Source organism: Anas acuta, chromosome 17 (genome assembly GCF_963932015.1).
Source record: "Anas acuta chromosome 17, bAnaAcu1.1, whole genome shotgun sequence".
Classification (NCBI taxonomy): domain Eukaryota; kingdom Metazoa; phylum Chordata; class Aves; order Anseriformes; family Anatidae; genus Anas; species Anas acuta.
In genome coordinates, this window is record NC_088995.1 from 11,947,443 (window position 1) to 11,999,153 (window position 51,711).

The 51,711-nt window shown below is 46.0% G+C and overlaps 1 long non-coding RNA gene across 3 annotated transcripts; it reads left to right on the forward strand.

Annotated features, from left to right (window-relative positions):
* The first annotated feature begins 466 nt into the window (after positions 1–466).
* Positions 467–30,389, forward strand: LOC137841275 (uncharacterized). Of its 3 annotated transcripts, none has more exons than XR_011088527.1 (6): positions 467–609; positions 18,565–18,701; positions 24,181–24,373; positions 26,544–26,626; positions 28,889–28,976; positions 30,087–30,389. It is a non-coding gene; the product is annotated as an uncharacterized lncRNA (long non-coding RNA). The 3 variants fall into 3 exon arrangements; XR_011088528.1 differs by lacking the exon at positions 467–609 and adding an exon at positions 11,224–11,552; XR_011088529.1 differs by lacking the exon at positions 26,544–26,626.
* Positions 30,390–51,711: the final 21,322 nt, after the last annotated feature.

Genomic DNA, 51,711 nt, shown 5'->3' on the forward strand with positions numbered 1-51,711 from the left:
CAGGATAAAATGGTACTTTTGAATGGGTCAGAGGAGAGAAAGGAGAGGTATGCAGACATTACTGAATTTGTGGGACTAGGAGCATTTTAATTACTATTTGGGTGCAAGTTCTATTAGAAAAACACAAATTTTCCCTTTATTTTTATGCACAAAAATTACTGACAATATAGATCTTAATGTATCTCAGTGGATGAATTTGAAGTGAGGCCATTTCATTGATTAGAAAAACTTTCTCTTCTACAAAGTTTACGCTTGTGGAGCTTCTGCTCTCCATGTGTAAAAAAAAAAAAAGAGCCTGTGGATCAGCTTTTCAAAGGCAGTGAAGTGGTTACTGATGGCGATGAGTACCTTAAGGGGATTCTCAAAAGCACCTGAGCTGATCAAGTGACATGAATGACTAGCTCATTCCTGGCATTTGTGTCTAAATAAGCCTGGAAACTGGGCCTGAGGGACAGAGAGAGGAAGGCAGTCACCCCAGTTGTCTCACCCTAGTGACCTAGTCTCAACATTTTTCTCAGCACAGCTTTTTATGGCTGACCACAAGGCTGCATATATTAATGCACTTGTCATATTCATCCACTGAATAACCCTCAACTACTTTTCACGGAGGTAAGGCTTCGATTACTGTATCTAGGATTATAAAATACAATTCTTGATCTCCTTTGTTTCTCAGACTGCCTGAAAGCTATAGGAAACTATAGGGGGAGAGCTTGGGAACTATTAGACAATACCTGGAAAAGAAGGGGGAAAATGATCTAACAGGTTTTGGCCAGGCAGTTTTTTAATTATGAGTCTGACTTGTGGTATGGAGATGGAGCTGAGGAGGTTCCTGGCCAGCCCGGAGAAATAAGATCAGGTTAAAAATCTTTTCATTTGAAAAAAATACAGGATCTGGGGGTAGGAGTAATGTGCAAATGGCAGCTGACTCCAAAACTGAGCAGAATTGGCAACCCTCTGGCCCTGTAGCTCCAAAACATGCCTATAACTAAGATGGGTGATGATAAGTGCAAGGCTGGTGACAAGGGACGAGTGTGCTGTTGACAAGGGACGAGTGTGCTTGTGCATGGGGTGAGCGAGGCAGTGCTGCCCAGTGTCACCAGGATACCACCAAAGACAAGATGTCATTATTCCTGAGATACCCACTCTTTGTTGTCATATGGTGGACCTCTGGTCTGGCAGAGGAGGAAGGGTTTGCCCATACACGTTAGTGTTTCAGCTCATGGTATAGAGGTGGTCCACAAGTTGCCAGCTAAGACCTGTCCTTTGCTCCTGGTTGCTCCTGCTTTGTGCATGACATTTCTAAAATCAAGTGCAAAGTGCCTTTGCGTCCTGTCCTGCAAGCTTGTATAAGTACTGCATCACGTTCAGACTGGTGCTCAGGGATATCATCTTGCCTCTTTGTGTATATTTTCAATGTGAAAACTAAATTTTATTGGAAACAAGACTCTTATTTAAAATAGGAAAGAGAGCAAAGAATTTTTATCCTTTCATGAAGTTGATCCAAGCCTTCAAAGTGTTTTGGTAATCGTGTTTATGGCTAAAAGATTGATTATTTGAGTCTGTGCTAGAGTATACTTTTTAGAATGAAGTAATGGCTCATTACAAACCAGCTCAGGAATGCTTTGAGTATTTTTTTTCCTTTTTTTTTTTTTTTTTTCAGGAATTTTTTTAAAGCTGGATGAGGAGGGAAGAGTGTGAGGCACTAAGTTTAGCATTTCAAAACATCTGGATCTCCTTTACGGTTTATTTTTTAATGTGTTTTCCATGAGTCTATTTAAACAACCACATGGCTTGATGGCAAAATGAATGCAAGTGCAGTGTGTGGAAGGGGACCCTGGATAAAAGTTTGGCTTGCTAACTAGAGCCAAGTGACACGATCTCGTTTCTGGTAAGGTCGTGTGGATTCACAGGAAGAGCCCATCTTGGCTGCTGCTGTTCCTGTTCTCTGCCAAAAGCTGTTAGACATAAAGCAGGCAAAGGAAGTACTAAATTACAGAGCACCTAATCTTTATCCCTTTGTTTAATCTCAAATGAGTCTCCCAGATCGCATAAACTAGGAATGAGAACAACACGTAAGGCCAACCACGAGATGGTCTAGGACCTGCACTGGAGCAAAGGGGCTCCTGTGGCTGCAGAGGGGAGGGAACAGGGCAGGATGGGGATGGTAATGCCTTTTGAAGCCGTGCTATTGCAAAGTTGTTGACAGCTGCTCTTCTGACAGACTGTGAACACACCAGCAAGGTGTAGCAAGAAATGGCACCTGTTTAGCTCCTGTTAATTTTGAGCAAACTGTTTTTTTTTTTTTTTTTGTTAGCAGAGTAATAGATACTGTTATAAAATTCAGAAGGCCCCCATTGCTGATAGATGCTGGCATAGGGAGTGAATTAACCTCAATTCTGCTTGCAAGTGTTCGTCTTTAACCACCACTCTCTTTTCTCATAATCTTTTCTCTCTCTCTTTTTCCTCACACCTATTTTCCCACCTTTTCTTTCTTCCAACCACATATTTTCATTCCATTGCTGCTTTCAACTTAGCCCAAATATTAATGGGGTCTCAGGTCTTCAATCCTGTGCTTGCATTAGGAGAGTGACACTGACTAAGGTATGACAAGGGGCAGTTCTTACTTGGGGTGGTCCATCTCCACTGGAGTTTTACAGCCTTCCCTGAAATCCCTGCCATTCTTTGCCATTCTGTCTTAACAGTGACATGCAGTGGCAGCATGATGCAACAGAGGCAGCTGCGGACATCATACAGTCTTATTACTGTATCATTTTTTCCCATCAACGTGTCAATACCTTACAAGATACTGATGCATCTTGTATCTTTGCATGAACTTTCTGAGGATTTCAATGACTGTCCCAAGCCTGCAGAGATGGGCACAGGTCAATGCAGGCTGAGTGTGAAGAGAGGCATGTAGGCAAACGAGACAGAATCCTTTACAAAGCAAGGACATTTTAATTGTTTTCCAGCATATAAGACTAAATATTTTTGTCCTCTTGTTATTGAGGTAAGAAATTATCCCCTCTGTTCTTGTTTTGTATGATATTGTTCTCGTAATCATTTCCTGCGTTTTATGCATATGCACATGCACACAATTTTACTACAAATATTTCTGTTGAGATCCCCACCAGTTAAAAAGTGTTAGCCTTTGCAGGATAGGACTCATATTAGATTTCTTTGTACCTGGGAAACATTTTTGAGGTCATTCTTCAAAACCTCTGTTTCCCAGGAAAGTCTGGAAATTGTGTTGAATTAATTTTTAGAGAATTGGACCCTTGCAAAAAGTTTGTGGGAGGGGTTGGATGACAGTGTTAATATAGGCATCAAAGATAAAGGATAGATTCCTCAGGAGGGAGAGGAGGGAGCCCCAAAGGAACATGACGTGTGAAGTTGAGGGAGGGTTATGCTGCAGAAGGGTAGAGAAAAGCAAGTCCTTCAAGATACTTCTTTGAGGATATGTTCTGTGCTTCAGGGATATGTCTGTTCTAAGTGCATGGAAAATAAGGGATGTTAGTGCATAAATGTGAAAGGGGCAAGGGAGATGGTGCCAAGGATAGTACTATTTGTCTTTGGTGACTTGTACAGATTTCTGAACTGAGGAGCAGAAGGGTTAACCACTGTGTGTATTAAAGCTACAAAAAGCTTTTCAACCAGGAACATAAATTACTGAAGCTGCTATTCACAAAAACACATATCAGACATAAAACAACTGCCACAGCTTTTCAGATGTCTTATTGTGCTTCGTCTCATGGTGATGACTGCAGTGCTCTGGGACTACTTTTCAAAGTATTCTCTTTTGTATCTCAAGAATACACAATGGCTCAGCCTTGACATCTATCTTCATATGTAAGAAGACTGATAGGTCACTAGTGACATAGCTGCAAACATATTATCAAGCATCTTCTGATTGCTTCCAGGCAAGTGTTCTTGTCCTGCATAAGAGACAATATTTAGATGCTCCTTTTCCTGAATATCTTACTGGATTTTCATATACTTTGAATTATGGCAAGAACAAACATCAAAGACATTTTTCCCCCTTTGCTTTGCGATTTGCAGAGAGTCTGAGATCAATGTTTCCAGTGACCATTGGATTTCTTCATTCCCAGCAAGGTCCCACTCTAAAGAGAGCAGACAAAAAGCCCCATCCTAAAGAGATGCTGAGGTCCAGATCCAGAGAGAGAACACTCAGCTAATCAGAAATTCATGCACTTCTAACCCTTCTGTTTAAAAGCAGCCAGATGATGCTATGGTCTTTACCAAGATGAACTAAACAAACAAGAAATTAATGTTGCTGGACTAGGATCTTTTGTTCCCTTCCCAGTCCCTGCAGCCAGGCGCTGTTGAGCCATCTAGCCAGAGTGATTTGCACCTTGGCAGCCTTCTGTCTGTCTTGCATTCATGACTGAGAAGTTGCAAAATTGTCTGTACGTTATTTATAATGATTTTTTTTTTTTTTTTGAGTTACTGCTGACACAGACAAAATCCACCCTGACCTTTCTGGCTGCAAGCATGAGATCAGTGCATGGGCCATGTGCCATGGTGTGTAGTGCATGCAAGTGTTTGGGCCATAGCAAGCTGTAGACAGATACTTTGGCATGTGGCTGAGCACAGGGACAGGTGGAAGGTGCTGACTGACTGATTTCCCACATACTGCAGCATGGGCCTTAGTTTAATTATATGTAGATCTTGCAGTGAAGCCAACTACGGCAATTCCTGGCATCAGCTGCATGTTCTGCTCCTGCCTTGACATGGCAGTTTGCTCACCCATGTGCATTTGGATCCTGGACCAGTTTAATGACCAAGATCACTGTGTGGATCCACAAAATGTTGCATTGGATAGACACTGGTGTGTGGCCAGTTTGGATTTTGACAAGAGTGAGGGATTTTCCATAGGGATTTCTCCTTTGGCCAGTTACTAAACTGTGACCTGAGTATCAGGGCACTGAGATCGCATCCTATTCCTGGACAATGTGACACCATGTGGTGCTGCAGAGAGGTAAATAATGACAGAAACTGGAAAATCAGCTATAGGCCAAGTTCCCCAGCTCTAGCTTGCAGCAGAAACTGTCTCTTAGGAAATAACTGGGGCATTTACAGTCATCACAAGAAGTTTATAGGGCTTTAGTCCTAAATGCTCTTGGTCACACAGGTGAAATAAATGGGAAGGAGTTGTGTAAAAAATTTTGTGGATTCGTATGTGCTTGGAAATGTTGCTTTTTCTCTATGCTGCATCAAAACAGAAGGCAAAGAATCATGGCAGTGTTACCAAGTGTGGCAGTTACCGAATTTCACCATTTGGCTAGAAATTCAGAAAGAGAAGATGCGTTATCCTATAGCTCGTTTCAGAGATCTTCCTGATAGCATTGTCTTTTTAATGAGAAAGCAGGGAAGGGGGGAGGTTGCTGTGGTGGGTTTTCAGCCCATTCCTCATGAAAGGCTCCTCAGAGGCCTGCAGCCATATCTGGGCCCGTGCTGCACACCACCAGCTGGGCCTTCTACCCTCATGTGCTTTGGCAGCCATGGGTGTCTAAAACGCTTCTTCCCAGGCTCGTGAGGCTGTTCAGTGTGTGTATGCAAAGCTGCTGGCAGTATCATGCTGAGATCTGCTGGAAACTGGGACCTGGGAAACCTTATGCTGAGAGGAAAAATATTCTAAGGTGACTTTAATTTTCAGCATTCAACTAAATAGCTCCTACTCCCCCTCATGCCTTTGAGTTGAAAAAAAACAGGTCTCCGGCAGAAAGCGAGGCCAAAATGAAGGGCAGGGCTCCTGTTTGTTTTGTGGTGGAGGCATCCAGTCTGCTTTGTTATTTAGTAATAACAGATGAACGTTGTTGGCTCCGCCTCTGTGCGTTCATCTGCTCCGTGGCAGTTTGCGTGTTCCTGCCGTCTGGCTGTGGTGCCTGGAGCGGGGTGGCTCCAGGGCCTCATCTGAGCGTGGCTGTGGGTCACAGTCATGGAGATGGTCTGTAAAGGGAAAAGTTGGTCCATAAATAATTCCCACACCAGGAGCTTAGCAAGAAGCAGGTCCCAGAGCACACACAAGCAACTGGCCCTTCCCAGCCCTTGCAGCTGTTCAGGCCCAGCTAGGCCCACCTGTGCTTGTACCAATAATACCAATGGTTTTACCAGCCTCATCCCTCAGGCTAGCTCTGGTGCTTTGCAGTTCCTCAATGAGCTGTAGTCCCCCCACCCCTTTTATTCTTACAATAAACTAAATAAAAATTCAGGGTTAACCACAGCTAAGTGACCATGAGAGGCTCTGAGCTGAAGCCTGGGGTCCTGGTCCTTTCAAGCACTGGCCCTCCTGTGACTCTCTGGCTTTCTAACTCTCTTGCACATCTTCAGCTGTTTTTTTTTTTTTTTTTTTTTTTTTTTTTTTTCCAAAATTGCCTCCTTCAAACGAAATTAACTTCCTTCAAACCCAGGGCCTAAGCCCCGCTGGTGACTCGTACCTTAACCCCAGTGGATCAGAAAAGCTGTGTTTTATCACACATCATCTAAACTTCTGAGGGTGTGGAAGAACCAGAAATAAACCATTCCACCTTGTTTCCCATTTTTCTGTGCTGCTCTGAGGTGAAAGGTGAGCCTGTGAACATTGCTGACACCAACACTCATCCTACATGTCAAGGCCATGAAAGCAGCAGTGAACTACCAACTTTCCCAGCCCAAAAACTTAGATCCACATAAGCCTAATCTGAAATGCAGACAGATGACCTCTCTGCACTGAAAAATAAGCCTTTTTGCTTTTGTGCATTAACTCCATCTTGCGTGCTGATATGACTCAGCCATAAAACTAACTCATAAAGGCTGTATGTATATACACAAGGGTTGGTTTGAAATCTGTGTTCACTCATAACACTCGGGAGATTAGTTGCTGGTTCAGACTGGTGGCACTGTTATTTGCTCATTGCTGGGAGGCAGAATGGATTTGGGTTTTCTTCTCAGTTAGATCCAGGTCCAGCAGGTTTCTATGCCTTACAGGTGTTGGGGATGAATTCCCATTCAGCCTCCATTTCTCCCAGTCACTGCTGAAAAAATCAGCCTGAAACAATGACTCAAAGCTCATGGAGTTTCCACTGTGTTGTCTGGGAAAAACCCTTAGAAAGGGGATAGTTTGTCTTGGTGTTTGAGTGCTTTCACTTAAGTACAGAACCATAAGGATACCAGAAAATAATAAAGTTTTGATGTGGCTCTCATTTGGAGCTTAACTAATTTTACAGCCAGGCTCCAAGAAGATTGCATCTGCATGCTGCTGTCTGGGAGGATTTTGAAGTTGAATAACACTCAGATGAGGCAGCACAGTGGTTGTGTGGGATGGGGAAGGCTTTCTCATTTCCACAGACAAGTCAGATGTTTCCTTTCTGCAGAGGGTGACTGATTCTGCAGGAGGATGGTAGATCTCTCTGGATGGTGAGGGATCACAGCTGTGGAGCTTTTATAGAGGCTCTTGAGCTAAGGATCAAGTAATTATAAACACTAGGGAGTATTTCCACCAAGCTGAACAATGAGTTGAGATGGCTTTTGGGACAGGCTCAGATAAGCAGCTGGTAGCATGAGAATGTGATGAAAATAAATAAGATATTGTGTGAAGACTTGGTGATGCACTGGAAAGACAATTCACCCACAATTCACCTGCTGCATTTGTGGCAGGTGAGTAAAATAACATGCCTTCAGAAAGAGCATGAGGTCAGTTTTTTTTTTATTATTATTATTTTTTTTTCCTTCTCCCCTCCTGTGAGGGAGAGACTAAATCAGAAGCCTACACCTTTCATGGAAGGCAATCAAGCTCTTTTTCACCAAACATTTGGATGTCAACATGAGCAGCTTGAGCCTATGTAAGATTATAGACTTTTTCATGTGTCAGTCAAAATATCCTGGGGAGAAAAATGTCACATTCTTCCTCTGTGTTACTGGCACTCATGTTTTGTAAAACACATAGCTTTTTATTTAAAATAGATCTGCTGATATAAAAACTGAACACAAAATATCAGGAAGTTGGCTGGTCTCTAAAAGGGATGCCTGCTGAGAATGTAAAATTAATTTGCTGCATGTGAAAAATGCTAGCTGTGGGGACAGATGACAGAGAAGGTGTCTGAAAGAGAATAGCATGGATATGTTTTCCTCTGATTCGCCAGGCAAAATAGTCCATTTTTGTTCACAAAAGACTGTTTCTGGGGCTAAGTTGGTAATCTGCTTTTTATTCCTTTTATACTTGCTTTTTCCTTTCCCAGCATTATTTTATTTTATATATATATATATATTATTTTTTTTCCCCAGCACAAAGCAGTTCTACACTTCTTATGCAAGAACAGCAAATAGGTGAAGGGTCCCAGGTTTTGCCAATGACAGGTGCCTCACTTAGAGAATAATTCTGTTCTCTGTGAGATGCTCAGGGTCTTTAGGTAACCTCTTGGTCTAGGTTTCCACGCCATGGCAGAACTCTGCTATCAGGACTTTGTTATGTAGATCCAGCTTAATAAAAACAAAAAAAGGATGTTCTTGAGGTGAATTACTTGTTCAGAATAAATAAACTACAGCATCAAAGGCTTTTTGTTTGTTTTTCCCCTCATAAAGCAATTGCATAGGATGTCCTAAAAATAACTTTCAGACCACACCCAAGAGTACAGCAGAAACATAATCATAAAGCCACAGCTTAATCTCTATGATGTTCAGCTGAATTTCACTTATGGGTCAGAGAAAGCCATGATTCTCCTGGTCTACACTAGATGTACACTTGCACAGAAAACATGGAGGCAGATGGGTGCTTAGTTGTAAATTTAAGACTAAGCAAGGAAAAAATGCATCCGCATTAGTTTTCAAAATAGGAAATTTTCTCATAGAATTTCAGTTGTATGCTTCAGTCTATCTCCACTACTAACATCCATGAAGTCCAGACTACAGGAGAGGTACCAGGAGATCCAAGCAATGGTTTCATGGTTCTTAAGGCTTCTTGGTTGAACTGATCATTGCTTCAAATTGATTGTTAAATCAGGGAGCGTGGGTGTAGCTCATTCCATTATAATCCCCACAAATTGCTTTGTAATCGAAAGCTTTTGTTCCAGTGTCAAGTGGTTAAGCACCAAGTTAGAAGATCTATTTTACAAGACCAGACAAGATCTGACAGACAGCGGAAACTTAACTTTCAACAAATATAACAATCAACATGAGAGAACCAAAAGGTCCTCATTAAGCACTGCTGTTTTTAATTAATTGGTCCTTCAGATTTACTTCTTTAAAGCTGCTAACAGCCTTAAGCCTTTCCTAGATTAATTACAAAAGACGAGCAAATCACAATAATTAGTTTAGCCTCAGGCTCTTGCTAGGCCTCTGACCTATGTGCGTAGGTTAGCTCCATGCAGCATAGACAGGGGAAGCAATTTGCCTTCTTGTCGTGTTTCTGAATCAGAATTTCTGTCAGGAAGTGTTTTTTTTTTTTTTTTTTTTTTTTTTTTTTCTCCTTCTTTTCTTCAGCTGTTGAAAAGTGTAATTTTCCTTCCCCTAATATATTCTTGTCACTTAGTTTAAAAAGATCCCTCTGCTGTAACGACTCCCACTTGGGCTGGAAACCCTCCTTCACCAGCAACAGCTCAGTCAGTGATGATGACTTTCAAGGCTTGTAATTCTTGGCTTATGGGGCCTACAGTCTCAGGGAAGTATCATTAAAAATGAATCATGCTGCTCCCCTGGGGATGTGCCTGCTTCCCGGGATGCACATTAATGTGAATCCATCACCCCTCCCTTGCCGCAGAGGGCCAGTAAGTCAACAGTGCAATGTAAGAATGAATTTCAGAGGAACATGTATATGTAACTATTCATAAGGAGAGAGGGAAAGACTTTCTGGGTGTGCCTGTAAGAGGCAGGTCCATCACAGCACTGAGAAGCTGGTGGACTTTAGATCTTTTCCTGTCTCATCTGTGCTCTCATCTGTAACTCTATGCAGACCTTTGGGGCCATCTACATCCCTTTGGTTTCAGTGAGTCTATTTACAATGTAATGGGAAGCCATGCAGACCTTTGCCTGGAAACTGTGTGCCTTGGTTTCCCTGCCTGTAAAATGGGCACAGTATCATCCCTTGGCGATTAGTTATGTGTCTTGACTTACTCATTCTGTAAATTACTTTGAGATCCTAGGCTGATGGGGAGATAAGGGAAAATTATTGCTGTCTGTGCTCTTGATTAGATAATCATCAGCTTAATTTCCTGTGAGTTCAATGAGACTTATCAAGGCACCCAAGAATTATGCTAAGCTGTGGTTTAAGAAGTGACATCATCAATGTGCTGTGCTGCCTGACAAAATCAAGCGTAACCATAGATAACCACTGATAAATGTTGTTCTAGGGCTTCTGCTGCACCCACTGGTGGTGTCCCTTGGTGTGGCTCTGCCAGGGCATGAGTATGGGCACAGGGCTTCCTGCTCCCAGGCACTGCTGCCTGCAACGTGCCCTGCAGACAAGAGTCTCCAGCCACTCCAAAACCTGTTAGTCCTGAGGCAGGATATGGTTCTGCTGCCAAGAGAGGAGGATCTGCTGGAAAGGCACCTTCTATGCACAGTACTGCTGTGGTAGCACACCATGCTGCTGCATTCGTCCCTCGTGAAAACAAAAAAGGATTCAACATTTTTGTCAGAGCTCCTGGGTCCCCTCTGCTGCACAGCTGCTGGGTGCAGGTTTTAAAAGGTGTATTTTTACTTATTTATTTATTTAATTTACTTATTTATTTATATCATTCTCAAGATATTTTCTTTCAGGCCAGCACAGATGAATATGAACTCCTGTGTGCTGAATTGCTGGGTATTATGTCATTGCTATTTAGAAGTTGTAGAGCAGCATCAGTGCACTGCTGAGCCCCAGCTGATAAACCTGTGCTATTTCCTGCTGCCAGAATTCCCTTCCCTAGCCAAGCAAAAGAGGTAGAAACTGATAATTTTTCACCTGAAATAGGGAATGGCTATGTTAGGGTCAATTCTACCTGGAGGAGACTTCGCTCACCTCTAGGACAGTTGATGTCATTAATGTCACATCCGTGGTTGGGCACTGGGACGGACATGGAAGTTAGCCTTAAGGAGGAAATCGGATGACGCAAGCACCTTGCTTCCCTCTCCCTTGTGCTCCAGGAGGAAGATTGTAGCCCACACAGCTAACCTGCTTCCTTTGTAATGCTCAGAGGAAAAGAAAAATGTCCTTATCTCTCCAAACTGGAAGTATAATGGGAAGAAAGCAGGGGTCTTCCTCTTCCTTCTAGTTATCTTTCCTTTGTTCCTTTAAAATCCTCTCTGTTCCTGGATCTTAACCTCCCACTCCAAGGGCAGGACAGGGCAGGCTGATAAGGTGACTCTGGAACTGCTGGTATTGAAGCAATTATTCAGCAGCTGCAGCCCTTTGCAGCTGAGCAGAGATTACCATCTCTATCCCTGGGAAAACTGTCTTCATGCCTCCTTAATGTATCCTGGCCTGTGGACCTTATTTATGGCACCTTCTGGCTGAATTACCGAACTGCCGCAGCCCTGGGATCTCTACTGCGCTTTCTTTGGACTCTGTCCTCAAAAACAAGGTCATTTTTCCCCCCTGTCTATTATGTTTAATCCTGTTCATGGGATAACAACACTCCCACTCACTTCAAAGAGCTGGTCCTGTGTATTTTCTGTCCTTTGAGAATACGTGCAGTGTGACACAGGCAGACTAATAGTGCCAATAGATGCTTTGCTGTAAGTATGCTAATATTGCTTTAGTTAATAGCTCATATTCATAGCTAATTTGAATGCAGTTGGGGAAATAATGTCTGCAAATATTGCCATGGATTTTAAAAGAGATTTGCCTGTAGTTTCTAGGCACAATTTGTTGCAGAAAGCAGATTTTGTACTTTATCTCAAGTTTTGTAAACTTAGCCTATGAGTGTGATCAGTCCCTGAGACTAGGAGTGTGACCCCAGATATTTGTATTCTGCCTTGATTCTGAGTTGAAGAAATGTAAAGAATCAGAAAATTGTCACCAGTTTTGAGCACTGAAGTCAGGGAAGCTTTGATGCACCGTACAGAAGTTAAAAGCAGAAATGAGGGTCATCTTATGGGGGTATATTTTTTCAGTATTTGTTTACTGGTACTGTCCCAATAGCTACTACTCATCATTTTGAACCATGGATACTCTCAGGCAAGAAATTAGAGAGCTTGCAATAGCTCTTTTCACTTCTTCTATGAATTGTTGCTGTTATCCAGCATATGAAACGGGTGCTGTGATATAGCAGCCTGCTGCATTGCCCAGCTCCTGCTCCCACTGCTGCATGGTTTTGAGAAGCTCTTTCCTCTTTGCTCTTCATCCCATTTGTTTTGTGCCACAATTTTATTATTAAGCTGTTGGGATGGGAAGGAAGGTGTTGAGAAACATGTGCAGGGAAAAAAAAAAGGCAAGACAAAATCACTTCTCCAAAACTTTTCTAGGCAAGAATTTTCTCTGGTTGAGGAAAGAAAAGCCAGATAGCGTTATCAAACACTTCAACAGAGAGAGAAAAAACAAATTCAGCAGAGTCAAAAAGCAAAAAAACATTAAAACAAAAGCCCCAAATGGTAACCATGGCAGCACTGCTGGCAAGATGCAACTGACAGAGGAAAAACGTTTTTTATACTTTTCCAAAAAAGCAGCATTTGAAAGACCTGCAATGAGCGGCTGAGCTTCTGCTGACATTTACACCTGGCTGGGTGCAGACCTGCACCTTTCGCTGCTGCTTTTCCAGGCACACACAGAGGGGGTTGTGCTATGGTGGCAAAAATAGAAAGAGCAGATCTTTTTTCTGAGTTATGGATTTAGCAATAAATGATAACAATTTCCCCTTTATATAAGCAACAGTTGGGGGTAGGGGGAGGGAGCAAAACAAAACCTTTGCCTCATTTCCTGTTGTGTTTTGAGGTTTCTTACCAACACTGAAAACCACAGTTCATTACGGGAAGTTTTAGTGGTCTGTATCTGACAGTGTTTTAAATCAGTATTTGGCATCAGCAAATGAGACACTTTTCCCTTGAAGTAGGAGGGGAATTTCACTCTTTTGTGTGTGTTTTGTTTGAGAAACTGTGTATTCACATTTCTTGTCAAGTTTCTCATTTATAAGCATTGCGAAAAGCTATACGAACAAAACCGAGAATGTTTTGGATGGTTTTCCTTCAAGTTTGATGAATGACACTTTGCCATTAACCTGCCTGCTTGCTATGTGTTTGGGAGCGTGGCAGTTGCTGGTCTGTTGTCAGCTTGGTTTTATATCACAGGCCCTTTGTTGAGACATTAGTTTTCAGCAATGCACTTGTTCTGGAGAGTTATGAGCTTGAGGTGCTGGTAAATTTTTATGAAGCTAGTAGGTTTATATTTTATGCCATCTGAGATGTTGGGAAGGCACTGTGTGAGGTGCTGTACAAATACACGGGTGACGGTGCCTCCCCAAAATTCACTGTAGTCTGGAGGATTGTGCAGGTAAATGCATCACAATTTCTTCGGGTGAATGAATTAATGGAGATTGCATTGCTGTGGCAGTTGAGCACAGGCTCCAGTTTACCTTCAGTTTGCTGTCCACATGCGATGCACTGCAATGTTTCTGCCTGTGTTTTGGAGAAAATGGGTTTGGAGGCTGTAGCTGCCTGGAGGAACCACCACCTCTCCCAGTGGGGCAGCAAGCCCAGGCTGAGCCCTGACTTCTCCAATGCCTCATTTGGGATTGGGAAGAACCCTGTTAGTCTCTACTTTCTGGGTACCGGTCTTCAAAAGCAACAGGATTGGTGGTAATTTGGTTTGATGAAGTACCCCAAGATTCTCAGATTTTGTGGGTAATAGGTAAACAGTAGCGGAAAAAAGGCACAAGAATGGCAGTGACACTGGCTGGCCTCATCCTGCATTGGCTGCATGTTCCTCTCCAGGCAGCCAGTCTTTGAGCGAGAAGCCTCTTCCAGACAGTTAGAAGAGGCTTGCACTATGAGGAAACCTCTTTCTATGGCATTTTCCATGAGAACTGGAACGCTCCCAACTTCTTACACTCAGGCTAGCAAAAGCCAACCGGTGGCATAGGCTGGTTGAATCTGGGCAGATCCATCACTCTCTAGTTGTCTGGTGGCTCTCCTAGCAGGGGATTGCATGGTAAGACCATCCCTTTTGGTCAACTCATGTATGATAGGGAGGTTTCCATCTGATACTCACTGGCTTGGATTTCCTATTGTATGGGATTTCTCAGCTCTGTCACCAAACCCAGCATGATATGGATGCCTTTGTGGCCAGTGTGTCACCTTCAACCTCCTGTCTTGCTACAGCTCCTGCTGCCACCTCTGCATGCACAGTCCTTCCGAAAGGTCTCAGCTCCTGATGGCTGTGTGGGAATCAGGCAAGGAAGGACTGATTTCTGAAGCAGAACAAGCTGGTGGGGTCCTGCTCTGGTTGTCTGCAGAAGCAGCTGCTCCTGGCTTGGGCAGCCCCATCTTTGGTGCCCATAGCATGGTTTTATCCCCAGGGAGTTCAGGTGAAGAAATGGAGATGGAGGAAGCTGGGGAGGGCAGAGCATCTCTCTGAGCCTGACGACTTCAACACCTCTCTCTCTCTTCTGTTTTTCCAAAATCCTTCTCCTGAAGTAGGAGTTGCTAGTCTTGATAGAAATCACAGAAATAGTTGGTGGCAGCCCTGCTTAACACCACTCAGTCCAATGGACTGATGCCCAATTTAGAGAAGAAAATAGAGATTCCTTTGTTCTATCTTTATTCATTGCATAGGGACAGCAAGGCTAAGCTAACAAGTACAAATTAGATCTCTCCTCCAGCCTGAGGTGAACAGAGATGCGAGTGCTGCTGTAATACAATATGGGTAGACTCATGTTTTGGAGAAAAAACACTCCGCTGTTCATTGCATCTGCATTTAACATTTAAGTGTTTAAGCAGGGGTGGTTATTATGACAGCTTAAGCCTGCCTGGCCCTCTTTATTTCCAGACAATATATTCTAAATTGCCTGCCACAAATGAGGGTATAGGAATTTCCCAGGGCTGCAGTGAATTTTCTCCCAGGAATAAGGAGCACGGTGCTAATGATCCCCGGTTCACCACCGAGGCTCTGCTGGGCAGCTCTGATAGCTTTTCACATGGCAGCTGCTCTAGCCATCGATACGGTATTGGCAGCTCCTCGCAGCTACACCATCTCACTTCTCACATCAAGCACACTGCCACGAAAAGCTGTCTCTGGGTCAAAGCCTCGAGAACTAGGGAACTGGCTATTACTCAGAGGTGATGGAAGTGAGTTTTCTCTCCCCATTTCCTCCAGCGGACTCTGGATCATGCCCTGAGCAAATATTAGTGACCGTAAGAAGCTGTTATGTGTCCTGTCCTTTACTATTTCTTCCAGTTTGCAGCCAGTCCCACTGCCTGGGCAATCATGGGGAAAGCCATACCTGATGCAGGTGCAGCATGGCTTTGGATGAGCAGGCGAGCATGCTGCGGGGCGAGATGGCTTTGCCTCTGCCTGCCTATGGAGACTGCGTGAGCCCCTGAGAAACGAGCTCCAGCTCTGTGGGCCTGGCCTCGGGTTAAGTGCTTTAAAATAAGGGAGGCATAAAACAAATGGTCTGAGCGCTTCCATGTGCCACCAAGACCCAGTAATTCAGTCGTGCAGGGAGAACTGCTCTTGGGCACCCTCCCCACCTCCACCAGCCACTTCTAGAAGAGATTAACAGAGGATTTAATTAATAAGCATGGTGCTTCTAGTCTCTTCTCTTTTCCTTTCCCATTTTTTTAAAATTTTTTTTAAGCACAGCATGTGCTACCTGGGCATTACCCTATGTAGTGTTCAAGCTAATACCTGTGTACTTGGGCACAGAAAGCCAAGCTGAGCTCTATTTAAGCATGGCAAGTTTGAATACACCGTCACACAATGCTGTTTCCCCTCCTAAAATGGATGTGGCTGGTGTATATGAGAGTAAGACAAGAGGCTTTAGGAAGGAGGAGGGAAAGGTCACAGTTACAACCTCATGCTGCCCATGCTATTTTCTTTGATCTCTTCACTTTAAAAGGGAATAATGCAAAATCATTAAGTCTAACACCCCTTGAAAATGCAGCGGGCTAACGAGCCCTGCAAGTTTTCCAGTTGAAACTTGTAATGTCCTTGGGTTTTGTGCCAGATAACATGTTGCTATGCCACACGCTGCCAAGGAATCCAAGTACTCCGAGTGCAGGGACACTAAAGATGCCACACAGAAGGCTCTGCATGCTTGCTGTGTTTTTCCATAGCAACAAATACGCCTGATTACAGCACATTCATATGCTCTATATAATGAGTATCCCATAGGAAATTTATAACCATGCATCCTGCATCATAATTAGAAATCAGACCCGGGCAACTGAAATGAATTCCCCAGGCATAGGATGTCAGATGTGTGGTGTGCTGAGAGAGTGGTGGGGAGCAGAGGGAGGAGAGGAGTGGGGAGGACAGCGGGCGGCTCCGCAAAATGCCCTGGCTACAATCTGTGCATCCAACCTTTGCTGCTGAACTTCACAGCTGATTCTGAAATATTTGTGCTGGCCTTCTTGGTGCTGTTTGTGTATGTGTATGAGCAGGGAGAGGTGGGTTTGGGGTTTATATCGTTGTCTTTTTCTTTTTTTTTTTTTTTTTTTTTAAAAAACAAAAATACATTTTTCCAGGCTAATTTCTCTTCTGCTCCCCTCTGGTGGGCAGAAATTGAAACCAGCAGCATTTAGACTTCAGTTCCATAGGCAAGGCATGCGCTCCTCGGGGGGTTTTGCTGTGGCTTGGTCCAATTGTTCCTGATGTATCACTTATGATATTCTTAACTACTTCAGACAAATTCAGTGATGCTCTAATGAAAAACTAAAATACACAGGCATACTTTCAACCAGGCAAATTTAATAAAGAATTTTATTCACCTGACAAATCTAATCAATTTTCACCAAGTAAGGCACCGTTCAGCCTCAAGGCTAGGAGTTCACTGCATGTGCTGTGTATATATCTTTCCAGGTTCAAAAGACTTATGTTTTGTGGCTAGTGCTGAGTTAAAAATGAAATGTTACCAGCAGGTCAAAAACTGTTTTCTAGCACAGCAATTGTGTTGGTTATTCATACGGTTCAGTCAGCGATGATAGCTATTAAGGTATCTACTTATATTTGCCATTGGCACCACATTAAGGTGTTTCCTTATATGACAAGATCCGTTCAGAGTCAGATAATTAAATTATCTTTCTTCTCCATCAACCTGTGTCACTTCAAGTTAAGAACACGCGCTACCTTTGACCATAGCCCGATCTGAGCCCACAGGTTGTCACTATATCTGAGAGCAGAAATTTGGCCACAAGCGGTAAGCAGCACCTCAAAGGGGAGACCCAAATATATACTATATATATGCCATACATACGTACACTAATTAATATTTATTATACCTTTCTAGTCAAATCAACTGGCTTGGTACCGAGAGTTAATTTTGTGAGGACTTGACATACTCCTGGTCAGAGGTGGGCTGGGAATTGTGCAGAGGAGAGACTGCACATTGAGATTTATCATGTTACATCTCCTGCTATTGCGGAGCTATCGGGGAGTGAATCAGGTCCCCAAATGTAGGTGTCTTGTGACATTTTAGATGCCCTAGAGCATTTGAGATACAGCCATGGACTTGGCATCTAGGACACAGGAGACCTGTGCCCTCTTGCAGCAGGTGCACTTAGATGCCAAAATAGCAATAGATGCTTGTCAGGTACTTGAACTGTTCCCCTGTATATACAAATGACTGTATTTATTCAACAGAGAGATTGAGATCCCAGAGATTGAGCTGAGTAATTTTTATTTCAATGGCCTTATTTAGGATGGGCTGACAAAGTTCATGAGGCTTCCAGTTCTTCCTTTCAGTACTGAAAGAAGAACAAGAAAAAAAAAAAAAGACCCAGCAAGAAGACCCAGCAAACCTCATGCTGCCCAGCTGAGCTGCATTATCCCTGTATAATGACACTAAGCGATGCTGTTATAGTCTTGTGGAAGTACAATGTTTCAGACCATTACTATCGAACAATGCACTGTGTGTGTGTGAGTATGTGTGAAGCAATTGCTGAGAGTTGCTTCATCTCATATTTTTTTTACTCAGCCACAAACCAGGTTTGGATTTGGGGCATGCAAAGGGCAGCCCGAACCTGACCTTTGAAATGACAGAAAGATTGCTGTGGCCCCTTTATTATTTCATGGGTGCTTGAATGCACACAAAGCTCACTTGCAGGCTGCTGTCATTAGTGAGCCTGGAGGATGTGGGGCTGGAGACCAGGGAGGAAAATTTTGGTCTTTGCATGGGTCTGGATGCCGTTCCCGTCTTGGGAGTGCTGATTCACATGGCTGTGTGTGCAAGGCGAAAGAAAGCAAGGCTGGGTTTCTGGGACTGTTACTGCAACAACTTTGGTGAATTCACAATTTCATTTGTTATCAACAGAGTCTTTTAACTCAGACTCAGTTTAGTGGTAAACCAGCCCTTTTACAGTAAGCACACCACCACATTCCTGTATTCTTCTCTTTGGAACAAATAAAAATGTAGTAAGCCCTTTTTTTCTTCTCCTTTCCAGGCCCTAATACCAATGTTTCTGCCAGTCCCATAGCACTGTGGTATTAATGAAATCACTGGATGATGCTCTGTGAACTGAAGTTGCCAAAACTCTCTGTTACAACCTTCAGATTAAGTGCTGCTCATAAAATCCTGGAGGTAAGGCAGCTGGGCAAACAGCCTAGAAGCCAGCCCAAGTTAAGGTGGGGGGGGGCACTTGCTGGGCACCAAATGCCATTTGTGCTCTGCGTCCAAGTGCTCCAGCTGCAGAAGGCCTTCTTTCACAATGCCTGTCCCCAGGGAAGTGTTATTCAGTCTCTGGAGGGAATATTGCAGCAGTTCTCATGTCATTTTTTTTTTTTCCCTGCTGTATATCTGCTTTCCCCCAAAAGTGGCCAAGTCAGATAGAAGTGAGTTTTCACCTGGAAGAGATATTGCAGAATCCGCCATTATCTTGCTTGGCACAGGGTGGCAAAGCATGATCTTTAGGCTTTTCTTCTTTCTCCTTGCTTACAGATTCCCAGGGCAAAGGACAGGTTAGTAAATGGCTGTCGTGTAAGGGAAGAGTAATTTTCACCCTCAGGTTTCCCATTGCGTGGGGGCCAGCGGGCTCCCTTCTGCACGACACCAAATCTCTCTGTGATTTACTGTAACTGAGAGCATACAGCTCAAAGTTCCTCTCTCTGTGCTCCCATGGGGCTACAAGTGAGGTGTATTCATTTTCAGGGGATTTCCTTGACTATGGACAATAAAAGAGCCACTCATGTCAGCTGGCACTCCTCCTGCTGAGGTCCATGCAGTGGCTGGCACAGGTCTTTGGGGCTTTTCCAGATCTCTGCTGCAATGTGATGTGTTGCTGAACCTGCAAGTGACTGAGCTGTTGTCCTTCTAAAGGCTCCAGGGCTGGGTTTTCCTTCTCAATAGAGCATGGATAAGGAGGGGTGTTGAATCCTGGCTTAGGATGACTGGATTGACAGACGTATCCTCCTGTAGTTACTGCAATGCTCACTGGGGCAGCAGAGCAGATTTTAAAGTTATCTACACATGAAACAAGTTTGGTGTAGCAAGAATAGATCAGAGCAGGAAAAGAGAAATGAGTAAGGAGGAGGGGTTGGGAAATAGACTGATGTGTCTTTGGCGGGAAGAAAAGGGATGTGTAAAACAGGCACAGGAACAGTAGATCAAAGTAGCCCAGCGGGAAGAGGAGAAAGAGCAAACTAGTTATTGCATGAACAAAAATACCATCGTGGATGAGACATGAAGGGAATGACAGGAGGAAAGGAACAGAGATTGAGAGTAAAAAGAAACATTTTCCTCTTAGAAAAGAATAGAAGAAGAGTAATAAAGGATAGGAGTGGGAGGTGAAAGAGAATTAGATAAAGAGGAGGAAGGCTGGAAATAAAGACACACTAAAATGGTGTCTGCATGACCCCAGGGGAAGAGCAGCAGCGAGGAGATTTGAAATTCACTCTGGGCAGCGTGTAGCATATCATGAGGCTCAACTCGTACAGGAGCTTTTTCTTTCTTTCTCTTTTTTTTTTTGGGTGGGGGGGGTGGGGTAGAGGAATATATGTGTGTATTTTTGTCAGGGTGGTGGTTACATGGGATGGGGCTGCAGGAACTGGAGCTCTGGAAGAGGGAGCCACGGCTTTAGTGTTGAGAGAAAGAGTCCAGGGAAGCATGACCAAGCTGCTGTGGTTCAGTGAACCAGGCAGCATGTGATGACATTTCCCTTAAATCCCTGCCTTGTGATTAGCTTTCTCCGAGGGAAGCCGAAACGTCAGCAGCTGCAGCGGCTGGCTGCACAGCGCCCTGCGGGACGCACCTGGGCTGCCTGCCCTTTTGGAGATGGGGTCGTGGGAATCAGAGTGGCTGGGAGGGGGAAATAATCCCAGAAATACACCTTGAAGAGCAAGGAAATTCCCCTACCTCTGCACTCTCTCTCCTGCACCTGCTTGGGGGGAAGTTGTGTTTTGAAGGAGTTTTGGTGCTTCAGCAGCCAGGTTCCTGCTCGTGTGGGCAAGCAGCTGCCCAAAGGCAGGGGACAGAAATAAATTAGTGAGGGCACATGGGAGGAGGAGGAGGACAGGGCGTGCAGTTCTGGCTCTGTGCTGGAGACTGGCAGGGGAGTGCAGGGGCTGTGGCAGCTCTGCCTGGCTGTTTGCTGCAGTTATCTTCATGGGCCTGGATCTGGCACCTGCTGCCCTCCAGGGCTCAGGACAGCAAGAGGGACAGACGGCATCCTGCCAGCTTCCACTGAGCAAACAGCACTCGCAGGCCAAGAGCACTGCTGATAAAGCTTATTAAAAAGACAATCTCCCAGCACTTGCTTTCCAAATGACACCTGCTTTTCACACCCCAAATTATTATTATTATTATTTTTAAGTTTGTCTGTTTGCTCACGAGATTTGCAAAGGAGCCAGAAAGTATCACACTGTGCTTGCCTTCTTGCCTTCAGTGTCAGCATCGGAAGAAAAGCAAAAGGCATGGGGGGAGCTGATGCCAAGTATGAACATATCAGTCCAGCTTCAAATCTTATCTGCCACTATGCTGCCTGGAGCTGTAGCAGCTAGAAGGTTGCAAGATTTGTGTTCCTGTTGTGGCCTTCTCACACTGAGCAGGGTTTGAGCCGAAGCAGACAACTCACTTGAAACACACGGTTTATCTGTAGCCAGAACTTACTTGTGGGCAGCAGGTTCCAGGTTATTGTGAGCTAAAATTTGCCTGGACTTTGCAATGAGGACAAGCCCGATGAGCCTTTACTGAAGCCTTCATACAGTACTCATTTCTCGTGAGTTCCTGCCTGGCTTGCTGCCTCTTGCTGCCTGTTTGGGGTGTCCAAAGCCTGCCCTTTTGACAGCTGGAGAAGCTCTTCATACTGCCCATCTCCTGGGGGCTCATGGGGCAGATGTGCCCTCATCCTCAGTACCCATTGCTTGGTGGACCAGCCTGCCTTCTCCACACTTGGAACCAGTGCTGTTAGTTTGTTGGCTCTAATAATGTTCATTTGAAGCTCTAATGGATATCCACGCAGATAACATGCTAATTTATTAGTTCGGCTCAACAGGGTTGCAAGATGAAAAATGATTGCGGAAGACTTTTAATAAAATTCAAAGGGATTTTATAGGTCTCAAGCCACTTTTAAAATGCAAAAGAAAGCCGAGTATTACTTTGTTATCCTACATAATTCTATCCTGCCTAATGAGGTCTGGAGCTAATCTTCAGCACTCTGCCCTGGGATCAGAATTGCTGGAGCAGGTAAACACTGCTAAGTACCGCTCTGCATCTTTGAGTTTTACTTGCACTGTCACTGTGACTTTCTGTTCCTTTCCTCTTATGAACTTTTCATAAAGCTCAGAATAGAGATTATTATGTAAAAATATAGAACTGGCTTCCTGTAGAGCAGAATTGGCCTCCTTTTCCTCTCTGCTGTGTGTTGGCCTGGGGGAGAGCACGCATCTATTTTCACATTGCTTCTCCAAAGGGGCATAGAGAAACCAACCCATGAGGGCACACTGCTGGGCTGTGACATTTGTGACACTCATGCTACAAGCTCAGTTAGGGCTGTGTGTTTCTTTTTCATGACAGCTTCACCTTTCTTGATCATTTTTTTCAGTTGTCTTTTTTTTTTTTTTTTTTTTTTTTTTGGGGGGGTGGGGGGGAGGGACAGGCAGCAGGAAGAAAGGAGGGGTATACAAATTTGGGGGAGAAATGACCTGCATAATCCAGTTCAGGAGAGAGCAAGAACTTCTAATCTAAATGTGGGAGGGATATTTATTATCACCTGCTGTGTTTTTTTTTCTTTTCTTTTTTTTTTTTTCCTAGTAGAGACAATCGATGCAGTTTGACAGAGTCAGTGCCAAGGAGGACAGAAAATACAGGCTAAGACTACCAATTACTATAAACTGGTAACCCCACTTGATTCAGTGGAGTCACACTAATCTACACCATCTCAAAACCTGCTTCCCATCTGAGAAGCTGTAATAAACTTTGTCCTTGTCAGTAGTATTTCAGCTCAGATCTCGCCACTAAAAACAAACAAAGCATTAAAAAAGTCAGTCTTGTTAGTGGGTCCTCTTGCTGCTCTTGCAGTTATCCCCTGCCTATATAGGTAGTGCTGCAGCTTATTTTGGACTAGGTTAAAAACAAGGTAACCAAACCCCAGTTCTTAGAATAGCTTGGAGAAGCTTATCTACATTTCCAGAAAATTACACTGTTTCACAGCAGGCTCCACTTTGCTGGTTTCACAATGTGTACACACCATAACCAACAAGAAAGCAAAACTAGATGAGATTAGAGTTCATTATTACACTTACTGATTTAATATGGCAGCACATGTATGTCCTGTGTTCAGGACAATTTTTAAAAAAAATTTATTTAAGTATGATGACATTACTAATTTTTTTCCTGACTGTGTAAGCAGTGCTTGTCTCAGTAATCAGCAGAGCATAGTTGCTTACGTGGTTTGGATACTGGAGACAGTTTTGTTAACAGACTGACCCAGTGATTCATTTTGGTCCTATTATTCAGTGATTATAGTGTGACCTGGGGAATATTAGCCATAGCCAAAGCAGTGGAGGTTGAGGTGACCACTTACCAAGAAAATGTAGCTTTCAGGGTATAATCTGTTTACAAGCATTTAATTGCAGTAAATGAGCCAGGCAGAAGGTGAGGAAGCTCTGAAACACAGAGGAATAATAAATTGACTCATGTTTATTTAAGCATTTATATCTTCTGAAGCTGGGCTTAGCCTGAGGATACATGGGTATTAAGACATTTTCGTAAAGCCCCTTCTGTATCACACTTTCTCACCAGTACTTTAATCCAAACCCTTTCTCCCCTTCTGATGGGTTTGGTGCACTTCTACACCATTTTCTTCGTTTCTCCCCTGTGATCTCTGCTGGTGAGTCCTGCACATTTCCCTCCCTCTCCCAGCCTGTTCTTTGTATCTCAGTGAAGGCTGCTCTTGCAAGCTGGTTTATCTTCTCCCACCTTGTTTTAATTCAAGTGTAGAATTTCTGTCTCAGTGGCTGAACATATAAACTGGGATGTATCACTTTAGGCCAGCTGAAACTGGTACTTTCCAGAAGAGTTTAATTAATTAAACATATCCCAAACCCAAATTAATTTTTAGCCAAGACGTAAAATGCCTGACATAAAATGGATTATTTTGTTGAGTTTTCTTATTGATGAGCCCACATTTAACATTAAACTAAAATCTAAATTATTTTTTTTTCTTGCAAAATGTCAACATTTTCATTTTGAAAAATGTCAAAACAAAATGTTCTGACATTTTGGAAAATCCATCTCCTCCCATACCAATTTCCCTTCAAAAAACCTATCATTAATTTGTTATTCATATAAATAACCCCATCAGTGTTTTTGGACCTGATTTTTACAACCCAACCTGATGCAGAAGGGCTATTTTTAGAAGGGTATCTGCTCTTCTGGGTGAGCTGCTCGTGTGATTGCAAGCCCTGCCACACTTCAGGGTTGCACCTTGCACTGAAGGCTGGGTGTAGGAGGGACGTGCTAAGGGGAGAGGTGGTGCCATGGCTTGGTGGCTCAGGTTTTGTGGGGGGTAACTGCTGTGGTGGATCTTGCATAGCTGCGTTGGTTTACCTGTGATTGTTTTCAGGTAACTGTGGATGAGCTTAGCCTCATCTAGGTGCCAGATCCTCTCGTCTAGGGGGCTGCACTGTGGAGCAGCAGAGTCCAACACCAAGTGCTCCCACCTTGGGGAAACAGCCTTTGTTTCCCTGAGTATTGACCTGGAGTCCCAGAAGGTGTTCTTGAACTGTTAACTGAAATGCCTTGGGCTTTTCTGTCAGGTAAGGAAATACTGTTAATGCTTGTCTTGCAGATGAAGAAAGGAAGTATGTTTCCCTGGCTCTAGCTGATTTTAGCAGTTGCTTTAATTTTTATGATTTTTTTTTTTTTCCTGGTTATAGCCCAGAAATATGCTTTCCCCGTGATTCTCATTTACACCTAGCTGGACAGCATCATGCTGCTCCCTTCTCCCCTGTTGCAGTTCTTCCTTGCACAGCTCCTGCCTGCTGTGCGTTGGGATTATCTGCACCACGTCCCTCACTGCTGAGCTCAGGCGGATAGGATGTGTTGTAGCTGTCTACCATTGGTCTGAGAACCTTTTCAGTTTGTTTTACATCACACTACAAGAAGTGTGTTCACTGCCCAGCAAATCCCAGTAACGCCTCTGAAGCTGTGACATGTTGTGGGCTTCATGTTTCAGCTCCGCATCCACTTTTGTTCCTGTTGTGAGAGACAAAGAAGAGTGAGCAGTGAAAGCTGTCGCGCACATTAGTTATGATTTGATCAGCCCTATTTATGATTTCATGATTCAAATGTCTGGCTTGGAAAATGGCAGTGCTGATGGGCTTGGTTTGCTAACAAGCTCACAGAGGATGCCTGCTGGAAGCACTCACACTGGTGAGGCGGCAGCCTTGTGCTGGCGCAGCCAGCAGCTCTCGAGGGAGCTGAGCAAGGTGACCCACGCAGTGTCTCATTCCTGTGATTTATCAGAGACCCAGGTACACTTTCTCCCTTGACATTGTCTCCTATAGTTTATGCCATCTCTGCAGTCAGGGCGAAGCCGTGAGGAACATGTAGTTATGAGATTTCCTAATCCCTTCTGGTGCAGAGCCGATCCTCATTGGCATGCGCGTGTTTCACGGGCTGCAGAGCGTGGGTGGTCTGCACGTGGGGCGCGTTAAGCAAACTGACAGACACCGGCACGCTGCTAGTTGTGGCTCCCATAAAAGATGCACTGCACATATGGTCCGAGTGTGTATGCCCTGTTTGTATTCATTTATCGATCGGCCTGGAGGTGGCTGCAATAATTAACCGTAACGAACCCACAAGACCCAGGTCTGTCGGATGCAGCTCTCATTTATAGGAGCCCTCAGCCAGGGTGGGCTATGAGCGGCCGTGCTGGTCAGGCAGCGCCGGGAGCATCGGTGTCTGGGGTAGGAGAGGTTGGTCATTACAGTCCCTTCCTGATGTCTGGCATCCCAAGCATTTACGCGTCTGTCTTAAGCTGTGGATTGTTCCAGTGTCTTGAGTTAACCCTGGGCTTAGTTCAGCTCCTATTAAAACTTGTGAAAAGATTCCCATCGGTTTCTGTTGCAACTGGGCTTCCTACTTTGCCTTTCACTGCCTGAAGAACAGATTGATCACACGGGATTTGCAGCGGAAAACTAATCTGTGCCAAAAAATGTAGACAGCTTTGCAAGAGCAGACATTTCAAATTGCTGGGCTGCAAACTACTTGGAGCAACTTGTAAAACCATCTGAAATGGAAATATTTTTCTCATTTTGAATATTTTTTATTTTTTTTTAATTAATCTGTAGATGAAAATACTCTTCTGATGTTCAAAGAGGGTATACTTGATTCGGACTGAGATTTTATGGTGGGTTTAAGACTATCTAAGTGAAGGCTTCTGGTGAGGGGAAAATCTGCATCTTGTTTCGTCCAGGGTCTGGCTCTTGTGGTGCTGCTTTTGGGTTCACAGTTCTCAGATGGGACACTGACCCTCAGCATCTGTGTGAAGGTTTTCATGTGTGTGTATGGAGAAAACCCTTCTGGAGCAAAGTAACCTAGAAATGTTAGTGTACGTTGGCGTGTTTGTCACGTGAAGATGTTGCGTATATAAAGGGAGCTTTCTGAGAACCAGCAGTGGGGTAGCAGATGCTGTGGCAGAAGTGCTTGGGGCCGGGCAGCTGCTGCCGTGTGCCGGCTGTACGTGGGGAAGTGACCTGAGCTTGCCTGGCTGCCGGCTCCTCAGCACTTGAGGCCTGCCATGAGGCCTGCGGTGGTGAAGGGTAGTACAGAGGAGGGAACTGAAACAAGAAAAAAGAAGCTGAGGGAGTATTTTAAAGAAATGGGTGTTTCTCTCATGCTGTAAGAAGCTATGACCAGAGCTGGGCCAGTGGCCTGCTCCCAGTCCCCTGCTCCCAGTACACGACTTCTTTCGGTTCCTTCTAGATACTTGTGAAGCAGGAAGGCCCAGCTACGTCTGCTCCAGGCCTCATGGTCACCTTCAGGAACGGCGGCTTGGCCCTGAATTGGTAAGGAGCTGTCCCATTGTCTGCATGTTCCCTGCTCAGCAGGAAGCAGAAAAAAAGCAAAGGAAGGTCGTCTGTACAGCAAAAGGCACCGAGAGGACCGTGTGTCAAAGCCAGGCTATCATTTCCCATCACCTTGCAGGCTGTGTGGGCGTCAGTGTCAGTTAGTCTCTTAGACTGCAGTGAAGGTCATCTGAACTTTAATATGATTCATCTGGTGTTTGTTGTTTTTAAAAACTCTGCTAGTGAGCAAAGCCCCACAGCAATATTTCAGGGAAACTCAGACTGTGGTGCTGGGCAGAGCATGACTGTGACTCGGGCTTCACACAGAATCACACAGAATTTCTAGGTTGGAAGAGACCTCAATATCATCGAGTCCAACCTCTGACCTAACACTAACAGTCCCCACTAAACCATATCCCTAAGCTCTACATCTAAATGTCTTTTAAAGACCTCCAGGGATGGTGACTCCACCACTTCCCTGGGCAGCCTGTTCCAACGTCTAACAACCCTTTCAGTAAAGAAGTTCTTCCTAACATCCAACCTAAAACTCCCCTGGTGCAACTTAAGCCCATTCCCCCTCGTCCTGTCACCAGGCACGTGGGAGAACAGACAGGACGAGGGGGAATGGGCTTAAGTTCTCGTCTGTAAAGCAAGCTGAAGGATACTGGCCTTCACTGTGAGGCGGGGGTCTGTGAAGGAAAGCTACATGAGGGGTGGGAATTTTGATATTCCCAAGTGTCTGGAGAAAGATAAGCAGCATTTGGTCCTCTCTGCTGTAAAACCTCTTAGATGAAGCCTGTGTGGGTGGAGCTGGATCCCACAATACCTGCCTAAAATAGGTAGGAGCCTGTTTTATGTCTTCATATATCCCTGCACAGATGCAGCAGTAGTAGGCCTGGGAACAGAGAGAGAATTCAGGGGTATCATCTCTTTAAGCACGTATCCAGACCGCCTTAACGTATTCCCCTAGCATTTACAGGAGGACTTTTCCTCTTTTTTATTTATTTATTGCCTGCCTAATGGTTTCAGCCTTATCGCAAAGTATGATAGCAGCATATCACTGAAGTATAGCTTGCAGACTGCTACTGCAGTCACAAGTAAGTAGTAAATAGCCCATTCAGAAAAAATAAATGCAACTTTTATCAGTGTGTCCATGGCACCGTATGTCCAATTTGGGATTGATCACTCATGCAGAAAAGCTAATAACGCTAAGTACTCTGCTTTCAGACTCCATAGTCAGAGATAGGATAGGTGACCTCTGCTTGCCCCACAAGCCTGGCACTGTGCAGCTTCATCAGTTGCCAAATTTTGTTTGTTTAAAGAAGGCGGTAGATGTGGAGAGCAAGAGATAAAAGGAAGAGAGCAGGATAAAGAGTTTTAGCTTAATTAAGAGAACTCCAAAGGTGAGGAGATCTAGCCCCTCCATCTTCTAAAGCTGTACCCAAATTAGTGTAATTCCTCTTTAGGACTGCTGTGTCAGACCTGAGGAAGATAACAAATGCTTCTGGACTGGGGGAGTGGCAAAGAAAAACCCAAATCCTTTTGCATGGGGTTTCCAAACATTTGCACATCTGACTGCAAAGAACAGTCTGAAAAATGTGAAGCATCTGCAGTGCCTTGCCATGGCTCCTTTTAAGAGAAGCTGTTTCCACTGAATGAACAAATGGTTAAATAACTCCTGCCTAGATTCTTCTTTTCTGGACTTTAATGGAGAGAGAGAGAAGTTTCAGCCTCCAGATGCTTGCTGTTTGTAGTAAGGGGTTGAGGTTCATTCGTGATTTCTGGTCTGCTCCTATAGACAGGGTATGGACATTTGTGGTTCTGGGCTGCCCAGGATCTTTGAATGTTTTTGTCACTTGGTTCATTTGAATGGAGGTTTTAGATTAGGGTATTTTTGGCACACTGAAATAACACGTAAATCAGGTGGAATTTTGTGCTGCAGTGTTTAAAGAAAAAAGTGAAACTCCATTCTCAGTATTGCTAGACATTACTGCAAATGATATACTTGTATCAGCAGTTTATTTGACAACGTAACTACAGATTGATGACAACTATATATATATATATATATAAAAGGGGGAAGAAAAAGGAAAAAGACATTTTGATTATATGTTAGCATCCTCAAGAATTAGAGAGAGAAAAAAAAGCTAAGAAATGAGATATGGCTTCAATCTTTGGAAATGTTCTGTAACAGTAAAGTACTAAAATCTTCCCTTAATATAACTGAAAACTGAGGTCTCACTTTCTTCTAACTTGGTACAGGTGCTGAGAACAGGACAGTTCAGAGTGACAGTTTCTTCAGAGTTCTGCAAAGACTTCGATGCTGTGGGAGGAAGCACAAAGGCATAAGGTTGGTGCTCAAGAAGAGCATAAGTGCTGCCAGCAGCTGTGTTAATCTCTCTAGGATTTTACAATGTGTAGATTAGCTCTCAGGAATAATGGAGTTTCTTAATAAACAGTCAGTCTCTTGACCTTGCTTTGTGCTGTCAAACAGTTGGGAAAATTAAAATAAACATTACCCATTCTAAATTTTAAACATAATGAAAGAGAGAATTACAAGGTATTGGCCTGCCCTTTCTGCAAACGTGGAGAGTTGTTGCCAAAGGGAAGAGCAACGTGAACCATCAGGAACTGTTCTGGATGCTGCTAAATAGTGGTTTTGTGATGGGGAAAAGCAATGTGTTTTGGCCCTTGCTTCAACATGCTGGAGTTACGGAGACCTAGAACAGGCAGAAAGCTTCTCCAGGGCCTAGTTGCCATGGGCACTATATCACACATCCATTTCTAATCTTGAAACCACAGTGTAACCCCGTAAGGGTGAAAGTAGGACATTTTCCAGTTGATCCATTCTGGACAGCTTTTTGCCTGTGAATTAATACAGAGGTGCTTGATAGAAGCTTATAATAGCTGTTTGCCTAAATATTTCTGTTGGATTCAAAAATCAAATACCTGCTTAAAATGTCCTTCCAAAATTGTCTGCACACTTCTTGAACTCCATTATAATTGATCCCAAATAGAAAGTCTCATGTGTTGGTAACAGGTACCATAGGAAACCTTTAAACCTTCATAAAAACACATACAAGGCAACAGCTAAGACTACAGAGATGTTACTATAAAGGGCAGCATTTTAAGGCATTTGGACTCCTTTTTGGCTATTTTCTATTACAGCAACACAGTGTTTCCCTTATTATTTTTGGCTTGTTTTTCAGTGGGCTAAATGGCCTAGAGGTACCAAGAGTCTGGCCTTTATATGAAGAAGAAAGCTAAGATTTAGCGCAAAGATTTATCTCCATGAGCTAGGGAAAAATTCCCTTCTTTATGATGGGTCCAGCCCTTTAAAGCCTCTGAAAGGAAACCAAATATCTTTAATTCCCAGGAGACATCTCAGAGGATCAGAGCTAAACTGTTACTCTCTGAACTATCAGATACTGAGACCTCTGCATGACCCTTTGTGTTTCAGCATCCAGAGGCTGTGGATTCCCCAGAAGAACCTATTTCCCTGATAACTAGAGGCTGAACAAGAGTGCGTCGTTATAGAGGTTTAAATAACCCACATAAGGTCAGCTGCTGCTTAAATCCTTACTACCAGGTCTGTAGATATTTTTGCTTTGTTTCTAAGCAAGCTGAGAGTCCCGGTGCCAAAGGGCAACATGTAAATTGTGCTGTTATTCTGCAGTGTGCAAGGTAATAAATGGTGCTGTCAATTGTTTTCACTCAAGTGACAGATTTATTCTCTTCAGAATGAATAACCAGGAATGGCTATTATTGCAAAAAATTCACTCTGTATCATCTTATGCCTGTTTAACAAATAATGCTGAAGTCTAATTGCCTTACTACATGGCCAAGCATCTATGACTTAATGGTTTTTTTATTGAAGATGTGTAATTTACCATTGCTTTTTGATGTGCCATCAGATCAAATGTCTCCATGAATCACATTTGCAATCTAGCACTGCTTGTCCCAAAGGAATGCTCTTTGTCCCATTCTTTTCTAGTGATCTGGCTAAAAACAGTCTTTTCCAACACAAACTATTAAGCTTCTGTTTCCCAATTTCTAGACTGAAATTCCAGCTCCTGACCAATGCATTGAAGTTTAGTAAATGGGTTGCATGTGGGAGTGTACAATATTTTATAGTACTATCAAGGAGTGGTTTCAGATCTCAATAGCTCTGTTTCCAGAGGAAACCTGGTGTTAGCCTGGAATTGGATCCTGCAGCTCTGCCCAAGCTCCTCTGAAATCTGACTGCAGTCCTTCCAACTGGAAATTGCTGTGGCTGGTTAACACGTCACCTCAGGATACAAACCTTATCACCGCCTTCAGATTTTGTGATTGAGCAAAGCCCCCTCTTTTCTGTAAGCTTGTTATCCACTTTTTTCCAATCAATGTTGCAATCATTTTAATGTGTTAGTAAACACGTGAGGAGGTTAGAAAATGTCTAAAACTGAAAAGCTTACACACAGCTTTTGCTCCAACGATGTATTTTCGAAAGAGCTAATTGCAGGCAAGTGTTGTTGAATTTTAGCTTGGTTTCTTTTTAAAACAATACAGCTCCCATGTGCCAACGAGGTGACAGAGAACACAGACAGAACTTCTATCTGCAACAAACTTCTTGCTTGCTTGTAGCTATTAAGATCCATTGTGGCTAAGAGTGCAGTGAAGTGGTCACAAAAAGGTCATCAGATGGGAACAGAGGTGTCACAGACAGTTCATGGGCCATCCACTGTTGCACTACCAGTGCACTACAAGCTTCCTCTTCCAGAGTTGGGGAACAAGCTGGTTTTGTACTGGTGTAACAGGTTGAATTAGACATGCAGAGATTTAATTTGAAGTTGTTCTGAATGGTCACGTTGAGCTCCCTTCTAGTTAACGGTGTCTTAACTGGTATAGCTTATTTGATTCTTTAGTTGTGTTTTTACAACAGCATCAAACTACATTAGTCATCCTGGTGTAGTTACAACAGTATGACTTTCCTGGGGAGATAAATTTTTAGCAAACGCTTACCACCAAGCTTGCATTTGCATTTCTTTTTTACAATAATGCTTCATTAATAGACTTTCTCAAGCAGTAAAAAAGCCAAGGTCTGGTTTGCCAGTTGATGGGGGTTAAAAAGGGGAAATACAATGGGGAAATAAAAACAGGGGATACAAGTAGGACAGGAACTGTGACTTGCTTCTGCTGACTTCTGGATGACTTTCATGCACTGCTGGTGGCACCCTGAGCGGTGTGCTATTGCTGTTGTCATCCTGTGGGGCTGCGGGTGGGACACCTGAAGCTCCACGACTGGGAGTGGAGACCCTGACAAGTTAGAGGAAGCATCTCAAAATCTCTAAGGGTGCTGTGTTGAGAATCCTCACCCAGCAAGCTGTTCTTTGGCTAAAGCAATTTGCTAGCAAACCCCAGGCACCAATTGTTTTGTTCTGTTAAAACAAATCTCCAGGAAATTCAACTACAAACTTTTCCTATCACTCAGCTCTTATCTTTCTCTATTGCAATAACTACTTGATGACCTCAATAGGGGCCTTGAATCCAGTAATCAGTTCTTCAAGTGTGCAACAAAATCCTTTTTTTTTTTTTCCTTCTTCTAAACAACTGCAAGTAAAAAGAGGTCATCTTGACCTTTTGTCTGTTTTGACAAGCCAAGGGCCTTGCCCTCCTCTGCATGCTGATGTGCTCTTTGAGGGTCCAGTTGGAGGATGTGGTTTGCATCTCCAGTCTCCTGCCTTGGCTGGGAGATGTCTCTTGTAACTGTCTGGCAAAGCAAAGGAGGGAACTATATCCATGGCCTGAAAGGTAATACGGGTTGGTTAGTTTTATTTAGGATACCACAAAGAAGTTCAGCTGGTTGGTTTGCACAGATTACTTTTAGCTCCTGTTTAGCCTAGCTGAGGCGAGTAAATGATCTGAGTGATTCATTTGGGAGATGGCGTGGTGTTTCCCTGATAGTTTAGCAGCAAGAAGCCACTGATGCTGACACCCCTTTACCTGGCCATAAGCCTCCGCTTGGTGTGGAATGGGTTAAATTGCAGCCAGTGACAGTGCAAACTCCAGGGCTGCAAAGCATTTGTCTGAGCACTGGGACTGTCCTTATCTTTACAGTGAAATATTATCCCTTCATGGTTAACAACTAGCAGCAAACCTGCTCATTGTGGAAGCAGTTTGGCGTAATTAGCCGGTTAAAGAAGTCTGCCTATTGATTAACTGAACTAAATGACCCATAATTAACAGCGCAACTGTGGAGCTAATCTATTTGGTGGTGCTTTCCTTCCTCTTAAAGATTTGGAACCTGCAGGTCTGTTCATTATTAGGGGATGGGTTGGTGAGGAGTCCGCATCATCTGGTAATTGAGTCAGTGTGCCCCGCGGGGCTCTAAAGCACACGCTGATGCGTTAAAAGAGGCTTGCTGGCGGACTGCTTTTAGTGCTCGGACCGTGGAGGTACCAGTGTGAGTCCTGCTGGCTCTGGGCATATTTCTTTCCTTTCTGAGAGGGCATGGGAACACCTGCTCCGGACCACCTCTGGTTTACTGGGGCTGGGGGAGTCAGCTTCAGCCCTTCCAGCAGGCGCAGCCTTCTGTGCACTGAGTTGTGCTGCCTTAGAGGTCCCTACTGGCTGCAGGGAGACCCAGGCCAAGCTTGGGCCCTGGTTAACAAGACAAAGCTGGAGCTGAAGTTGTGTGGAAGGCATTCGTTTGGTTAGCTTGCGTGTTATTGCCTTATTAAAAGCTTCCCATTTATAGTTGTGACTTCTAGCACGATGAGAAGTCTCTGTGAGACATATCCAAGCTGGAGCTTAACTTAAATAGTTTATAGGAGTTTATTTAGACCTGAATATTACTGAATTCCTCATTGCTGTCTCTGTAAAATGCTACTTTATTCTCATTCTTTTCCAGATGTCCTATGAAAAATGATGCTGAAGTAAGTTCATTGCTCTGCCCTCACTTTGATGTGACATTATTAAAACTGAAAGCATTAATTCCCTCAGTCTGTGGTGAGACCACCCAGCCTGTTTTGCAGTGGCTGGTACCACTGCTGTACCAGGCTGAGTTACTGATAAAGTTAAGTTACGGTTTCAAGTAGTTGGAAAGAAAACAATGATGGTTTCTGAAACTCAGGACTTATCTGCCTCCTTTTCTCAAGCAAAACAGAAAAACGGAAGTAGGAATCTGAGTGGGTTCTTGGAGAGTTGAGTTTACAGCTAAGCAAGCTCTTAAGCATGAGACTTTCTGTAGTTGGGCCCACTGGAAAAAATCAGAAATATTTCAACTGACTTTACTGGGTGTTAGAATAGGGCCCCCAAATCCTCATCCTCTCCCGCACAGTGAAAGGCTTAGACTGTGTGTTTTCCTGGCACAGAAAGGGGATTCTTTCCCCAGGTTATATCCCCTAATCTGTGAAACTTTTCAGCCAAACACAATGAAAAATGCTGGCCACGGCACTTGCTCTGCCTGTGTCCTCAACCTGAACCAGCAAAGGAGCCTTTCAAGAAACAGCTGGAGGTCTTTGTCCTTGCTCTGGTCCTACAGCAGTGACCGAGGTGCCTGCTGGTGCTGTGGGGAGGGCTGCAATCTCCGTGCAAAGGGAGCCCAGGGGCATCAGTATCTGGGGCTGGGGTGAATTTAACAGGTCTGCACCCCACAGGGGATGAGTCCAGCTAAGCATCTGACCATGATCCAGGAGGTGGTTGTCATCATGATGGTGGGAAGTGTGGAGCAGCAGGCTGTTCTCTCTGCCCAGCTGCAGGAAGCTGCGGTGCCATTCACATCACCTCCCAGCTGCACATCCCAGCAGTGGCTCACACATTTGTCTGACTGCAAGCCTGCTAAGCAGCAGTGAATTAGCTCGCGGCAAAGATGCAAGAGAGCTTGGTGTTGCATGACATCTCCCAGGAGCTCTCCCTGGGCTTCCCTTGTCAGACACCAGGATCAGACCCTGGGAAAGCACACAAGATTGAAATGCCTGCTGCCAGCCAGCAAGAAGGCCCAATTGTAACATTGCTGGGAGGAGATGTCTCCTCTCCCCTCCTTTGTAGGAGTTGTACTTCTTGCTGTTTTTATGGTGCTTTTTAAAGTTCAGGTTTGCTGCATGTGGTGTATGAGCTTTTGTTTCAGTGGATAGGCAGTTGGCGACCATTTGATTTCAGTAGTTTGCAGAGCCCCCAGCAAAGCTTGAGCAGGAGATGTTTTGTTCTTTTTCACTACATATGTAATTTATGTTATTAAACAGGCGATGATTGTATCAGCAGTCAGTTCCTAGCAGATCACTTTTATACCTCACGTATCACCGTGCAGCTTACAGATACTCTTAAGAGCGCCTTGCTTGCATAACATAGCTTTAATAGCTATAACAAGGCAATTAGTACATCGTTCCACTTGAACTTTAACGTAGTAATTGGCAGTAAGTAATCCCACTCCGCTGCTGTACACAGCCCGTGTTGTGAACAAATATCAGAGCAGCCCGACTCATGAAAATGGGGAAAAAAATAGTCACAGCTGCTGATGGTGGCTAAAGGGGTAGATTTGGCATTGATTCTGCATGGTGGCTGTGGGCACCAGAGCTGCTCTGTAAGTGCCGGGAGACGTCTTGCTAGATATGGCATCAAGGCTCACTGAGTACATATGACTTGAGATGAGTGGGGTGCTGCTGTGTGCGTTGCTGGGGGGCTGCTTCAGCTTTCTTGTGTAGGGGGGAGGTCCTGGTGTCGTGGTGCTTCCTGTGGGGCATGTTCCTGCATTGGTCAGAGCAGCGGTACGCTCAGCAGCTCTCCCGGGACCCTTCCTGCCAGCCTGAGCTGCAATAGGGTGGAATCAAACCGCCATCCTCATCCCTGTTAACATAACCGCTGCGGTAAATGCTTGTCCCCTGCGGGTGGTTTAGCCTGGGTGCTCTGCACCTAGTGGCAGGCACTGCAGGGTCACACCATCTGCACCAGCTCTGTGACCCAGGGGAGGGGACACGTTTATCCCCCAGCATGGTACTGACAATCTCAGGAGAGATTCATCCTCCCTGCTTAGCAAGAGATTGTTGTTGGAAAAGGGACCTTGAGGCAGCAGCAATCCACTGGCTACCAAAGAGACTGGGAGCCCTGGGAGGGCCAGCAGAGCCGAGAGCAGAATAAGGTTTGCCTCTTTCACAGCGTGGAGCACTTAACCCCAAACGCTTCTGAGTTTACATGTGAGTTTCCAGTCCTGTTGCAGGGAGGTTGGAGGGAACTGCAGGCTGTAACACAGCTCTGTGATCTGAGATTTGACACCGAAGCTGTGTTCTAATGCCTACAGGGTACACACACCCTGTATCGGGGAAGTGCTCACTTCCCATGACGGATGGGGTGGGTGCCAGCAGACAGCTGCTGCGTCTGGGAGCTGAGGTGCTGCCCGTGCAGGTTCCTGGCCCTGCAGAAGCTGCTGCACGTGTCAGGGGAGCTCTTCCAGACTGCCCTAACCATGCCCACGTGCCTCCAAAGAGGAAAGGAGTGGGAGGGAGGAAATGCTTTAAAGCCTGATTTCTACTATGATCACATCCTGTCTCTTCTACCCTTCTGAATATCTGAAATTTAGGTTGTTGGGGCTTTTTTTGCTAGTGACTGTGTTCAGCTTGGTGAAATGTATAGGCATGAAAGACCATTTACCTTGGGGAGTTTGTGATCTGGAGAAAACAGGAAATGATATTTTGGGCAGTACTGCAGCAGTTGTTATATATATTTTTTCTTGACTCTGTGCTTTTGAACAGAATCAGTTTTTTCGGACCAGATGTATAATGATTTATCCTATTGTTTTGTGATTTTTTATGACGTGGACGTAGTAAAAATGCTTCCAACCAAGGAGGGTGAGGAATATATTTCCCAAACTTCTGAGGTAATATGCAAGCACTGATTTTGATAGCAGTTACAGGAGGTTTCCCCCGGGATGGTTATTGGCCACGTGCATCGTGGTAACGGTGATGGAAACCAGAGTTCCCAGTGCCGGGTGCTGAAGCTGCAGCGTGAAGGATGCCCCCATCTTCCAGAGCTTGTGCTCTGCGACAGCGGCTTGGGGCCTGGGGTGGGGAAGGCACCATGGGCTGGGTGATGGGTGGGGAGCCCCCAGCACCCCGTGTCTGACTGCAGCCCGCGAGGAGCTGCCCCTCTGCGCTGCGTGCAGCCCCGCGGGCCCGGGGGATGCGCTGGCTGCGCTCCCGCCGCACGCCTGGGAGAAAGCCCCGATGGCCAATTTAAGAATTTCCTGGCCCGATATCTTAGGAAAGCTCTGCGAGGCAGCGGGTCTGCGAGCAAACATCAGGTGCACAGGGGAGTAAGGGAATAGGAAGGGAAATGTGTCCAGAGCTCCAGGCGCTGCTCTCCTTCAAACCAAATTCCTCCAGCAGCTGGATCCCCCACTGCTCCTGTTCATAAAAAGCAAATGACTTCTCAGATTTATTAGTTACCTCCAGGTGCAATTTATCAATTCCAGGCTGGGCCCTGCCCAGGCAGCTGGGGAGAGGCCTGTGTCTTTGATTAATGTGCTATCCCACACAATGGTGGCAGATTTCTTACCGGGATTTAATTCTAACAGATTCTTAAAAATAACAAGAAGCATATTCAGCAAGCTGTTTAAGAGGACACAGAGCCGAAGCATAGTTCATTCTCGAGAGCTTTGAAGTCTTTGCAGAAGGAACTGAGGAAACCTTCATTGAAGCTGGGGAATGGGCAATAGATAAATGGAGAAGGGGGGAAAAAGGGAACGAATCCAACAGCTCATAATGGAAACAGGAGACTGTTTTCTAGACAGAACAGGAGCAATGGGAAGCAAGATCTCAAGAATAACCAAAAGGTTAAGGACTGGGCTTTTGTGAACAGAAGGGATTCCTCTAAATGATGTGAATTTTGGTTATGAAGTTCTTGTGAAAGGGTGGAGGAAAATTCAGTGGAAGAAAATAAGAAAATCTGGGAAAATCAGTAGCAAAAAAGAAAAAATCCTCAATCTTTGGCTTCTAGCATGGAAAATTGCCGATGCTTCAGTGCAGCCCTTCCTTCTTTCCTAATGGTGTGTCCTCCACAAAAATGCAGGACTACATCACGAGCATGCCTTTTTCCATCTTCAGTTTCTTCTCCTTTTAGCCTGAGCCAAACCCGAAAATGTTATGTGCAGACGTACCTTTTGGAGCCTAAGCCAAGATGAATTCTTGATCCTTTGGCCCTTTTTTTTTTTCACAGATGGAATTACACTCGCTTGTCCCTCCTTTTCAGCTACACCAAAGCAGCTTTCGATCAGTTTTATGTCATCGCAGGCCCACATCAAGGCAAGGGTAGGGTGGGTGGTTGTTTTCCAGTGGCATTAGGATGCAGGAGCAAGGTGGTTTACAACAATCCCACCACCATCATCCAGCCCCCTCCGTGCCTGCGTTGGCTGCTGATGGCCTTCCTAGGTGCTGCAGCGTGGTTGTCAGTGTGACAAAGTGTTTTTGCACCCTTGTTAAGTAAGAACATCACAACCCAGTTAAAGGGCAGCACACTCCAAGATTTCAATGCATATTTATGCCAGCTATTTTAGGTATCTCCTTTCAGATCCTTCTGTATGGTCAGTGCAAAAAAAGATGCACATCTCTGGAAGGTGACTCACAGCACCTAAAATAGATGCTTGCTCTCAGACATCCTTTCTCTGCACTAATTATAGAAGGAGGCTGGAGAAATTAAGATCCTCATTCCAGCGTGTGGAGGCTGATGCATGCAGGAAGGACCATTAATACTCTGTTTTCCTCGACACAGTGAGAGATGCCTGGGGTGCCTGCAGGTTTTCTGCAAGGCAGCTCGTTGGTTTGTATCTTCACTGAGGTTTTTCTGCAAGCTCTGGAGAAAGGCGTTGAAGCAAGGAGCACGGGGTGGATTCGCCCCATCGTGTGCATTCTTCAGAGCAGGGATGTCACAGCTGAGGGTGGCACAGCCTGGCATTTCTCCCTCCTTTCCCCCCCACTTTGCATAGCTGCCTTTGGAGCCACAGTTGAAAATTAACAGAGAGTTAGCCATTTGTAAACCAAGCTGACAGGAAATTGCTGGCTTTGTGCTGAAGAAGTCATTACCTTAAGCTTTATTGCTGTGTGCAGAGTTTACTTGTGACAAAGTAAATGTTCAGAGATGTCTGTAAATAGGGCTGGGATATTGCTGCGTTAACAGCTCCATGGTAAGCCATCAATCAGCAGAGCAGTACGCAAGGAAACATGAAATGCCACTGCTGTAAGCGCAGAGCCTCCTCCAGGCACACGCAGCCCGCTCGGTGCCAGCGAGCTCGGGATCGCAGGGTCTCCCCTGGCTGAGCAAAGCACACTTCTCGGATGGATTTTTAGAGGTCTGCCCGAGGCATGTCTGTGGATGCACGTGCTATAGAGGCTGTTTGGGCCTAGAGGTGTGTGGGCTTTGGGTTTTATGCAGGTTTACAGCAGGCTCCTGGCTGCCCCGCTCTGCGTGCTGCCAAAGGTGCTGATGTGACGGTGGCTGGCTGCTGGTCAGCTCCCCGGGCTGCGTGAGCTGAGCGGGATAATTCACAGCCCCGACGTGTCCGTGGAGGCTGTGATGCTGTCTGGGGCTGGGGAGCAGGGAGCGCCGGGCTGAGTAGGGCAGATAGAAGCTGACAAGCTACCAAAGACACCACATTCATGGATGGTGGATGGATGGATGGATGATTCATGCAATTCACGCATTGCCTTTGAGCTGGGGTGACAGCTGGATTTCCTTTGGGGTCTGTTGGGTTAAGGTTGGGTTTTGTCCTTCCACGTTATGGAGGAGAAGGGGAGAGGGGCTTGTTTCCATAGTGCCAGCAGTGACCTCATTTAAAATACACGAGGTGGAAGGATGCACCACCTGGACTGCAGGAGCAGCCACGCTTAGGGGGGATGCAACGCATGTCCTGAGAAGTGGCTGATGCCTGCATGGTAGGAGTGTGTTGCAACAACTGGTGGTGCCCAGGGGGAGCAGCCCCCCTCCACCCGCTGCTCCCGGCTGTGGGGTGGAGGTGTCCGGCAGCCAGGCAGCTCCGGCTGCACCACCTGAGTTCTCCTCCAGCTCGCGGAGCTCTGGCAGGCGAGTGATGTGGCTTCCTGGCTTATCTGCGTTTTGTCAGGGTGGCCGGCAGCCTGCCTTCACGCCGTCTGAGCACTTCAGGATGTCTGGAGCTTTTTATGCTCTCCTATTCTCAGCCAGCCTCCCACTTCTGGTGTCATTTTTTTTGGCCAAAACCACAGCAGCCCTCTGCAAGCACGTGTGTCTGGCTTCTTCCTGCCTCTGCCCCTCGTGTGAGCGATGAGGGCAGATGGAATAAAGGCACCTTGCTGGAGGGCAAAGCGGGGGAATTTCCCAGGCATCGGCTGTGAATGGCTGGACCCCGCTGAGCTTTGGCAAGGGGCAGTGGCCAAGGGAGCCGCTGTTTTACAGTGCCTGCTTCCTCTGGGACAGCAGAGCTGCTGCTTTCGTGGGCTTCTGCAGGTGCTGCAGCTTAGGCTGGTGTGGGAAGGGGAAGGGAAGGGTTGAGAGGTGACAACATAAATCAGGCGCTGCTGCAGATTTCCTCTTGCGGCCCTTGCCTGTCCTGTGCCCTGGTGTTGTAGGGTTTTGTGTAGGCCAATAAAGCCACGTTTCCCCATAACGAAACACTGATACGGGCCTGATGGACTCTGCCAGTGCCAGAGACAAGGGCTGTGGTGTGCTCCTTGCCCAAGCCCAGCCTGGGGTCATGCATCCTGGGGCAATGCAGCGAGGCAGCCACTGCCTTGGGGACTGCGGTGCCAGCAGCTGCTGGAACCTTCCTACTGAGAGTGCTCAGCTTTCCCTTCCAAAAATCAGCACAAATATCCGGAGTTTACCTGTTTGAAAAATACTACTGCAGTGGCAACATTAAAACACAATGCTTGTTGGGTTGTTTTTAATTTTGGGGACAACTTGTGTGGTGAAACTTCAGTTGCTTGTTATCAAAAGCACTTGGAGAACAACCCAGGGTCTCTACTGCTGGGTTGAACTGAGCCGGTGTGTGTGTGTCTGGGCTGGTGGCGAGTTCAGAAAACTGTACCTGGGACTGGTCTGAGGGATCTGCAGTGGCTCCTTCCCTCCCTTGTGGATTCTCTGGTGTCTACTCAAGGCTGAGCACACGCTGCAGCCTTTTGTTCAGTTGAGGTTACTCATAACATCTCTCTCCTTTACGTGGATGTCTATTTTTATGAACCTTTGAGGAACTGATTTGTCTCGGAGGCTGTTATCTCTCTGTCAAATTCGGCTGAAATTGCTCAATGAGTTCAAAGTTGCTGAGGCAGACACAGACAGTGTGAATGTATGAGCCGTAGGAAACCAGACTGACAGGTTGAAATGAGAAACACTTTAAAACTGTGAAAACAAAAAACCTTCCCAGTGGCCTGACCTGTCTTTTTGTCCAGATTATTGGCTCTTAAAGCCTCCTGAGATCCTGATAGCTCCCCCAGCCCCCCGGGGCTCCCAAACCCCACACCACAAAGCACAGCACTACCTAAACTGATGCTACAAGGGATGTTTGGGATTAGCAAGAGATTTGGCACCAGCTTCTCTTGTGGCCTCTCAAACCTGGGAGAGTCGAAACCCACGGCCTGGAGCCCACCCGTGCTGTTACTCACTCACCCTAGGTAGGAGATCACATGAGAAACTTGTCTGATTCATGTTTCCTTTTGCTAAATGCCTTTCAATGGAAAGGGACCTGACACCAGCTAATTAGACACAGGCGCCTGTTAGAAAAATACTGAAAATAATGAATCTCCTTTTACTGGTCCCTGCTGCTGTTCCAGTAGTACTGTCGCATCCATTCACAGGAAGGTTAATCTTTCAGCTGGCGCTTGAAGCATTTCGTGCAGGGAGCTACATAGCATCAAAAAGAATGAATGACCCTGTTTCTCTTCCCTAGCGTGGCTATCAACCAGAGCTGTCTTTGGCACAGCTTGTAGGTTGATTTCTGGTTGAACACTAAAGGCAAAATTCATCTGTCCAAATGTAGACATCTGATTGTGGATGTCTACATCTGAGTTAGTTGTCTAGACTCTTGTTTATAGGAAAGAAATGGGCACCCCAAGGACATGAGTCATTGTATGCTAGAGTAGATGTCAGAAATAGGTCAGATGAATCATTCTCTAAATGGGCCTCTTTCTCTCTGGTGACTGTAATCCCGGCGTGTCCTCAGAGCCACCATGCTGGGGGTGAACAGAGAGCAACTAAAGTATGGTGAGATGCATCCCATGTCAGATACGTTTCTGAGCTGCTCTTCTGTTTGCACATCTTTATGGCATCTTCTGCCCACTTCTTCCTGCTCTTCCCACTATCAGTTAACCTGGGGCTGAGTTGCCATTTTGTCTCTGTACCTTCCACTGCAGTTACATCAAGGACGAGCCCCAAGCACCTGCCTTTTCCCTCTGTGTTGTCAGACTGGAGCCACGTTTATCGCAAACCTACATCGGGGCGTGAGGCTCTTTATCCTCTCGTGCATCTCTCCTCCTCCCCCTCTATCAAAATGCTGCTGGTGTTACACGGTCCCAGCCGTGAGGTCAGGGATGTGAGCCTGAACCTGCTTTACCATTTTCCTTCCACCTTGCTGCTCTTGGTTGAACAAAAGAGATGTGTAAGACTTCCAATGGATCCAAATCCTTCCAAGTGGGCTTGCAGCCTGTTCCTAAAAAGGATGTGCAACCTTATTTTAACAAAACTAGTATTGTGCTGCTACACAGGATTGTGGGAGGGGAGAAAGAAACTATTCATAACACATGGTGCAGGAGATAAGGGAGAGAAGAAAAGTGACTAGTGCTGATAAGATTTTAGCTGCAGGTGTTTTCTCAAGTTTTGTGGGTTTCCTTTATCTCCCAGCCAGACTATCCAGATAAGCCCATTAGTCAGGTTAGCTGAGCAGCAGTGTTATCTAGGACCTCTGGCCTCAGCAAAATCTTGACTTTTATATTTTCTTAAATGATATTTTATTAAAAAGTCCTTCCAGTATGAGTACTAATTGGATGTGCCAAGTCTCTTGGCTTGACTCTTCCCCTCAGTGGCGTGGAGACTTGCCTTGGCTTTAATTGTTAGATTGAGCTCTGGGTCCACATGTCCAGCTCTGACCTTCATGAGACTCAGCTCCTTGGCCAGAGCTTATGGAGGTCAAGGGAGGTGGAACCAGAGGGCTGGGCAAGTGCCTTAGGAGGAAAATAAGAAACGGTTCTCTCCCCGTGGAGACTTGAGCAACAAGAGAGGCTGTTAGGCAGCAACCGCCTTTCTCAGCGTGGGAAACAGCTGGGGCTGGAAGCCGTTGAATGAGGTGCAACAACCCCTGAGCAGTTCGGCTGAGTGCTTGAGTGAGGAACCCAGCTGAACTTCCCACCGGCGCTGAGTTACGTATCGCGATGCACGGATCCCTGGGCACCGGGCACGCACGAGCGCTTGCTGGAGATAAAAGCTGGTGAAACCTGCGAACTGAAACCACAGCAAGCTTCACTCTGCTCTGAACAGTTTCCCACTAGGAAACCCCTTGCCGCAGCAGCCAGCCGTTCTGTCTGCTCTGCACAGCACCATCCGTCGGTGTGTGGGGTGCGAGGGCACCTTTGCAGCAGGAGGCACGCCGGGAGCCTGCTCCCTTCTCAGCACTCGGAGCTAACAGTAAACAGAGCTGGGATGACTCAGAGGTGCTTTCCTTTCCGTCACGTAGTTCAGAGTGTGCCCATGTTAATAATGATTGAACATCATCGTTCATCTGACAATGCCTAGTGCGCTCATATGAAATGAGTTGGCAATTCCTGCCCAGTTCCCACTAGGCTGGCATCTCTTTTGTAGAAAGACTAGTCCTGATGCTCTGACCAGAAAGGCTGGTGTTGGACTGAAGCAGCTCTCCTGCATAAGGTCATACCTCCCACTGGATCGTGGTGCTTGTCAGGACAAATCTCTGCTTGCACTGCACCACAATTCCCACCTATTTGTCTAATTCGGCTCTTCCCTTGCTATCTGACAGGCCCTGGGATCATGTCCTGGTTTCAGTTAGCACAGAATTAATTTTCTTCCTAGTAGCTGGTGGAATGCTGTGTTTTGGCTTAGGATGAGAAGAGTGCTGATAACACCCCGATGCTTTAATTGTTGCAGAGCAGTGCTTATACTAAGCCAAGGACATCTCAGCCTTTTGCTCTGTCCTGCCAACGGGCAGGCTGGGGGTGCAGTAAGAGCTGGGAGGGGACAGACCCAGGACAGGTGACCCAAACTAGCCAAAGGGGTATTCCATACCATCTGACGTCATGCTAAACAATATATAGGGGTGGCTAGCCGGGGGGAGGGGGCCGGACTACTCGGGGTTAGGCTGGGCATCGGTCAGCGGGTGGTGAGCAATTGCATTGTGCATCACTTGTTTGTACATACTATTATTACTTTCGTATTATCACCATTGTATCATTATTATTATTATTGTTATTATTATTTTTGTTATTATTATTTTCCTGTCTTATTAAACTGTCTTTATCTCAACTCACGGGCTTCACTTTCCATTTCTCTCCCCCGTCCCAGAGAGGGAGGGGGGAGGGTGAACGAACGGCTGCGTGGTGTTTAGCTGCCGGCCGGGTTAAACCACGACAGATCATAAAATGGTCCGTGTAGGAAGGGACCTCAAAGCCCATCCTGTTCCAACTATTCCTTGTCCTGTCACTACACTCACTGACAGAGTCCTTCCCCAGCTTTCCTGTAACCCCCTTTAGGTACTGGAAGGCTGCTCTAAGGTCCCCCCAGAGCCTTCTTTTCTCCAGGCTTAACAGCCCCAACTCCCTCAGCCTGTCTTTGTAGGAGAGGCGCTCCATGCCCTTGGTCATCTTCATGGCCCTCCTCTGGACTCATTCTAATACTTCCATGTCCTTCTTGTGCTGGGGTCCCCAGAGCTGAACACAGCGCTCTTGGTGGGGTCTCACGAGAGCAGAGGAGGAGAATCACCTCCCTCACCATGCTGGCCACCCTGCTTTTGATGCTCTCTGTGTTTTCTTCTTACATCCGGAGTTAGCTTTACAACTAAAGCTCAGCAAACCTCTTCCAAATGGATAAAATCCAAATGGATTTTATTTGTTGATGGAAATCTTCTCCCTGTAATTATTCCAGTATTCGTGCTTGTCCAGCAAATGCAGAGCTAGAGAGTTTTGCTAATGTTCAGAAATGTCATTACTAAAACTGAAGCAGATGGTAGAGTGGTATTCTAGCAATAATACGGAGATTTCCCAAAATTGTGAAGCACCATAATGGCTCACCTGAGAATGCTGTACAACTTCCATCTCAGGAAGATCTTTAAGAGCAGTGGACCTTAGGCAGGGATGACCAATTACCTAATCCTCCTCTGGGGAAGTAGGATGAACTGTCTGGCTTCCTGGTGTCTGTTCCAGTCCCAGGAAACCCAGCTGAGAAAGCCAGCAGATACGGAAAGGGGAGTAAGGTGTAGCAATGGAGAAGAAACATTGAAAGAAAAGAATGTGTTTCAGATTCAGAGCTGATTCCTCAGCAGCAGTTCTGAGTATCTCGCAAACTGTCTTCAGGAGTTTGAAGTCCTCAGGCAGCCCCTTGTACCTGCAGGGATACCTCATTCTCAGGACAGGCAGAAATCAAAGTGCGGTTTCCTTGAGGCAGAGCTGTGGGGTGTTGCTTTGTGTTCTGCCTGACCCATGTTGGGGCAACGTATGCACACCACTGCTCAAAATTCCCTCCAAGCATTTAGGTACTTCAAAAAAAGCAATAATAACGTTACGTGGGGAGCAGTCGCTGGGCTCAATCCAATCCTGGGTTAATTGGCATTAAGTGCTTTTCAGTTCTCTCTCTAATGCCTGGTCTGCGTGTTGCTCATTTCCTCTCACAGAGAAGTGAGAAGCACATGCAGCGGAAACCGAGCAAGCCAATGAAAATGATGTGACAGAGGGAAAGAGAGGAACGTTGCAAACAATCACTGTTTTGGCTGATAAAGGCATCCTCAGGAAGCTTGCATGTTGTAGGAGTCTACGGTTTTCCCGGGCTGGAGGGAAGAATGGAGGAGAAATATTTGCGCAAAATAAGTATTCCACCTTTGATTGGATTTCCATAATATTTTAGTATTTATTCTACTTCTGTATCAATGAAGAAGAGATCTGGGTCTCCTGATGCTTTGACAGGGATGCAGGACTCCCAGTCTCCTTGTACCGGGGTCCCTGGCTGTGAAAAGCTGACCTGGGGTGAACTGGGGGCAGAGGAGGCTCCTGCAGTTGGTGCTGCCTTATTTGCCAGGTGGCTGCATTTCCCCAAAGCGACACATTATCAGAGCAATGTCCTTCCCGATCTCCTGTGGTTATTTAAGAGGCAGAGACCACCACGGTAAGGGAAATAAGGGCAAGGGTCCTGTTGCACGACCCAACCTCCTGTTGCCGGGTGAAGAAGGCACCAGCAGAGCACTCGGGGGTCCCAGGCTGCTGCAGGACCCCGGGGAAGGCCGAGCCCCCGGTGGCAGGCTGCTGTGTCGGGCTGCCTGGGCTGCACCCAGCCCGAGCAGCACGAGTGGCAATGCTGCTTGTAGCGACATGGCATCGGAAATCCCCAACATGCAATTGCACGAGAAGGTCACAGCTCAGTCAGAGCAGCGCATTAAACATTAAACGCTCCATTTGTACGCGCTGGTGGCGTCATGCCAAGATGAATTCGAAATGATTAAATCTCCAGCCGTGTCGGCTCCTTTCACAGCAACATAAAACATTTTGCTCCGCTAGTCAGCGCGATGATGTTGTGCCGGGGACAACAGGCTTGGGCTCCGAACTGTGCTCATCTCTGCGATTTGTCATTAAAATGCATCTCGGGCCGGGACGTGCCACTGGGGCTCCCAGAGGCTGGGGCTGCCACTTGGTTAAGATGCACAGCGGTTTCCACCGGCCAGATGACTCACCTCAGCCTCCCTCGTCATCGGAGCGAGACAAAGGCAATTGGAAGGCAGAGAAGAAAATAACAAGCTGTTGACCACATCGTAAATCCAAAGACGTGGCAACAACGGGGTTTAGCTCGTTCATGCAGGAAACATTGTAAATGAAACCGCAGTGCTCAGATTCAGGGTTTGCTGAGGAGGAATCTCTTCTGGTAGCTTGCACCTGCTAGATATAAAAAGAAAGGAACTGGATTTCTCAATTTTGCAGGAGTCTTTTTTCTTTTTTTCTCCTCAGAAGGCAGCGTATTTATAACTCCAGTAAAAATGCAAAAAAAAAAAAAAAAAAGTAAATAAAAAGAACCTTACAAGAAGAAGAAATTGATTTCTGGATCTGATCAGAGCAAAGCTCTTAATCTTTGCTTCTCTGTTATAGAATCACTGCCTCTGTGGGCCTGGGACCTAACGCTTTATTCAGTCCATACTCAAACGGAAGACTGCCAGGAAAGGGAAGGATTTTTTTTCTTCTTCCCCTCTCTCTTCTTGATTAAAAAAAAAAAAAAAAAAAAGGAAAAGAAGATATTTGGGTCAATTGCTCTTTTCTTTTTATGCTCCTCAGGTGAGTGAATCCCACCCTTAATGAGCAGATTTGCAGATGATGTGCCAGAGGGTGGAAGAGAGGTTTAAACCTGGTCCTGGAGGTGCTGGGTGATGTACACAGGTCTCATCCTTTGCTCCACCCCATGGATCTGGTCCTTGGCCTTCTCCTGACACACTCAGCTCTGCAAGATCACCTAGAAAAATGCCTGCTAATTGCCCAGCTTTTGCTGGCCTGCACATATGCCTCAGGTGGATGCGGTTCACAGTGTGAATATCAAATCTAGCCTTGAGGCCAGCCGGTGGAGGATCACCAGCAGTGTCCAGGCGGTGCTGCCGTGAAGAACGACGCATGCTGAGTGCAGATGGCGTGCCCACGTACGGGGCTGTGTGCGTAAGCAAACCCATGCCTTGTGCAACCTCATGAACCATTTTGCATAGTGGTCCGAAGACCAGAAGACGTGTAAAAGCAGATATGCAAGCACTCAGAGGGGTCCAGATGTTCAGAAAGCTGAGCAGCTGACCTCCGTGTAACACATGGAGCTCTTTTTACGGATCAGTCCACTTGTTTTGTGATGTGAAAGCATAGCAGAGGGAATCCTGCTTCATTTATAACTCAAAGGCCTTGGGGCTTTATGTAGCAGCAGAAACAAGGTCTGCAAAAGTCTCTGGGAAAGCCTGCAGGAGTCCACTATGCTGGGACGCTGAGTCAGGCAGAGCTTTGGAGAGATCCCCCAAAAAAACTGAAGGGCCTTAAGCTTGAGGAGAAAAAGCAAACAGTCAGACAAGATTTTATTAGAGTGAAGACGCTGAACTTTGCAAATGGAGAACATGCAAAGTAGGTGTCTCTGCCCCCCTTGCAGATGTGTCTTTCCTTCCAGAACTGGTTCAACTCAGTGACTGCAGCAGGCTGCCACTTACTCCGGTCCTAGGAGCTTCCCTCCACCGGGACAGCCTCTGCCTCCCTCACCCAGCGAGGACACTCTGGTGTCCTGCAGAAAGCTCCAACCCAGGGCGCCGAGACCATCATCCTCCCAGTGACCCCTTCCTGAAGGAGCAGAACATCATGGAGAACACAGAAGGAAAGGCAAAGCCCATGTGCTGGCTGCCACGCTGCTGCGATGGGGAGTGCACCGCAGTAGCATGTTTAGGAGTAGGGTGTCTGGAAATTTGGCAGGAAACCTCCTCTGCAGACTGGCGTGTGATCAGGAGGTAGTCAGGCATCAAAGAAAGGGAAATTGGCATCGAGATCTCACTCCTGTGGCTGTCGTCGAGCCAGCCTGGCACGGTGCTTCCTTTGCCTTGCTGCCAGAGTGCTGCAAAGGCACCGGCTCTCCCCTCGCCTCGCTCCTGGCACTGAGAGCTCGCGGGTGTCTCAGAGTGCCCCGGTATTTCAGTTTCCTATTTGTTAATAGGGCCAGAGGCTTTGAAAAGTCCTGTCTGACTTAATCCCTATCGATCACAGATCCATGAGCTCTGATGTGAAGGAATTTTAAATTTCCAGCCGCTGGCTGTTTAACAACATCTGACTTCAAAAGCTCCAGGAGCCTCCTTCTCCTTTTAAACACTCTTTGCACTTACGGAAAATATAGTTGGTCCCTCATTAATGTGCACATCTCCTCTAATGATACAAGTGTTTGTAGTGCAAACACTCGGTTCTCACGCCACGTGCACATATTTCATTCATGCAATCAATAGGCAATAAGCAATTTCTGATCTTTATGGAACTCGTTCACTGCGAAGGCACACGGTGCAGTCTCACAAGGTAGGTGTAAAATGGACTTTCCTGAAGAATGGAGCAGGTTTGTGGGCCAACAGCTCCCACCTGCTGGGGCTGGGGCACCCAGCCACCCATGGGTGCTGGCACCTTGTCCCTCTGGGACACAAAGCTCTGATCCCTGCCGCCCTGGGCTCTGGGAAAGGGGGAGCAGAGGAGCCACCAGAGGGGCCTCTCAAGCACACGGGGTGACAGCCTGAGTTATTGCCCTGTGTCAGGGAGCGTGAAGGAAGCTGGAAATGATTATGGAGCGTATGGGGGAGCTCGCGTAGCAGAGAGACTGCAGAAACCACGCTAATCCCCTGGGAACTCAAACCCTATAATTTACCCGGGTTTATGTCTGAACTTACCTTTGCAGTCATGCTTTTGGAAAGGAGTTTACTTAAAACGGGGCGGATGCATAAATCTCTGGGGCTAGAAGAGAGGCTGAGCAGAGTCAGCTTTATACATCAGAGATTTGCATGCCTTCACATGCAGCCATCCTGTGCTTCTCGTGGCAGGGCCAAAACCTGCAAACTGGGCAGCTTTGTGCCGGGCGGGGGGCAGCACCGTGTGTCCAGTGGGTGTACAGCTGCAGGGGGTGAGCAGAGAGACGGACCTGGGTGATGCTTAATGGAAAACGGTGTGAGTGGGTGTTACAGCCTCCTGAAGAGTTATTTTGGATGTGAATGCTCAGGGGAGCATTGTGGAGGTTTGTGCATAAAACTGAGAGTTGGTGTTTCTGAGTGTGTTTTTTTTTTTTTTTTTTTTTTTTTTTTTTTCCGGGGTTTTGTCAGAAAGAGAAAATTCTCACCTCCCCAAGCCTCCCCTTCCCACATCAGCAGGGCATCTAAAGAAAGTGAACTAAAAATGCATGCAAAGTACAACTGCACACCTTCCAGCTTCTGAAACAAACCAAGCGGGGGTCCCAGACGCAACAGCTTTCTTCGCTGACCAGTTCTGAGTCACCCTCCTTCTGGAGAAGTCATGAGGCATAGTGAAACCCTGTGGTCTCAAACTGTTTACAAACTGTGCAGGAAGGCATCGGTCCAACTAAGTTAATAATGTTTTTTTGGGTAGTGAGACACACTCAGCTGCGCAGCCCGAGACAGAAAACCCAAACCCCATGGGTGGAGCTGACCGGGAAGCGGCACTGAGCCACGCGGAGCTGCGTGCCGCCCTGGGACTGCTGCTGGGCTTAAAGCAGGTCTCCAGGGATCCCGAATCACGCCTGAAGCAGGCAGGAGAAGGTGGCACTGAGCTGATCCACACTTCTTTCCCCTCTAATGGCAGTGTGCTCAGATATATGTGAGCAAAAGCCAGCGAGATACAATCCAATTGCTTTGTACCGCCGCTGAATGCTGTGGGTCAGGATGAAATAGTTGCAAGGCTTCCTGAAAAGGTGATTAGGAGAGACGGCTTCCCGCGGTGTCTTGGAAAAAGCTTCCTGGAGTCACGTTTATGCTGGAGTGTGTCTTAAATGGACAAGGGACTGTGGAGCTCCAACGCACAGGCTGGTTCCTGCAGCTCTGACAGTCCCTGCAGGGCACGGGTCTCCTTCAGGCTGTCGGTGTGTGCACACCCTTGCACCAGGCGTGCAAAACTCCTGCGCTTGTGCCAGGCTGCTCTGCCCCGAAGGTCGAGTTTGCTTCTATTGTGCATCATTTTCACGGCCTTTGGTTGTCTGTCTAGACCTGAGTTTTTGTGTCGATGGAACTTTTGACGGGTTGTGAATAGCAGAGGCCTTATTTCTTCATGTCAGATGGGACCCAAACATTCCTGGTTTCTTGTTTATCCTGCCAAAATGGTGAACTGAAAAACGGACTTTTTCTTTGACCTTGGTTTTGGCTTGTGCTGTAGATCCCCAAAGACTGAAGCAAAGACGAAATATCTCAGTAGTAACTGTCTTATTAACAGAAAGTATTTGCAGAAGGAAAAACAATGTGTTCTGGCCCAAACCCACAGCTGCGGCCACCAGCTGCGACAGCCCTGTTGTTCCAGCCTTGCCTTTACTACGTTATTTCAGGGGTAGCTTTAAAGAACCGAGAGAGGAGGCCGTGGGGAGTCTGGCTTAGAAAAAGGCTGCTGCACTCCACAGAAAGCCTCTTCGGTCGATGAGGGACTTCAGCAGCTCTGATCTAAGGGCTCAGCAGCCAGGGGGATGATTTGACACTTGGCTGTAGGGTCCTTGCGCGCAGGCCAGAGGATGCTATAAAAGCTGGGGATCTGGTGAGAGATAATGCCTTCAGCAGGAGAGATGAACCATGTGCCTGCCAGTCACAAAGGTGTATAAAACCTCTGGCCAGTCCCTAAACTTCTCGTTGGAGATCATTATTGCTTAGCTTTGGTTGTTCTGTACTTAAATTAGATTTTAGATATTGGGAAGTGTTTAAAAGCCATTGACGTGTGTCTTGTATGGCTGGTTCACAGCTACCACTGCTCCTCAGGTTGTCTGTGACAGCTGTGGACTCGTGCTCTGCGTTGTTCTTTCCACCAGCACCCGGCTTTGAACTGAGGACTGCGCAGAGCGTTCAGTGCCTACTGAGCATGGGAAAATCCTGCTGCCTGCTGATTTGCCTGACCTACTCCTCCGCTTTGTCCACACGCTGTTGACTCTCCTCTTGGGAGCTAATTCAAAGCAGGTGTCAGGAAGTTCTGCTCTGCTGGGGTCTCCGCCCTGGTGGCCTGGCCACTTGGGCTGAGACAAAATGATTGCACCCTTTGGACCACAGCTGCTCTTTGCAGAGTTTGGGTGCTGCTTTGTTCATGAGCTTGCGCTTGAACGTTGTTCTGATAAAACATAATAGAAATAAACAAGTGAAAACACATTCCCCTCACCTCCACCCCAATAAAACCTGTTGTGTATAGCTTTCTCTT